A 72,089-nucleotide genomic window follows, 5' to 3' on the forward strand; every position below is an offset into this window, starting at 1 on the left:
TTGATGATACTACAGATGATACTACTGCCATTCCTCCTGGTTGATCCAAAAAAACAAATGCAATGCAAATATCGGTGATCATAAAAATACTTCACTGTACACAGATTGGCAAACCGCAGAGGGAGCTAAAGATGATTTGTTAAAGTGAGTGTAAAGGGGCTGAAAATAATTAAAATTAAATCAAGTCAGGCATAATACCTTTATTGAAAAAAACCCTCAGGATTATATGGGTGTGGTCGGGGAATTCCAGTGTAGCCACGCATTTCTTCTGAATTGCATCATTCTTAGGAAGCTGAAAAAATGACACCAGAAAGTTACCCTCAACCTCATCTCCTATTTTTGTACATCCAGGGAAGGTACATTTGGCATACTTGCACTCCGAATGGAGGCTTGAAAACAGAACAAAATTAAAACTATAGCTTTATAGCTCTAGGGGTAATACAAGTAGCCTAGCTAGCGACCTAGCTACGTAGCACCACCACGGAGGGATAGAGAAGGTGAGAGAAAGAATAAGATTGGGAAGGAGGGAGACCTGACAGCGATAAGGCTGGTTGAGGGTTTAAGAGTGGAAAAATAGCAATTTAACTACAGCTAAATATTACAAATCTCTGTTGATAAAATGGGCAACAATTCTCTGTGGCAAAGGAGTGTTTCACTCAGACTTATAGCGGCTATTTTAGCAGGATAGGATACTTTTATTTGCCGCAAACTATGGGAGGAGATATGAAATGAGACTAAAACATTCATTGGTCATTATGTCTGTTCCTTCATGACATCATGAAGGACCTGGACCCAATAGCTCAGAGCCCGGTAATATATTGAACTCCACCCATTTCATCTCCACATAGAAGGCATAGATGGAAATGTTTAGACTGATATAAATCAATATAGTAATACGATTGATTTCTCATACTTTTGCTGATGCTTAATGCACAACATAATAATCCCATACATTGTAGTCTGAAGCTCTTCACCGATTTATCTTTAGAATCGCTTTTTTTAAATTTCACGTGTAAGAAGGAAATATGGGAGAAGACACATAAATAATTACCCATGAGTAATTCCCTCTTTAAAAAGTTGCAAAAACAATTTAAGCCAATGACTCTAACTTCTGGAAGAAAAGACAGTAGGCTTATTCAAAATCCATTAGACACCAGAGGAAGATTATTCAAATAATCTTCTTGTGTTACACAGTATGTATTACTTCAGCCATGGATATTCTGGATGTTCTGACTGCTGGATGTTCTGGCTGCTCTGCTGAACCATGAGATTTCTGCTGAAGATGGACATTGATCATGACTACATGGCAGGTCTGTCAGGGGGTTGTTTATGATTGTGAGGAGGTCACCCTCTAACTTTCATATCCAGATAGCACAGCCTATTGTTCAGAGTTTGGCTCCCCCTATTGTGCACCATGTGAACTGGAGGATCTGACGCAACAGCCTCAATGGAAACAAGTTTGTCCGTTGCGGTCACGTTAGCACAGGTTTTTTATGACTTGAGTTTTGTAAATGATACCACTCAACACTGTTCACTGAATGGCTGCTCTCAATCTGTAAGATTAAGAACAGCTGCTTCAGATTTCAGTGGACTAGTGATACATACTTGAGGTTTGACCACCTAGCAAGGCCAGTACATTGGACTAATGTTGTACAACACTTAACTCTTGTTCTGTAAATTAAGAGGCTAAGTGCAGAACACAGGCTATATATATATATATATATATATATATATACACATATATATATATATATATACATATTCCATAATAAGCAGCTGTGTAGAGTCAAGCTTCTATCAGAGAGCTGTGGTACATTAGGTAGCAACAGGCGCCCCATACCCACGCTCTCTTGAGGTAGAATGATGAACTCTTGATAAATTTCATGATAAATATAATTTTCTTCATTAATTACCTTGCCAATTTAAGTAAAGATAATATTCACATTCATCTTCAGTCACTACAGTAGTATTTCCTCTAGTATATTAAATTAACATTTGAAAGTGATCAAAGGAGAGATTTTGAAATAAGATTTTGTGTGTGTGTGTGTGAGAGAGAGAGAGAGAGAGAGCGTGTGTGTGCAAACGCGTGTGCGTGCAAATTTATTTGTGTGTGTTTGTGTAAGAGGATTGCTGGGCAGGAAGATATCATTTATTCTGCTGTATGAGCAAAACTGTAGATGTGAACCGCTGCCCCATCGAGCCAAGCTAATTTAGATGATTTCCCACTTGGCAAGTTAGAGCCATCATTCAGATTCTGCATTAAAACCACCATGCTGCCCATTAGTCGAAATGGATTGGATATGTGTATTCGTAGAATTTTGCTTGTTTACAAATAAACACGAAAAATTTTCAAATGACCACATGGCAACACACTAATAGTGTATTAGTGTTTCAGCACAGAGTTGACAGGAATCATCTACATTTGCCCTCAATGTTGCTTTTTGAGTGCATGTAAGTTTTTGTTTCCTTCACAAACACAGCTTTGCAAGTTTAGCAATCAATTAAATGTACTTGCCAACCTGTGTTTGAGAATAAGGAAAACAAGACATGTATTTATCTGTGGGTGTGTTTACGTGCGCACTAATATTCTGATCTTAATCCGATTATGGCAATACTCTGATAATTGAAATGGTCATGCAAATGCCTTTATTGGTGTAAGGTCATAAACCTGATTACGTCACCTGGATTTTTGCCCAACCTTTCTTTTTCCCTTTTATTTTCTGGTGCATTTACGCATTTTACTCTCATTTCTTTCGGCTTTTTGGAACTGTGAATGTCAGAAGGAAGTGCTGCCATATATACCATTTCCGATGAGTATACGTTGATTATGGAAAGAATCATGTAAAAACAGCTATTGGAGTAATCACATTGCTTATATCCATGTGTATGCAATAATCAAAATACTGGCATAAACTGATTACTTTCAATATTGGTGTGCAGGCAAACGTAAAATTTATGTCAGAGTTAAAGACAAATGTTGATTGAAATGTGAAACCGTACCCTCAATATTCATTCTAACTGTCAGATCAGAGCGAAGAGTGGAAGTAACATTCATTACATTATGCTGAAGGTTGAGGCATCAGTATGACCCTAAACAACATTTGCACATCATGTTTAGATGCAGAGAAGAAGATGGCCTTTCTCTTTCTTTTTGTCTCACAACACCTATCAATTTTTTATTTGATGCATCTACGGAATTGAATTTTTTATCTGAGAAACTAATTTTTACATTTTTTTCTTTGTTTTGAGCATCAACAGTGTGTAAACTATTTTTCCTGAAAATGAAAATAGTCAATGAATAATAAATAGGAACCATCTATCTAGGAGGAAGAACACTGAATGTACCGACCCCCTAATTTTGAAGCATCACTTTTTAAATCTCTACATGTGGGAGTTGGCCAAACTCTTTCACGTACATTGGAACCAGGGCCCACACACGAAATTCACTTGTTACTGATGTGCTGATTTGCACATGAGTGGCAGTGTTTCCGATGGAATGTGGTGATTCAAGCCAACACAAGCAATGACCACTTTAAATAACATTGGGTAAAAAACTTGGGCAGAACCAAACAGGTCTCAGGAAACCAGTTTCACAAACTTCAAATTCTGTTACCAGTTGTTCGGAGTGAAGGATATCCACGGCCGTAACACAAGAACCTTACTGATTCAAGCACTTCTAATGGATATCCCATAAAGGACCTCAATGCAACACCTACTGTGGTTGGAATTAATAATATTTTATGTGGGCACACATATCTCTGAGAGACTAAATGTCTTGTTATTATATTGTCTTACCAACACACTTGTATGCTTGTATGTGTGTGTGTGTGTGTGTGTGCGTGCGTGCATGTGTGTGTGCGCATGTGTGTGCATTGTATGCCTGGGGGTATTCATATGTATATACATGCATGTGTGAATGTGTATGTAAGTGTTCATGCATGTTCTAATTCGCTCTCTGTTTGAATCCTGGCTGTCTGTAGATCAACAGCTGAGGTGATGATGTCACACTGCCATGACGACCGATGGGCAGGGTCCCACGGCTGCGAGGATCTTGCAGCGATGATCATTCACTGTGGACGCCTGCTATCTCTCCGGGTGACACTCAGGGCAGCTCATTAGTTACAGTGGCTGCTTCTTGCCGTCGTTACTAAACACATCCAAGGAGGCTTTGCCAAATGCCAATATTTTAAGTGACTCACAATTGACTGATCTAAGAGAATGCTGGATAGAATGCCCCTAAAGACAGCACCAACATCAATATATGGTGGGATAATATTTCTGCCTACCTCTGCTATCGCTTCCCAACCCCTATAAATATGTCTATCTATCTATCTATCTATCTATCTATCTATCTATCTATCTATCTATCTATCTATCTATCTATCTATATATCTATCTATCTATATGTGTGTGTGTGCATGTATTCATGTAGGTTTGTTTGTGTGTGTGTGTGTGTATATATATATAATTACATATGCATACATGCGTATGTGTGTGTTTGTGCGTGCGTGCGCAACACGAAACACTACAACTGAGAAAAGACTTAAATGTATTGACAATTTTGATCATTCTGAAAGAATTATTTATTTCTTTCCTGTGACATTACTGCCATCTATTGGAAATATTGGAAAAAGGTTCATACTTCTACAATTATGCTTTTGCCATACAAAATGGAAATAAAACAGTACTTTTCATTTTGTAAGAATACGCACACACACACACACACTCACATACACACGCACATTGTACATGTCTTTGTTTACATGTAATCATAGGCTTAAAGAACAAAAGGGATGCATTTGCCTCAATAGGCTAGCGGATGTCTTGTAATACTGGGCAGCCTATACTGTCAAAAACAGGCTTGACGATTACAGAATCATGGGGAAAAAAACAAATGGTTGAAAATAATATTTCAACACTTTCCAAATACTTGTTATAAGTGAAATGCACAGAAATTACTCAACTCTTACTTCCACATTTAAAGCAGGTTTGCGATGCTAAGTACCATAAGTAAACTCCATGTAGTGAAGCTGCTGAAATATCATTGAGACAAAATACAGCAGCTTCTCCTGCTCTTTTTGATCCCCTAACGCTCTCAGAACTTATGATGGGAGGTAAATCAGTTCTGTCATGGCAATGATTACTTCAATCAGGTGGAGAAGTGTGTGGCCAAAGCAGGACCCTGTAAAACCGTAATCATCCAAGTGCAAAGCAGAGAAGCCCTGTTGAAGAGCATCTCTCTCAAGGAGTAACTTTTTACTGCGGTGAGGGATAGAGGCCAAAGCCAAAGAGCCTGAATGACCACATACTGCATTTAGAAAGACAGGGGTCACATCTAGAAAAATGGTCCTTCTTCATAGGCACTTCAATAAAACGTTATGCACGACTCTTGGTGATTACAGGCCGTCTTTTCCAGGTTCAATTCAGGTCTTTAACTTCTCTGCATTTGCAACACTTCAAAGCATCACAGGTCTAAAAAACTGCAACCATAAAGGCTCTGCGCTCAATATTTTTCATTTAAGATATGGTTAAAATCTTCTAATGTGTGGGCATACTCTCTTAATCAGTGAAATTGTTAGGGTTAATTAGAGAGCAATTACCTTTCCCTATCTCTGCTTTCGGTAAGGATAAAAATATTTTAACAGCATAAAAGAAAAGCAAAAAAAAAAAAAAAGAAAAAAACACAGTCGAACAGAAAGTGTTCAACACTGAAATCCTGCATGTTCAGTGCTTCTACTTTTAGCTCCTGCTATTGTTTTTGTACTTTGAAAAAAGTTACGATAATTCCCCTAAAATATTTTCCAATTCAAAGCAAGGCTCGCCAATTAAAATGATTATTCTGTGTTAAAATGGTGAAGATTAACATAAATTGTCCAATAGAAAAGCAACATGGATGTTCTTGATAAATACTGGATCAACCATTCACATAATAATAAATAAACAGACATTCTATAATTTACCTGAGGTGATTTTTTAAAACATTTTTTTGCTGTTGTCATAAACTCACTGAAAGGCAATGAAAAGCTTCAAATTTCACTAAGCTAACAAAACACATTTTGAAAATATGGCATAAAAAAAATGTAAAGTCTTGGAACTGGTCATACATCTCTGTTTTTGTTGTGGATCAAGGAAGCTAAAAAATTTTTTTAATAATAATAATAATAATAATAAAAGTAAAAAGTAATTCAGTAAATAAATGAATAAATAACATTAAGCCAGCAGAAAGATACCAGATACTTGTGGTATATCTGAACTCGAATACCATAGTCGGAAATGCACAGAATGGAATGTATTGTAACTATACAGTACAGATATTTCTTCCTGAAAACTGACCGGTGATATCAGGAACTAGATATCAAGAAATTAGTGGACAAAATATACATTAAAAAAAATGAAATGAAGGTAACTTGTTATACCCAATAAAACATACAGTATGTATAGGCCTACTAAGAGTGCAAAATGAATAGATACAGAGATCCATTTAAGTGAGATACAGTAATTAAAAAAAAATCAAACATGTCAGGGTGATAACACTCATGCTCTGATCAGAGACAATTTTTCCATCTGCACTGGACTAATGCTATGAATCAGTTGGATATTTTTGACCTAAATAAAGCTGAAGGAAAAAAATACTACCAAAACTTGTTCGATCTGGACATTGGTTTTACCAGTTTTACCAGTTTCATTGACCACTGAGCTCTATCTGTTGTGAAAAATAGCGTTATTTTACTGTTGCTATTCCAAGCTAGTGCCAATCTCCTGTATGCCTCAAAAGATAAGATGACAATGGCCTAAATACAGATATCCTATATTTATTTTTTATTTCATCGTTTAATTGTTTTGTTGGTTATAAACATTGTTTGTGAAAAATAGACAATTTTCAACCTAGAATGAAATATTGATATTTGTAGTTGACTTTTTAGAAGTATATTTCTGCAATCAGAAACTTTTGTAGCTACTGTATTGAAGTTGCCTAGTCAGGAAGAAAACTTTGCATGACAACTTTTTTACAGAGGGGGGCTAGTGCACAGGCAAGCACCACGTGACCCTTGACAGAGGGAGTACTGTGTCCAATGGCATGTAATGCGTGATTGCCAGGGGTCCTCCAGGGGCTCCGCCTCTCCTTTAGCCTTAATCTCCTTCCACAGCTGTTGTAATTTTTGCATATGCTGCTTCACACTGCCAGCCCATTTCCCCCTGTCTCTGGCACCCTTGAGATCTTTCTGGGATCATGCTTTGTCAGGAACCTCCCACTCAACCTTAATGACACGAGAGACCTTACCAAGGGTTTTAATATTCCTGCTGGCATTTCTCTCCATATCTCGGGAACACACAAGCCTCTTAACCACATCAAGGTGACAGTCCCCAGAGAGGACAGAGGGCTCTGCAGTATGTTTCACGTGCTATTTAATATCTAATATCTGTTTTTAACATCTTTGCTTTTATAATATTTTTCTTGTTGAAGTTATAGTGTGCATTGCCCTTGTCATTGATTTAAAAAAAAATATGAATCATAATTGATGTCAGAAGTTAATGCATGTTTATACTGCGACATTAAAGTTGCATTACTAATTTCATCAAAGGTGGGCTGTAACCAATCAAGCACAGCACGCTGCTTTGAAAAAGTGACCTTTAAGCTCCGTGAGTTACAATGAACATAAAAAGTTAACGAAAGTGCTTTATGAGGACATTAGATCACTCAAGCTGTGAGTGATCTTAATGAGATAGGAACTGGAAGAATTAAGGCAGATGGTGGTTTTTCCAAGATCCAGCTGTCATGGATTTTCCCATTTTCCCATTTCTACAGGGATCAGATCTACTCAAAGGACTTCTCAACCTGAAATGGAAGACAAGAAATTACACTGAACAAATAAACTCAAAGGCTTTCCTTAAAGTGCACTCTCAATCTGTTCATTTATCTACTGAAAATCTTAAACTTTTGTCAAAGAAACAGTGCTTGTGAATTAATTCCAAAACAAATTCTATCATGGATTATTGTGAGGTTTTCATGGCAATAATGACATGGTGAACAGGAATAATGATACAGTTGGTGATGTTGCAAATGTGATGCTATCACCTGAATCCAACAAACATTTGTCCTTAACTCTGACATGTACATGAATGCAATCATTAGTTAGTTTTCTTCATAAACAGTTGTACTGGTGATTACAGCAATCACCAGCATTAACCTGAAAAATAAGTGAGACCATAAGCTTCATAAGCCAAAGATACAGGGTGAAATTTTTCACTCATTACCCTCCAGGTCTGGATGAGCAAAGGATTTGATTGACCAACTGTCTTTCCCTTTGGCTTACAAGTTATTTTTTTCTTCACAACCACAGTTCCGTGAGTTAATGTTGGGTATTACTGCCAAACACTGAAATCAGTGAAAACAATTTGAAAAACGAATATCAAAATAAGAGCGGCTTTAAAGTCTGCTGATAAAACTTCTGTTGAGGCCCTTTGCCATATACAGCAGACAACCGATCAATACAAAATATTTATAAATGGCATTTTTTTCAAAAGGTAAGGAAACAGGCATTACACATTTTCTACCATGGTGTGTAGTGCACTCTCTGTTTGCAATTCATTTTTTGTAGAGAAATAAACTACAAGACAACATAAAGCTTCCAGTGCGGTTTCCAATATGGCACACTCTCAAATTCCCCCCCCAGAACTCATTTCACTTGACACTGAAACTTCTACAACCCCTGCAATTTCAGTATATCATAATTAGCCTCCATTTGATTTAATGAAGATGATGAAGTCTCGCAAGGTATTGCTGTTATCTCCACATATTTAGATTATTCAAGGAAAAGACATTTTCCAATATCGCGAAATGTCGTGCCAGGCTAAAAATGGATTTTCTTAAAATTAAAGTGAATCTCAAGGCTACGAGGAAGCTTATAAGCTAATAATCTCAATTAAATTACTCAGGAGCATCACATGGTTGAAAGGAGCGATGATAGAGTCAATACTGTACTTACCTCACCGCCTTCCTGTTTGTCTGAGCCTCACTTTGGGCCTCTCCCTCCGCTTGAATGTTGACCTATCTTCTTCATGCTCAGTGAAAACTGAAAGCTTGCTCAAATGTCAACACCTCTTCATAGCATTGGTTCAATGATAAAGACACCAAAGGTCTTTGCCCTTGGCGAACTCTGTGATGGTGCTAGAGTGTTATGTGAGAGTACTGCCGTCAATCGAAGAAGTAATTTAGCCCACCAAACCGGTCCCTGGGAACCTACCCAAAGACGTTCCCTCATTCAAGTTCACTGCTTTATTGCCAACAAGCAGTAGTCTGACCAATTCATTTGTTGGCATTTACCGCAGAGTGTAGCTATGGCACGTAGTGGCATATGACACAATTCATTTCTGAAGCTGTCAGAATTTCCAGTTTCTATTTGTGAGAGGTTTGTTTTTTTTATACCAGTTCTGTTGGACTGACTGTGAGTTGATGGCTAGAGGTCTCTTATCACCCAGTAAATTTTCCAGGAAAGTTGCTGATTTCAGAGTGACCTGTAAAGTGGCCCTTAATCTGTAATTCAAATGCATTATGTGACATCCACACCAGTAGGGGGTGCAATATGTTTTCATAGAGCTGTTTGATTCCACAGTACTGTTCCTATTGATGGTGGCATTGGCTTTGTTCTCAGCAATAACTGTGTTCCCTGTCCTACACTCTACACTCTGGACCTTTGTAGTAATCACTTCAAACAGATTAATTTGATGAACTAACATTATACCAAATCAAATAAAAAACATAGTATACTGTATATGGACACAAGAACCAAATACAAATTTACCACTGGCCCAGAAGAGAAAAGTGCTGTATATGGCTTTTAAAATGTCTGTTTCATTACTCAAGCCACATTCTACAGTACTTTAGATCACTATTTTAGCACCTTTTCACTCCCTCTCTCTCTGATCCAACTCTCTGGTGCCCACACAAGGAACATTTGCAACTCCATGGCTCAACGTCCTGGGAAGAGTCACTACAGATTCAGTTTTAGAGCTCTGACAAAGGCTTCCGTCACAGCTCGTTAAGTCTGAACTATGAAACATTTCTGCGGCCAGTAGCTGGGAACCCGCCATTCCATCACACACTCACGCAAGGCCTAAATGTCACCCATCACAGCTGAACTCAGCATTAACAAATGGTATGAAAAAATACATTGCATAAAAAACTTGTTGTAGATTTAGAATGAATAACAAACTGATGTCCAGAAAATTGACATTGGTTTGTCACTAATATGTTCTATTGTGTCTTATTTATTTGATCAGTTGAGGGTACAACTTGTTTTTCATCTCTTACTTAACTTTTTACTCAATCAACATTTGTACTTAGCTCTAAATGGCAAAATGCAAATACATGACACTTGCATTTAATTGTGAGCAGAATGTTGATTTAATCCAGGCCTGAGAGTCCCTGTGGTAGAATTGTGAAATCATTATTTTATCCACTAGCTTTGCAAATAGATGATGGTACAGCTGGACAATACAAGTACAGCTAAACATATAGTGTATGCTGCTGGATGTTTAACCAAGCCATGCTCAATAGCATGACTGCAGTTGCCTCATTGGGAATAAGCTCTTCAACCCGCCTAGCTGCCTGAACACTGCTCCACTCGTGAATAATTATTGAAAAATGGTTCTTTAAATTGCCTGCACCACTGGGGAACTGTGAGGGAGCACTTTCCCTGTAAGTGTCAATAGGCCCCCCGTGCTGATACAGCTAGTGTGAGGACAGTGGATCAGGAACTAAAAAAGATTACCTGAGATTGCAGAGGCTGGCGCCAGATGATGAAAGTTCCGTACGCTCAATGTCAGATATCATCTAGAGGAGGTTGTGTTTTAATGGAGTCATCAAATGGTGCTCAAAATGTGCACTACACAACCAAAATGACAAAAAAAGACTTTTCTGAAATGTTAGCATTTACACCCCAGTACGCTCAAGATTAATGTCAATATATCCATATGTGTGCGTACATACACACACAATCCGGATGGAATGCCTTGGCTCATGGTTACAATTGTCAGAAATCTTTTATAGGTTACAAGCCATTCTTCCCATTATAGATGGCTCTGTTGGTGAAAAAAAATAGATACAAATTGAACATATACACATCTATTATATTTGTTTAAATGCAAGTATATAATTATATAAGGTATATAATTTTACAATATGCAATATTACAGAAGCTTTGTAGAATTAGATACCATTACTTGCATTTAAACAAATGTTACAGATGTGTATATGTTCAATTTATATCTTTTTTAAAAATTTTTCTTTGAGTAGGGTGATAGTGACACAACTGGTGTTGGTTTGGGCCGGTCTTTCACACCAGCGAGGCCCCTGAGATCGGTCCCATTGAGGGTGAGAATGGAATGACCCCAATGAAAACATTAAGACAATTTTTTGGAGAACGTTTGGAAAGAAACCTTCCAGCCTGCTCAGTGGAGACCCAATTATCTCTCTTCACACTCCCTGTCATGCAAGCTTCTCCGGGACTGAGAATGTCAAAAGCAACAATAATACAATGCTCAGGAAACACTGTGTTCCAAACATTCAGACTTCCACAAAAAAATAAAATAAAATCCCCCAAAGATTTTTAGCTCAAAGTTGCTGTACATGCAATCTAAAAAAAAATTGAGGAAACAGCTAAGAAATATTTGAAACAACTAGAAGCATGAGAATCAAAACAATGTTGTGCCAATGAAGTCAGGTTCATTCAATAGAATATATAAATGTAGCATTTATATTTTGTAAATGAATCAAATATTGTCGAACTATGAATTCATATTACAGAAATAAACACTGAATTTAGCTTTCAATATCAACCTGTAGATGTCACTGTTGCCCAAAAAAGCTTCTTCCCAGTACTTACTGGTAAGGTGCCACAAAAAAATAAGATTTTGTGTGCGTCTAAAAATACCTCATAATTACAATGCTCCCTCATACATCTATCTCACAAATGTCAAACATCAGGGGACTAATCTTTTGTTTAAATATGTAAAAGTAAAAAATAAAAAAATAAAAATAAAAAATCAACCATAATTCAGATAATTAAATGAATAATTATGGAAACAGCCTTCATATAGAATAAAGCCACTTGGAGTTTCAAAATCCTGTTTTACATCAACTTTAAAAATGAATTTCAACCCACATGTCTCATCAAATATGATTAATCTACAGAAATTTTGAAATTCATCTTATTTGTACAGCTATATGAACACTCGATAATGTGGTAGTGAAGATTTGAGTGAATTCAAATTAAGCCCATTTCTTTCTTTTTTTAAGGACATAAATTTAAACCCATAATTCCAATTAAATTGACTTCCTTGTTGCTGGGTACTGACATTAAACATTAATATGATTTTAAGGCCATGTGAGGTAATAACGAGAAGTAGATTACATTTGATGTATTTGGCATTTTTTAAATTATGCACTGAGTGAAACTTGTCTTCAGTTAATATTTTTACTGACAGGGCGAAATACAGACCAAACTGACTCTCCATAAAGACATTCTTCTGTTATATATAACGATGGCACTTGAAGACTTGTCCCTGTTTGACTTGGATTCACGCATGTAAAAATCCATCACATATTTTCATTATCATGCGGATCGCGTGACCTTTGATACGAGGTGGGGAACATGTTCTGCTGCATTTCAGATCAGTCAGTATTATTATAATTCTACAAAGGTCAGGTCTTATACTGCCTGCATTCCAAATTGGAGAGCCACAGAATGTAGAAAAGGTCACTTCAGCCAAATCATGTAATCTTACTGCCTTATAATAGAATGTTTGCCTGATATATTTAAACTTTATCTATCAAAACTTTTCTTTTCCAGAAAAGAGGGAGATGTGAATCGTAATTTAGGATTAATTGTCAAACTGACATATGTATAGGTGAGTTGCAAAAGTCTGTTTTCTATATTATCCATTTTTATACTGGATATTTACTTATGATAACAATCCAGGTTACTTTGCTTGAAACTATTGAAAAATGGAAACACAGGAAAAAAAAAAAACTCTTATTGCGAAAAAGACTCATATTAGTCTTGCGAGAATCATGTCAATGCCACGTTCGTGTTATATTGAAGTTTTTCTGTTTTGCTCTTGATCAGAGTGTTGCATGAATGGTGATAGTTCTTTTTTTACTTTTAAATAAAGGGGTAATTACACTATCCTTTGGAACAAATGCTACAGGGCCTATTATTCAGGACCGTAAACCTTAAGAGCCACTCGCTGGTCTGTACCAAACAAGTGATGACCCCACGTCCACAAACAACCCAGGAGGACCTTTGGACTGTGAAACTATTGTAAAAATCCATGTAAGTCGGATAGGCTGGGTGGACAATTTGCTTTAGCGATGCCATTGTTTATATTAACTTTGATTTAAGATGGGGGCCAGCTTTCATTTGGCACCTCATACATTCCACAGGGGGAAAAAAAAAAACCTCCCAAAACAAATTTCCCTAATACGCTCAAAATGGATGGAAATTGTCCTTCCTGGGGGATGCTGGGACATCGTAATAAATTCACGTCAAACGACACTGAGATGGACGCGTCCCAGACAGTGAAACAGCACATGCCAATACCGAGCAGGGAAGCCATGCATCCTAACCCCTCATTCTGCCCTGTGGCACGGTCCCAAATCCCCTGTCTTGCCTGAGGGTAAGGCGTACCACTGTTCCATCACTGACAGTTCATAATCAGATCAGCGTTGCTCCCTTCAACAATAGGTTACATAGATCAGCCTACTTCTAAATTGCATTTCCTCCCTGTTATATCCATTAGAGTTGCAAACCAGGCTGCCTTTGTGGAAAAAAACTTGCTACAGCAGCTGTTTTTGCAATGCAGGCTCCTGAAATGGATAGCTTGAGATGCACTGACCAGGCCATAATGCATTTTTTGTAGAATATCTGCCCCGCGCCCTCGTGAATTCACCCCTGCCTCTACACCTGCCCCCAGTACTGCGGCTCTCAAAATGTGCCACTGTTGTAATTAAACTGCGAAGAACACTGTAAACTTGACTGATATCACTGAAATGACAAATTCAATTCAACCAACTACCTAATCCTAAGCTACAATAGATGCCACACAACTGTTCCCCATATAAGAAAAGACTGTGGTTTTCTTGTCTTTCACCCAAATAATTAAATTTAGCAATTTAAACAATTTACTGTTTACTTTAACCTATACATCTGCTTGCATGAATGGATGAGAAATCGATCGACATTTGTTTCACGTCTTCTTCTGCTCAATGGTTATTGCCAGCAGATATCCATCACTTTAATGCACCCTACAGAAAAGTAGAAAGCTGCCACGTGTGGTGTATGTCCTCTTACATTCTTCTCTTCATTCAGTGCTGGCCCTCTCGCAGCTCCGGTTTTTCCCTCAAATCTCTCAGTTCATTTCATGTGATCATATTCACTTAATCCCCTCTGTGATCCTGGCTCTTTCATTCCCATTTCCCATCATATCCAGCAGTCGCTGGAGTCACACTAATATTCACTCCGCTTTGGCAGTCAGCTGTTTGTTACCATGGAAACTTGAAAGTAAGGCATGTCTGAGTTTGCACTGTACAGGTGCGGCAGGAAACTTGACAATCTACATTTGAATCTACATTTGATGTTCCTTCGTTAAGGATAAGATTCATTCATGTAGACGATAGGAAATTAGGGAGTTTGGTGTTTTCTTGGGAAGCAGGCGCATTAACATTTCAAAGCGTACAAGGTCACCCAACATGTAGACCTGTACAAAGTGTTTACACTGAGACAAAGGGAAAAATGGGCTTTGCTTTTCACAAGACTTCAAAGACAAAGCTACAGAATAGGAGAAAAGAAGCAGTTCAGCTAAGAGCATGTTTTTTAAGAAACCACTGTGAAAAAAAGAACAGCTTGGATGAAGCTCGCAGCCCTTCTTCATATTTCTTTAAATAGAAGTTCAGTGATATGGACAAAAGGTCCAACATCTTATTTGGATAAGAGACATGTCGACCTCTGGTCACTTTGAAAGGGAGAACAGGGGGATGAGTACAGCTGATAAATCTCCTTTCAGTCTTCTTTGGTATCTTAGGCTTTTAAAACATTTCCTCTTGACATGGTACTTGAAACTGGTGGAAAATTTCTACTGTGTGGACAGTACATTTTTGTATTCGTATACATGTTTTTATTGTGGTGGCCCTTATTGATCATGAATTCATGTTTTGCTAACATACAGTTAAGCCACTCATTGTAATCAATCACACAGCCAATTTCACTGGCTAATTTCAATAGCAGTCTCCCTTAAGTGCAATATGACACTCTGGCTTTGGGTGAAGGAAATCTAAGACTACTCAGGGATAATATAAAAAAAAATGACAAACAAACAGAGAGACGTCTCTTAATATTAGACACTTTGCACTCATATATTTAAATTAGAGAAAAAAACATAGTCCAGGTAAAGAGGGATAGACACAGAAATGAAAGAAAGTCTTAAGAACTGAATTAAAAGAGCCAGATGTGCCTGTGCATTTGATATAGTCTAGTATTGATATTGAAATCTGATGATCTACAATTGCAAAGACCATAAAGGCCTTTATAAATAGCAAGTGAGATCTTAAAATAACCCTGAACAGCACAGGAGGCCATTCAGTCTTACTGCATGAGCAAGAGCTGTACAAGTGGGGCATGCGGGTAAGCCATAGTCGCTTTCTTGTCACGTTTTTTTGCAGGTGGTTTCACCCTTATGAAAAAATCACGTGAAAAGGCTATTTCACGTGAATTTACTGTAACAGAAAAAAATTAAGAAAACATAAAATGAACTGGACATTTTTTCATATGAGAATGAAAAACATGTGACATGAAATCACAAGGAATTCCACATTTTCATGTGATTGAGTTTTATTTACATGTGAAAACAAAACATGTGATTTGAAATAGATTATTTTTAGTTCACATGTGTACACTAAATACAGGTTTTAACATAGTTTTTGAACACGTGATTTTTTTTGTAAGGCAGAAATTATGAAATGTTTGATGAAAGATGAAAAACTGATGAAAGTTTTCTGGCTACCCAAATGGCATGACTGTGAAAGCAAACACTGTATGTGTATTCCTTACAAAGGATCTGCCATTCGGGCCTATTAATATGTTATCATTGAATAGGAATCAGAAGGAAAAGCAGCCTTAAACATTGAACTGTGGTAGACATAAACATGTAATTACCTATGTATGGCTGAGCAGGCTTAATTTGCTCAGAAACACATACCTGAATATACAACGCAGTACAATTGCATGGAAATAAATCTGTAATAACAATGGTGATATTAGAAGTGACCTACAAAGAGGTCAGGTTATTGCTTATTAGAAACACAGCCAGCAATTAAGATGCCAAAGGCAACACCATTTGCTTTGCAATAGAAATAAGCTCTGCAGTGAATGCATCATCATCAATAACAGAGAGAAGCAAGTTCACAGATGCTACATCCACATAGTTTACGGTCAGCCCTTGCATTAATATAACTCTCACGGATGTTTGAGATGCAAGTGAGTTTAGTACACTTGGGAAGCTTGCTCTCTCCTCTAATACGTGCTTCTGTAAACAAACAGTCAACTGTACTGAGAGACAGATATTAATTTGGATGATTTATTTTAGTTATACTTTCAAGACAGCTTTTATTTATTTTATTTTTTGAGACAGCCTTAATTATCAAAAATATATTGTAGCGCTTTGGCAAAATATTTTTGCTATAAGTGCATTTTCGTTGCTTGACAGCCTTAACCTTAACACAGACACACACACAGACACACACACGCACGCACGCATGCACACACGCACGCACGCACGCAAGCACGCACGCACGCATTTTGACTCCACTAACGATTATTTCCATCAGCATTCTATCTCTGGGAACTTTCCACATTCTATCAAAATGTCAATGACAGCAATCATATGCAGGAACTGTAAGTTTCTCGTAAAAAAAGAATAACATCCACTTATTATCTGTAACTTTCAGTGTGTAGACCTTTAACCTGAGAAATCCAATTAAGTTTCTAGAAGAAACAAACATGACGCAACATTACAAGCTAATCAGCCAGAAATAAGAGAAATTAAAACAGAAAGCCAAGCAACAGCACTGAACGGTGGAGATAACAGTAAACAGGAATGCAGAACTCTGTTGAATTCAAAATTAATATAAGCTAGTGGTGCATCAGGTGGCCCTATCTATCGTATTTGGATGGGAAATGATTTTGCTCATTAGCAGAGAAAAATAAATATGCGAAATGTATTTGAAGCTTTTCATTCGGGTTTCTACTGACAGTCTGTTTATCAATGGAAATGCAGGCACAGAAAAAGCAACACGTAAAATGCATGTAAAGTACATTATATGTATTATTCATCTACTTCAGGTGGCAATGAACAAAAAAGAGGTTCTCTTTTTTCCTGTCCTGCCTGACAGAAAATAAAGATTCACTGTTCAACGTTATTTGAAGGGACCATTTTAATGTAATATATTTAAAAATTTGCGGAAATGTCTGAGTGTCTTGCAGTGCCAGTGCCATGACTCAATAATGACGCAAATGATTTGAAAGTAAGTTGAAAGTGTTGTAACAATTTCATTAAGAGACATGCAAGGCGGCTCACATTTTTTTAAGCCATTGCCTTCATGTCTTAATGCAGAAAAATGCAGCTTCAAACACAACCACAGGAAGAATAGAACTGGGCACGAGCGCGAGATGTCTGTTATTTTTATAATGCAACTTGTCACCCAAATTAGAATCTGCCCAGCATAAACTGCAACAGTGAAAGCCTAGATTGCTATCGTACGGCCCAATCCCAGACTACATCAAAACAAGGAAGTAATTCCTGACCATTAAACTACACACACAAGCAGCGGCTAGCTAGTTAGCCAGCCGCCGTTACAATATGGGACTGTATGCATACAGCTGAGCAAAAGTCTTTGGCATTACTATATTATTTTACTTCATTGCATAAGGAAACACTTTCCATTATATGTCAATGCACTTTCATGAAAAAAGACTAATCAAAAATATACGTTATAGTGAGGCAGTCCCTTCAAAACGACTGAAATACTTCTTGGGAGACTTTCATATAATTCTGTAATAAACTGTGTTGATTGATGAAATGTGCTTGAACCTTTTGTTCTGTCCTTTTGTTCTTAACGGCTAAGAACTGAGATAATGTTTATTAATCCCCCCCCCCCCCCCCCCCCCCACACACACACGCACATACACAGGGTGGCAGAGGGCATCTGCCCAATTCTTGTTCACAACTCTGGTGAACTCAGTGACCCAGAGCTTGCGTGCGATACTGCGGGTGACAGATTTGCTGTGCAGGTTGGAAAGTGAGTGGCATTCGGAGCATTTGTGCTGAAGGATATCATAAATACACCAGCTTTGCAGCAGTGCTGCTATAATGAGTAGCCATCATTATAGCAGACTGGAGTTCTTCTGAAAAGAAAAGAAAAGAAAAGAAAGAGAGAGCCCAGGAATGTCAGGACTGACACTAATCACATATATGCATGGCTTAAACAGAACACAAATATATAGCAAAGTGAATTTCTGTGGTCCTGATTTTTACCTCTGAGTCCCCTCTTGGAACGATAGAACTTAAAATGGGTGATTGCTGAGTTGTGACATGTGAATGCGATTCTCAGTCACCTTTTTTCTGTCCAAATTACATTCAGTCCACTTACAAAGTCCCCTGCACTGCCTGACTGCAACAAGCCTTTGTCTTTAAAACATTTCTACAAGAGCATTTATGCTGGAGGTTTTTCATATTTATGTTTAATTTCATACATTTTTGGGCTAATTTCATGGAACATAACTTGTTAAAACTCACAACACAAAACTACAAACAACTGGCAGTTAGTTTGAAAAGATCTCTGTGTATCTGGCTGTATTTGTGAAAAAAAAAAAAAAAAAAAAAAAAAAAAAAAAAAAGCCAGTGAACAGCTAACCCAACATAATGAATTTGACGACACCCGGTGGCAAATACACCACACCCCTTAAGAACAAGGCGTCGCAGACCTCATCGCACGCCAAGCCTGGCAAACTGCACCCTGCTTTTTTTTTTTTTCTTTTTAATTAGCTTGTGCTGTTATAATGGGAGACAGAAGGAGGAGGTCACGGTTAACTACAGAGAGGCCAGAAAGAGATGCTGCATCTATCTGGACCCAGAACGGTGCTGTGACTGCTAGAGGAGAGACAGAGCTTATTGAAATAATTAGGCTTACGGTTGCTTTGCAGAGCGCATTCTCACATTCCCCCATTATTTCTTGACCTCGTGCCAAATCCGCCCACTTCTCTGATTATTCATCTATATTCAGCCTATGTGCGTAATTTTAACAAACAGGCACAGATAGCAACAGTTTGAACAATCAGATTACACGCACACACGCACAAACATACATGCCTGCACGGGAAAATAGAAAATAATGGAAATATATTCCTGATCTCATTTCAATACACATTTTTGCACCTATGCTTAGCACTGGAGTTTTATGCATAAGGATTGAAATGCGATTACTCAAAGAGATAATCATTTGATCATGGACAAACTCACCTATGCTGCCCAAGCATGACTTTATACGTTCAGAGCTTCATTAGATTCTCAATAATGGCTTGTAAATTCTCCTTTAGGTTTAATCACTCCTGCCCGTCTTGCCATCCAAAACACATTGTGTGTCTAGTCTGAAATTTATGTCAATCATATCACCTAGCACATTACCAGTGTTTTTTTTTTACCACAGATAATTTGGGTGCAGTTTGATCCCATAGGTTCTCAATGGTAGTTACTGGAGCTCCAAATGAAGACCAGGGAGAGAAAAGGTTGCAGACAACCCCATACACCGTAACCTCAGGCTCCTAAACTTGATTTCTCTAAAGGTGTATCAATGCCATGCCTTTTCACCATCTCACAGCAGCTGTTTCTGGCATCTCTCCATTTCCCCTTCTCCACAGTTTTTCTTCAGCTTTTATTCCCTTTGTCTACAATGTCTGAAGTGACAAGGGAGTAGAAGGTCAGCTTCCTTATCTTTACAACCAGGTAGAAAATCTAGCTTCAGAAAACAAGTCTTCCCCATACAGTATTTTGCTCCAATCACCTGCATTTGCAAATGAGCACACTTCTTTGCTATTAACTAATTAATGAAATCAGCTGGGTGAGTTCATGGGTGGATGAAACACATAGAAGGAATTTTTACTTTCTGGCCCTGGACTTTCCACTTCTCCTTACAGCCAAGTGTGATGTCACCAGTGGATCCCAAGTTCAAATGTATGGAATTCAATGTTCATTTAAATTGATAAAACAAATCAATAATGTTTAATTTGCCTGGTATTTGCTGTATAGATATACAGGTAAATGAGATTGCTGACTCCCTACTTTCCAACTCAGATAATTTGTTTGCAGGGACTGTATCATTTATCCTCACCATTTGTTCACACCATTCCCCTCACCAACTGTAAACTTAAAAAAAATTGCTCAGTGTAGGTTCCAGGATTTAATATAGAAATATACTTTTTGATTGCTGGTATACTTTGCACTGTGCACAAGCGCATACACACTGAATTGGCGTGACTGAAATGAGATCAGTGTGAAATGAGTTTGATCCAAGGACTATACCAGTGAATGGAGCATATTCATATGACAGGATACAGTGTATTGATACAAAATGACAACAATATTACATCGGGAGGAGCATGTGTGTGATGCTCATTGTGTAAAATCCTTTCTGACAAAAAGCATACCCAAAACATGTGATGGTAACTTTTTCATCAAGGCCTATAGTTTAATCATTCTTAATAGAGATGCGTGTGTTTGGAGAGTGGGGGGCACACACAAGGAATGACTGAAATCTCGGAATTCATTTATATGAGCACATTTCAATATATTGGACCACGACATTTGAAGATTGTTCTAATTTTCTACATATGCATAAAATATATGCCGACTTGAAGATTAAGTCATAAAACTGCAAAAGCAGATCCATAATTCTGCCTGGAATTTCAGTGATCAAGGATCCCTGAGAAAATTTCTCAGTCTCCGTCTTTAAAGCATTATGAATTTAACAGCATTTCCTCAACATATTAAACTTTACACTTTGCAATTCACAATGTTGCTAGCACATTTCTGCAGTTGCCTCAATGAGACAGTGATGGCACATGTTAGTTCCACCGATTTTAGATTCACAAAGCATCACGTTCCCATCATTATGGAACACCTAAAAAAGCACTAAATACTATTTCACATAGCACAAAACCAAAATGAAACCCAATTAAAAAGCGAGAGTTTTACAGGACCAGAAACGAGGTTCAGAAAAGGGTTTGGCAATGGAGAGCTTGTTATGGAAGCTCTCACTTTGCGAACCACCCACCTCCCCCCAAGGCTACTGCATAGCTGCACACGCGGTGCCTGTGACTTCAGTCCTTTGTTTATCTAAATAATTAACCAGTGGCCTTGATTGGCCGTCAAATACAATGCCTTGCCATTTTCTGACGGCGAGGGAATTTGGCTTGGCGATACCAGTATAGTGTCCGTGCCTTAACCGCAGATATGGAGCATTAAAATTTCAAGCCACGCTTCAGGTGGCCATCATGAGATTTCAGTAAACAGAGCGGATTGGGGAGGGCAGGATGCAGAACAATGATGCCACCGGCTCTCTCTAATGAATCTTTTGTAAGGGGAATAGCAATTTGGTGGGATTTTTTTTTTCCTGTAGCAGCGGTTTCCCTCTCAGGCATTGATTTAAACTCTGACTGTAATTAGCATACCTCTGAGGCCGCTCGCTGTTTGCCGAGACGTCTCCGTTATGTTAATCTGGAATCCTGCTGCCCAGTGTTTCCACATGGGGGAGGGGGTTGAGGAAGAGCCACCCCCACCCCCCCTACCCCCTCTTCACTACCCCCACTGTTATTTATTTGTAGCAAAAATTCTACCTGGTCCCAATTATCAGCCACCTAAATTGCTGCTTGCAGCAGTCCCACCCCTATAGTGTGATAGTGCTTGAGAGAATGAGCTGCATGTTCAGAGAGAAAATAAAATAGGGGCTCTCACACAGAGCTTCCCTACTGTGTGAGATTGTACTCCTTCACTTCAGGTTTGACAGCAAATCTTGTGGAGAATACTGGATCTGTCCCGGGGCCATATCCTGGTTCTTTTCTGCTGATGAACTTAATGACTAACTATCACTTTCCATCTTTCAAATTACCCTCGAAGGGTGATGTCCCAATCTTTGGCTTGTGGAGGTTTTAGCCTAGGGAGATGATGGACACTCTCAAAAAGAACCGAATCAGTCTGAACGAAGTGACATTACTTTCTTCAATAAAATGATTGAATACTTGTTTGTAGGGAATTTAAAGCACATTTTACATGGATGGACAAAGTGGACATTGTGGTTTAGATTGAGCCAGATCTCCTAGTGTTTTATTACGTGAGGGTAAATAAAATAATATTTATAGATACTAACAGATATTTGAAATATTGAAAGGGTTAAGTAAGGCCTCATTGAATCAAAACACAAAAAAAGTTAATCTCATTCCACTTCTGAAATTAGGTTGAAGCTCTCTTGCAGTTGCAGTTTATAGATCCTACACCACGGTTATATAATAATCCTTCAGCACAAGATGGTTTTCTCCTGGCCCCAGCTGGTACTTTTTGAACAAATGTAAACTAATATAGGGGCCACTAACAGGATGAAAATAAAACCGAAGCAGATTTTTATTGTGGTTTTAATATGAAAATTGCAAAAGCATAATATATGTGTTTAAGGCCAAAACCAAGAATTTTAATGGACATAATAATTCTATCATGAGGTCAAACAACAATAGCAAACTGAAAACATTAAATGAAAGACCAACACGTTCATATAGTATACCAGGTTGTTTCTTTTGCTTCTCATGGTAAATACTTGCATAAATGTCCCCTGAAGATACAGAAACCATATGAGAATTTATCCAGAGCAGTAGTGATGTTTGAGCTTCGCATATCGCTAAAAATATAACAAAACCGTGGAAAGCTTGCAAGCAGGCCTGCTCGAAGACAACATTTCTGCTCAATAATAGGTGGTAATCTCTCTAGGCTTACTGTTGGTAAAAAAGAAAACAATATATTATAAGTATTAACAATGCTGAAGACAGATAACATGAATAAATAAATGGAGCGAAAGAGAAAGAAGAGGGGGAGGAAAAAGAACAAGAGAGTGATGCTCACAAGTGAATAATCTCCAATGGCTTCAATGTGGAATAAAGAAGCATTAATATTTAGCAGTGTTGTCAGGCTTTCAGTTGACATGTTGCTAGTATACAGGAATATAGTAAAACTATAACACTATTGTTTACAAGATAATACTCTTCCTGAATTGGATTTTAAAACAGCCTTGGTTTGACAACCACAAACTGTCTTAAGGGAATACAATATGTAGAAAAACACATATCTGGAAAGCTGCCTTGAACAGATGTTCAAGTCTGATGCTGCAGCGACCAGTAATTTCTGTCTGTAAATAAAATAAATATAATTAATATTTAATACCCTGTTTAAGAAAAAAACCTTTGCCTTTCTCTCTTCTGCCACAGATTTCCAAACAATGCCTTGGGCTACCTACTGTACATTGGAATTAAGCCATGTTTCCCCTTTTCATGGAATGTTGTAGTCTTCTGTCAGGTGGAGAAACATATCACTGTGTAAAAAAAATGTACACAGAGTTATTCTGATAAAAAATTCATTCCTGTTTTTGGTTTGACAAAACAAGCATTTATCCACCTGATACCCAGCAGAAAAAAAGTATTTACATATTTTGACATAATACAAGTGCCTTGGATGACAAAAACATGTTGCACTAATTAATAATTTTCCATTACTCCAGGAATTTACTCTGCAAGTACAGGTATTATATTACAATTTTTCTTTTATATTTATGAAGAGGTGTGGCCAAAAACTAAACATTCACTGCCATTGATGTTGTAGAAGTCTGTCCTTCATCACACCCTTTAATTAATAGCATAATGAAGCATCGAACTGGACTGTTTATGCATGGAGAGACAAAGGCAGAGAGTCAGAACTTTAAATATTAATTTACTGCTGTAGGACAAGGCTTCACACATTGTATCTCAAAAAAGGCAACAAAATTCAAAAATAATTTACAATCTCCTTTCAAATTGACCGTACACCTTATATAGTGAAGAGCTGACCGTCTAGTTTGTACTGCAGAGAATCTTTTGGTCCAATTTGCCCTGGTGTTAATTCTTCTTGTTGGCCTTCTTCAGCTAGACGTGTGTCGATGTTAAATGGTAGTTTAACTACCAAGGACCCCCAAGACCCCTTCCCAAGATGTTACAGTGATGTAGCATCACTTCCCTTGCAACCTGGAGAATTAATTGGAAATGGAGGTCATGTGCCAGTCCATGTCACATTAAAGTCTAACCAAGCATGTATGGGCTCCACAGAACAGGGCTCAACCAAACGCATTAATGGAGCCAGGTATCGATGTCTTTTTTTGTCACACTAGCAGCAAAGACATGCATTTTTTAAACAGGGGAGCGTTGATGTAACCATCTCCTCCAGCATAGGCCTGGGAACTGCAGATCACAAGGAGGGAAGTGTTTTGAAGTTCTGGCAGTGAGAAGCGACTATCAGACAGCTGCCATAAACCGCGCCCTCCCTTCTCCCCTCCGCTGATGAGTTACGAAGAATCTGGTGCTCCCCCCTCAAGGCCCCTCCCCCAACCTTCAGTTCCACTCGCTAATTAGGGCTGTTTTCCTTATTAAAGTGCTCATCGTATTAAACATCACTCACTGTTTATTCCAATTAGTTGGCCTGTTAACGAGCACTTCATAGCAACGGGCTGTCTCCGATGGAAATGAGTCGGAAAGAGCATAACCAATGGAGACGAATGGCAACAACAACATCTTTGCTACCTCGGAGAACCTTGAGGTCTGCTGTAACTCTGAACCGATAACCTGCCTTCAATTTACCGAGGATTTCCAAACAAATCGTGAATGATATCGCCAAAGGTTTGTTTGCTGTGTCAAAATGTCTCCTATTTTGGGTTTAATAATTTTCTCTTTTATCTCCCTAATTGTGAATCAATCCTTGTGCTTATTGACTTGCTGCTGCGCCACCTGCACCCACAAAAGGAGAACTGTGTATGAAGCTGCACACACTTCTCTGATGAAAACTCGCCAAACAAGCCAGTGACTATTTTCCACTTTTAAAAAGATAGCACCGATCAGAAGAGTGACGTACCTCTCACTTACGACAATTGGTTTTCCGTGTCCACCTGGGGCAGTGTATGGAGGAAAACAAATGTAGCAGTAATCCAAATCACCAAAGCAGTCTTAAAGCAGATCCTCATCTCATTTGATTTGACCAATTATGTTCCATCACTGCCGACTTCCAGTCATAGTCAACTGATGACAAAACTTTGGGTTCTTAGCTATGGCAGTTGTGTACTGCTCTTGGCTTGGAGTTGCCAAAGATTTTTTTGGATTTTTCTCTATTCAAATCCCTAAATACAACTGAATTATCTGCTTGCATCTGTGTTCTTGATTGCTTGTTATTACCTGTATGATTTTAAAATCAATACACTATACATACACAGGTGCCCACTCAAGCAATTCAGTTTTTCAAGTCTTTTAAACTTTTTATTGAGAGAAAGGGAACGCAGATATTTCTGTGTTTCCCTTGCCTGAAGCTCCCATAGTTAACTGTAGAGTCATTGTCAATAATATCTGTGTGATGTAGCAGAAATCCTTGATGGGAATTTTATTACAATTCCCAAAAACCTTTTTCTATGAGTGCAACAGGATTTTAAAAAGGCACATTTTAGAACTCAGGGAAAAGCAAGCTATATTTGGTTAGAGTAGCAATATACTATATGGATTGAACTAAGTATGGTGAATTTTTTTCTGAATTCAGACACCGAACATTCAGTCTCAGACTTAATACTTGATAAAGCTTGGGCTCCCGGCTGGCATGTGCTCAGGGTCAGTGTCAGATTTTGGTTTGTAGAGTTTATTTTTTTATTTTTTTGTGGCTGTGCCTAACAGGCAAGGGAAGTCAGAAGCTACCTAGTACCATTACTGATGCTATGTATGCATTTAGCCACTGCAAATACAAATAATAAATGTTCGGTGCCATCGTAATTTTGAAATGTTGAGTAAAATCACAAGAAACTAACAAGAAAAGTCATGTGCCGGCATCCACTGACCTGAGGGCTCAGGTCAGTTTCAGTTATTCAGCCTATTATATTTGTTAGTATTGCAACAAAATGCAGAGATTTAAATGGTAGCTGTATGCTTTATTAAAAAAAGAAAAAAGAATAATAATTTGCAGTAGTTATGGATGTGGGGAATGACATCTTGTTCCTGTCAAATTTTACGATGAATCACTTGAAGAGAAAAAGAAAATGCGTGTTGTTTCACATGGAGATCTTTTATTCTTCTCATGTTTTATACCTCTGCCCCCTGACGCTTAATGGTGCATATTTATTTTCCTGGAAAATGGTCACACTGTTGCCTTGATATTGTGCCTTGTTTCAGTCCAGCAACACAGCAATAACAGTAACAAAACCTGTTAGAATTGAACTTGCTAACATATTGCTATTGTCTCCAACATGCAATTGCCAAATGACTGTATCCCTGTTTGTGTATATAGTATATAGGAAAAGCAAATTCAGTTGTAACTTTTTCTGCATGACACTTCTGATTTTTATAATTTTGCAGTTAGGAAGCTTAAGCATGTTATCTCACGTGACACCATTGAAGTAAACACCAGCGAACTTTGACCAAATGTTCATTTTGCCATCGCTGATGTTCTGTTCTCTCGCCAATATGTATGGAAGTTATATGAAGTGTTATAACAAACACATTCACTCTGAGTGTATGGGGGAAAAAAATCACACCAAGGGTCATTGTAGGTCTGAAGGAGTTAAATGTGATATTTTCACAGAGCTTTTATCCTCACCACTATCATTCAAAACTCCAGCAACCTGTTCAACGATTTTCGATGTTATGATCCATTGCCCTCAAGCGGTACAATATGATCTGATTTAAGTACACGTGCACTGACTTCAGACACCAGTCCCTGGAGGTATGCCAGCATAAATACAATGGCCTGCTTTGGCTGAGTTACTGTGGCAGACTATTCACAAGAGTAATGTGTTTGCCAGAATGTTCCATTTTGCAAAACATTGTGAATCTACATACAAGACAGTTGAAAGCTGTGCGAATCTGTTGTGCATTTATATTATTTATAGATTCATACACATATATATTAACATTAACTTCTCTTTAAGACTTTAAAAACGTAAAAACGTGCAACCGTGTATGGGAGTATTGCAGAATGTGTGGGTTGGAAACATGAGTTGTCAAAAACTTTTAAAAACTTTTTTTAACAACCACTTATACACCCATTTTACTTTTAAAGGTTGAAAATAAACCATAGTTGCTAGGCAAATCTGTTGCCTTGCCAACCAAGCCAGATTTGAACATTTAAAAAGTTGTTTCCTGACTTTACAAGGCATTTGAACTGATTCATAATATGGCATGGCATCCAATATGTTTACAGTACTTCAAACATAAAAAGGTCATATTTATTATGTATATATTTAAATCTGGCTGATGCAACAACCAATGGGCTTGAGGGATCAATGACTTACACTTTACATTTTTGCCACTTTCTATGTGTTAACTTGCAATAGTATGTATTTATCTATTGTTCTTAAACAACTATGGTATAATAGAAAAAATGCATTCTACTTGTGTTTTTGGCTCATTTTAGATGACAACACTCTGAATGAGCTGGAGAGACCAGATGACAGTGCAGAGACCAGCAAGAAAAGTTGCAGTAGTCCAGTTTGAATAGTACAAGGTGCCTGGATAATGAGCTGGGCATATGCAGTAAGAAAATGGTGGGCTATGTGGATGTTGCACAAAAATAATCTGATTAGTGAAAGACAATCCATCATCCTGTATATATCAATATATTTTGGCAGTATGGGATGTGAACACTATTGTGTTACCAAGGGTGATGGACAGATCCTGTGGTCCATGGTACAAACAACCAATGTGAAGATGTTATGCCAAGGACATTGGAAAAGATAACAGCAATGAGCCAAGAACAGATCCCAGGGGAACTCCCATAATAAGGAAGTAGGACTTTCACAGAGCCCCTCTAAGTAACCTGATAGGAGCAGTCAGTAAGGTCTTAGAATAACTAGTGCGCCATGCCTGAAACACCCATTTCAGTCTGGGCTAGCAAAAGAACCTAATGGTATAGTCTACTTAATACAGCAATGCGGTTTTGCACAAAACTTGAGTGATTGTGTAGCAAAATGTAATTATAGCTGATTGGGCAGACATGACATGGTCATGATTGATAATGTTAATGTCAGCACCCAGTCCTGTAGCATAAAAAAATCTACACTCCTGACATGGATGTCAGTCAGTCACAGCTATCGCGTTAACATTCACTCCGCATTAATGTTAACTTTCATTAGTTGGCGCATTTGGAGCCAGCCAATCAACTTTCATGTGCCACAGGGGGTGAGGGTTGTATTTCACACTCCTCTGTTATTAGATGCATTTAAAATGTGTGTCCACGTAACTGTCTCCACAGGACGTTTGAAATCGCTTTGACAGGCAAAATTTATTATCATTCAAAACCGGTCTTCCAGGCTGATGACAGAACAAGTCTTCAGCATTCTTCTTTTTGTTGTTGTTGTTGTTTTTGTTCTTCTTCTTCTTCTTGGTACAAAATATGGATTTAAACTGTTTTTTTTTTTCAAGGTCAAGCGACTTTGTAAATGGTATAATGGTAGTGCCACAACCCCCTGGTATTAACCAATCTTAATATGGCTAGTGTGTGTTGGCAGCACACAACAGTCAGAAGACAATCACTAGCAGGAGCTTGTATAATCACCATTTTGGCATCAGCATGAAGGCGCCAATCATCACCCAGAGATCCTAAACTGAAGGATGCTGCTGTACCCAGTGCCACCCTACGCACCGCGTCACCACGACGCAAGCGTTTCACATTGCAGCGTCTGCTCCTGCCTTTTCAAATATATATTTGTAATCGTCTCTTGCGCCTCCCCCAAAACATTTGCAAGTCCATCTGTGCAGGAGAAAAATAATCTGGCTTTTTGCTGAATCTGGTCCTGTCGTAGGTTTCTGTCACAGAGTGCGATATGGCTTCCCGGATGGCCAAATCATATTCAGCCAACTTTTGTTCATTTATTTCTTTTAAACAGCTCTTCATCAGAAAAAAGCAACTTCTCACTTTTGAAGTGAGACTTTCAGATTGTTTCTGAACCCTAGAGCTATTGGCTTTATCTGCCTCCCTGCAGGCAGCAAGCTACAGTTCAGTGTCCTCTCTGAGCCCTGAATGCACTGGGGCATTTAGAGAACAGTAATTATTCTATACAGCCAGGAATGCTGGATCAGTCTTGAGAAAACACAGCACTGACAGCTGAATTCATGCGCTGGCCAAGGGAGGCTTTGAATTTGGCAATATTCCACTGGGGGCAACATGTAAAACTCCCTTAATTACCCAAATGGAGTCTATTCAGAATCAAAGTCAAGCTGGTCCTATCCAGTATTCCCAATTATTCTCCTGTCATACCCTCCTTTTAAAATTTTTGTCTGTAAAATGACCAATGACAACACTGTTTCTGCAGCTCATGAACAGCGCTGCAAGGTAGATATTAAAATAAGCACCCAGTGTTCAGCATTTCTGTAATGATCAAAATTCATTACAACACCAGTATGAATTATTGAACCATGATGTAGCCTTCTTAAAATGCTAGAAATGTGTCTTTATTATTTATGAACCTTTAAGCAATGAATTCTCTGAACAATATATTTATTCAGATTATCTCAAATTCCACACAAAACTGACTCGGATGTAGGCACATGTGCACACCATGCACATAAATGCATATGCAACAGAACAATATAAACATCCTCACTGTACACACTCATACAGTACATACACACACCCCTCCCCCCAACACACACACAAACATACATGCATGCACACACACACACGTACACACACACACACACATACACACACATAATGAACACATATAGCTTGCCTGCCATTGGAGGTTTATATTCTTCAGTGCCTAGTTTTCTTCTTCTTTGGCATTACTGTGTTAGACACCAGGCAACATTTGTGTCACAAATTTATAAGTAGGCTATGTTAGAATTAACCACAGAAATTACAGTCTGCATAAAGGTATTCATTAAGAATACCCTACTTCCATAAATTATAAATGCCATTCATATGTTGTAAGAATAGATGTTTACTACATCTAGGCCGAGAGTATGTTGAAACATGATATTAAAAATTGTCAGCAGGTTAAGGTTAAAGCAAATCATAGTGTATGTGAACAAAGTTAAAAGGAATGGTTCCTTTGCTGTTTCCAGGTTTGTGCTATTAGGTGAGTTAAGGGTACACTCTGATTCTGTGACAGATGTTTATTCAGAGATTGTTTCGAGAAGAAGGGTCCTTTAAGTGCAACAACACAATTCTTGTCAAGTGACCATACTGTACCATACATATATATATCCTTATGGCTTTACAGATGGTATTTTGAAGTACAGTAGTTATAGCTATACTATTTTTCCTTTATTTTTATTTTAGTTTTTTGCAGTGCAGCCATTAGAATCAGTTATTCATGTTTTGTCTAATCACATGGTCTGTTGTGAAATCCAATCCAGCTCAAAGGGTGGTCATTTTAAAAAAGCATTATATTAGTATACAAAAACAAATTACTTTGAGGGTATGCACAGGCACATATTTGATTCAGTCATGGCTGGGTTTAAAAATGTCCATAAATAAACCTATTGCAAAATCATGGCATTCTCAAAGTGAGCAATTCTTTTAAAAAATAATAAAAAATTTGCAGTACATGCAGAAGTCCAGTGATCAATAGAACATGTCTTTAGGGAGAAGAGAGATATTTTTGTTATAAATAAATACTGCATATATTGGACACCTCTGTGTTACTCTGTCCCCAGCTGATCTTTGTGATCAAACACAATGTCCTTTTCACATATTCTAAGCGTATTGACTCGAGGCAGCCTTCTCAGATAAAAACTCTGACAGATGATGCTGCCAGTGCTCTGATCCTTCACTAATATTTGAACAAAATAAATATTTTTTTTTTATCTCTGTGTGAGTGTGTGTGTGTGTGTGTGTGTGTGTATGAAAGAAACCATAGCTGCCATTTCACTGTAATCGCAGAAACCATTTGCATTCTTCCTGTAGTTGTGGTGCATTTTTACGACAGTTTCTTTTGGTAGACACCACACGATATTTGTCTTCTACCACTGATGTATCCTTCATCCTGGTCTTCTCCTGTTTACACCCCTCTTCTGCTGGACCCTTCTGAGTGTGTACTAAACACTGCACCTGGAAATCTTAAGCTTCCTTTGCAATTTCTCACTGGGAATAACCTTCTCGGCACAATATGTTTGCCTGGCCCACACATCTAAGCTTAATTCCTTCTTCTTTGCCATATTTCTTGCAACTTTAACTCCATATTTCTTGCATTCTTTCTCATTGGGACAAATGGGTTCACAGGTGTTTCTGATTAGTCAGGCATGCTCAACTGCTTATTTAGTGCCTAATTATAGTTTTCAGTATCTAGTCTTAATTCTAGGCTTTTGATTGCCTTCAGAGTATTTTTTTATTGCCGTTTGTCAGCATAAGAACCAGATTTGTGCCAATGAAAGTCAATGAAGCCATTATGAGGCTGAGGAATATTAAAAAAACTGTCAGATACACAGGCCAAACCTTAAGCTTACCAAAATAAACCACATGAAACATTATTAAGAAGAAAGAGGGTACTGGTGAGTCCAGTAATCGCAAAGGGCCTGCTAGGCTAAGGAAGAGCTCTACAGTTTATTACTGAGGAAGTGTTGCAATATATTTCCTTATCATAGTATATTTTACATAAACATATTTCAGTAATTCTCAAATATGCTTTTTTATTGATTGGTATGGGAGGAGGCATTTATAGTGCATAGGGCAACATGAAATTTAAAATGACTGAGAAGTAGACATATGTTGACATACAAGGGATTTGCTTGTCACTGTATTACTTATTGTAACGATTAATTTAGTGGTGTGGACAGTATTTGTGCACGTGGAGAATACACCCGTCTTTAAATAAGCAGTAACCAGAGCTTTTGATTTGAATATCATATATAAAATGGTGATGGAGCCAGGCTCTACCTCTCCACTGCATGAAGGTGGGGGAGACAATAACTGGAGATTAGGGCTGACCTTTGCCGCTCTGACATTCACCAATTTTATTTAATTAACGCCTAGCAGTCTTCCTTTGACCTTTTGTCATGCAAGCTGTCATTGAAAGTCATTCTGAGGTTTGAATAGGAATGCAATTTGTTAGGATAATCAGCACCAAGCTTGTATAGGAAATGCACAAATTTCAGCTATACCATGGCAAGCGACTGTGAAGTAGCTACATTCACAATCGTCGCAAGAACTGCAGCGGCTTATGAAATCAAGAATTGCTTGGCGAAGTTGGAAGAAAAATGAATGCATGGTACATCCACAAGACTGTCCGCAGTGGAATGTCATATGTGTTTTCTGATTAGATCCATGGTGACCTAGACTGGTTTCATTTCTGTTTAGAATCCAGTTCCTCTCTGCAATTAATGGGAAGTGGGGAAATATGAATGCAGTGTAGCTGGGGAAGGCTATTACTGTATTATGACAGGACTTTACATCAATTTTATTCTACTGTCTGACAGTATACAAAAGAAGGTTAAAAAGGAAAACAATAATAATCTACACCTAACAGCATGCATCCATCAGGATCTCAGGAGTTTTGTCATGAAAAATTAAAAAATAAATCACCTGTTCATAAAATCATTCAAGCGAGAGCCTGACTAACCATTTATTTATCTAATCTGTTTTTGTGAAATACGTTTTTAGATTTTATTTTGTCAGTCATATCTGTTTTGTTGTTTGGCATGCTAGTCCAAAATCCTCACATTAAGAGATTTTTTTCTTCTCCCTCCTACGTATTGTTGCAGACACCTTTAGGGCATGACATAAATGGCGATCTTGTCAGGATGTCTACGCTAAGCTTCTCTGGTTGTCAACCAGACAGGGCCTTGGCGCAGTTATGTTTTAATGTGTGCTCACCAGGGGAAGCTGGGAAGCGCTCCAGGGCCTTCTGCAGCCCTGCCTACTCCCCTACCGCCCCGCTGACAGCTGTCCCCATGCACTGACACTCTAAGCTTGGGGATGAATTTACACACCGCCTCTGCGGCCTCTCCGCTCTGACCAACCGGACGGGCCTTTGAACCATACGCATAAAGGTGGCTGCGATGTGTGTGATGTGGCTAATTGTCTTGGTGAGTGACCCAGCCAAATTTGGGAGTTTAATGACTGTTTTAAAATGGCTCATATTTCACTTTTTGTTTATCAACAGTTACATCGAATAGAAAATACTGTACAAAATGTAAGAAGGTCTGCTTATGTGTAGCCAGATGGTTTTAGTCCTTAACGGGAACGTACTGTGGCACACTTGAGCAAGGTTAAGACACCAATGAGTTATTCAAAAATATGCCTGACAAACCTAGACTCTGCCAGTGCCAACTCTGCCCAAAAGTTGTGCAGGGATAATGTATAATTGGCCATAGTGCCATCCAGGGAGGGAAAACTTTTGGTTGGCAGGATATCCCTTGCCACAGGAATGCCCTGTCTGATTGTGTGTTCATGAAAAGCCTCTCACATAAATTGCAGTGCTTATTCAGTACTCCGCTGTTAAAAATTTACCAGTGTCCAACTTTTTCAGTTGAAGCAGCAAAGTACATGATACTCACAACATTTCAGTGCTGTTAGCATTGTGCTCAGAATCCATGGGGAGTCATTCATGCCCTGTATACCAGATTTCAGGCATAATCAAGGGTCTTTGTAGGCCACAATGCCCAAGTCAGTTAATGAGGCCATAGAGAGGCTGATTGGTTGTGGCTCAAAATGATTGGTTGATAATGAGCTGGTCCAGTTTTATAAGGTATTTCATTTCTGTGGTATCTACCTTCTTGCTCTGATGTTAGTCTGTAGTCTAAATTTCTGAGTCTGACAATGTAAGATCATCACTGCGCATCAGGACAAACAGGTGTTTTGCCATATGCTCCTGAAATCTGGCTTTTCAGAAGGCACTGCCTGTTCTTGAATGCATATCAGGATACATTTTGGCAGTTGGTGAGGAGAAATCCTGCTGTGTTTTTAATTCCGAGGTGGTTGATGTTATTTAGAGTCATGTTTGTTGAATGCGGAAAAAATGACAGATTTTCTTTTTCCTCCTGGTTAATGATATTTCAAGGTCAAATTCTTCAGTAGGTTAATCTGGTGTGGTCACGGGAAAAGAATGGAAGAAAAATCAAAAGCACAACATTATCAAAGGCACTGTTGATCTTTGGTCTAAGACAGGCCCCAGAGCAGACATGTATACAGCAGCTGACAAGGACAAATCAGTTCACACACCTGATTCATCAGAAATGCCTGCAAAGCCATTTGTACCAAACATTATGGTGCACTGAAATTAAGGAGTTATGTATAAAAAGTGCTGTGATTTCTACATGGTGAAACCAAAATGTATTAAAAATACCCTTTCATAAAAACTGTGAATTGTTTTCTTACAAATCTAAAATTGTGGAGTACACAGCTAAATAAAAAAAGTCTTTGTCCCAAGCATTATGGAACTCACTGTATATGTTAAAATATTTTTGATGCAAATGTCTGGTTATGGAAATATTGATTTTCCCTACTTGTGATAATACTGCTTGTTTCTTTAAGGCACTTTATCATATTAGGTTATGATTTTATTCCATCCCTTGTTTACCCAGACAGCTGTCCTCAGACATATCATCAAAATATCTATTGCCTTGCTTGTATCGCAGCAACATGATATTTAATATAATTTATAAATGTCAGGTTTTACAAATTGGACATCTGTGTAAAACCTCAGTTTGTTCCATTTTGCAATCCCACAATAGGACATGCAGGGCCTGAAAAGATCATTTCTGACAATGAGAAATGGTGGCAAAGGGGACCGAGGTGGAAAATCAAATAAGACCACTGCCATTATTGATTTTAATTACAATACTGGACACAGTCATTTAGTTTATGCCAAGAATACATTTAACATGAACTGGGATTATTGAAAACAGCCATTCTCCTTTAATGTTGCATGTCATGTGCTGGCAGAACGCAATTAAAGTCCACCAGTGCCGAGCTAATGATGGCGCAGTATGACTAAAAACAGACCAGTTTCAGTTGCTTGTTTTGGAATTTATCACGGACATTCGGTTTGTGTCCAGTTCATCTACTAGATGACAATCAAATGGCTGGCCAATGTGATTTCAACATGGTTGCTTTTCAGGTGGTGTATAAACAACACAATGTTTTGTAATGCAAGCAAAAATAACAACAAAGTCTGTTCATTTGATTTGTTCATTGATTTAATTAATCCAGAAATTTTAGACGCTTTAGACATTAAATGAAGAACCTTTAGACATTAAATTACTTAGTTGAAAAGAACTAATATGCTTCCAAAAAATGGCAATTTGAACAAGCTCCATCTGAAATAGAATGATAATAGTAGTAATATGTTGCTGGATGGTGAAGTAAGGGGGGGGGGGGGGGGGGCAGGGGGATTATGCTGTATGTATGCTTAACTTTTCTTATGATACAAGTACATTTTAGATAGTGATCTGGGTACAAATTACTGAGGTCCGATACGGTTCTCTTTCCTCAGCTTAGGAGAACCCACTCTAGCTGTGTGATAATCACAGGAGATATATTGTATCCACAGCCCCTGCTCTCCCAGCCAAGCCTCCTACCTTCCATCATTAAACCCAGATACAATGTCAAAATGGGCCCTGGTGCGCTGAACAGGGCTGCTTCATTCTATTTACTGATTAGCATGCCGCATTCATTGCCAGCTACACAGATTTCTTAGCTATGAGACTTAAATTCGGAGGAAATTCAATTCAACAATAGGGAGCCCGTAGGCGTAAATGTTTAATTAGAAGTGATAAAACGAGGGGATCAATCACAAAGAGCTATCAGGGACCCCTTGCAAATCGGGCGACACAGTTTTTTTTCCCTGGCATTGACACATAGCTCAAACGCACAGTTTACATGTTTCCCAATGAATTGGCGATATTGGAAATAGCCGCAGGATTGCCACATTAAGGCGACCGGTCCTTTTGTGCACCTGTGTTGCAGCACAAGCACAGCATAAACTGATTAAAACCTACTTTGATCATTCACAAGCTCAGTAGACTAAAGTAAGCAATTCCTTATTCAAGTCTTTTGTGCAGTAATTGCACATACCGGTTCAGCACACACCACTTCTACAGATGCAGAAAATATGCATTTCCCTCATTCACAATATGTATTTAGCAGGTGCTCTTACCGAGACCATCTTAAACATCTTACATTATTTTCTTATGCAATTTCTTAATACAGCTGGACTTTTACTGAACAAAATCAGGTTACGTACGTAATGTGCTCAAGGACACAAGTGTAGCACCTCACCTGGGAATCCAACCTTCAACCTTCAACCAGTTCCCTAAGCATTATTATAAAACGGGTTGTTTCGATCCTGAATTCTGATTGGCTGAGACCATGTTCTACAGCGATTGAAAATCTGATACAGTGATAGTTAATCAAACAGCCTGGTTGTATCACTCTGCAAAAAAAACATGACTTACAAGTGATATTACAATAGTGATAATATTGCCTCATCAATTAATTGTTTCTGTTTCAAACATTGAATAACAGCAATACGGCACGAGAGGTCATGCAGCAACACATCGCACTTTTGATAATTGTATCAAAAGTGCGATTGTACTGGTAATGTACCGTAGCTAGTTATGAGTTTACTGTAAGCCAGGCCCTGTAGTTTCAGGTAAAATACAATGTAGTGTAGAAACCATCACTCCTCTGGGCTACACATCAGCTGCAGTGTGTTTCTTGTACAGCATTGACTTGAGAAGCACAACTGTCAGTTTGAAATGAATGGAGCAAAACTAACCAACCACTTTCTTTGGGTTTAATCTTAACAATTTACTACCCTCGATTTCTTTAACACATTCCATTTTTCTCTATACAAACAGAAGAGACAAAGTCTCCCTAAGCATAATGGAGCCAAATGTATTCTGATTTTATCTCATTTAAAATGATCTGTAGGTGTTTTGTATGAAAGTTATTGATGCTGAAACAAGCGGCAAGGGATTTCAACAAGTCTTGCGTGAAAAGGAAGGACACGCCACGGTAAAAGATGACCAAACCAGCGAGATCGTAAGTCTTTTTTGCACTGATTTAACCTGACATCACGAAGCTGGCAATACCTGGGATGAAGGAACTGATATGTGTCAGCAGCACCAGTGCAGTGTTGGCGCGGTTAAAAATGTGTCAGAGCAATTACGAGGTTGACAGATAGCGACTGGGCAAACACAGATGTGCTCTGACCTGAAACAGATAAACAGGCAGCCAGGAAAATCCTGCTCAATACCTTCTATTCAGGCCTAAAATTGTTTTTCACTTATTGGTGTTTTTTTTCCCCTCAGAAATATCCCGTCTTGCATTGATTCGGTCGCCATTGAGCTGAAATGACAGATTATTGGTCGGTTATGTAATGGTTGGGGAGTTGACATTCATAAAGTCTTGTTTGATGTCGGCGCGAGGAAAGTCTTTGTGAAAGCCGGCGGGAAACAATCACGTCATGGGCTGAGGATTCTGGGTGTTATGCTGTTGATGTTCTTCCATGCATATGATATCCTGCACCAGACCTTTCTCAGTGGAGAGGAAAAACTTAATGGTTGTACGTTATGAACTTACACAATTGGTCTGAAGGTAGTGTAAACAAGTCAGACTAAGACTAAGACTGAAATCTTGCCTGTCTGTCACTTTGCATGACAAGCTTTGGATTCAGAAAATTTTCAGTTGATCTCATCGCCAAAAGTCATGATGCAATTTTTGTGACCACCAAATGCATGTTGTGTTTGTATTGGGGGGTGGGGGTGGGGGGGGGGGGGGGGAGGAAACATAAATAAATAACTAAACAAACTTGCTTAAATGTTTTACTGAATGCTGAGGAAAAGAATATGTGCACCTATCATCATCCATATGTTAACCATGAAGTAGTTTTATACAATGTTTTCACAATAAAAGGGAATATAAAAATAATAAAGGTTCGGATTTATTAACCTACTTGCATAATGAGAAATTACAACTGACTGCCTGCTGTTGGTAACAAGGTGTTGAGAAAGAGATAAAGTAGAGAAATTAAACACCCATCACACTGTCCTCTCATTTAATGCAGTTCACAGCATGCCAGAATGCTAAGACTGCTGTATTGCTGAAACTATGTTAATTCTCCTTGAAATAAAAACACTTAATTTACAAAAAAAATATGCAACAAACTTCATTTTTTACTTTGTACCTTACTCCGTCTCTGACATACACAAACACAAAGTTTAATATGTACTCACTTATAAAAATATCAGTTTTTCATATGGAACTTACTATACAATCAAATCAATCAAGTCTTGTATTTACTACACACACACACACACACACACATACATATATATATATATATATATATATATACAAATTATGGCCCCAGCCTTGGATGAGGTGTTATGTCTATTTTTCATTTGTGATAAATGGAGTGCACCTTACAAATATCCAATGTACTGCTTGCATATTTGACATGGTTTTCTAAACACCATTGTGGCTCACTACCCAAGGAATAGCAGCCCATTGGTAGAGGTGTTTTATGATTGAGCCAACATGTAAGTTTAGCAACAATAAATCAACATGCTATTCCAAATCTGAAATGATTTGCTGAAATAATATAATTTGAAAAGATTTGCTGGGATTCTAACTGGCGACGTGATCCAATATCTCATTTGATGGCAAAAAACAATGCTCACAGAAATATGCATCAGACCAAAATGTGCACGCCGTGTATCTCCTACCCCCTTCTCCCCCCCGGGAATTTATTTAATAATGAGACTCTTTCCCAACCAGCAATTGGGGACGTTCAGCTCAGTTTTCTTCTCTTGTTCTGCACAGATTGTCTCCCGTTTTAGAGTTTAATTGGGAAATTGATTTATGAGAGTGAGCTTTCATATGTTTACAGCCTCCCAAAAAGCAGGGCTTACAGCCGCAGGCAGGGGTCAATCTCGGGGTCAAGTTATGGACAGGAGACACAAATAATACGGAAAGATCCTGTCGCGTTTGAACTTATCGGTCATAAATATTTTGTGGCTTGCAATCATTTTGCTTTGTCAGTTTAGAAAGATGAATACAGAAATGAAATCAGGTAGGCATCCCAACTAAGACCAGCAACATGATTCATAGTTGTAACATTGATATATATATATAATATATATATATATATAGAAAGATATATAGTGCCCTCCAAAAGTATGTAAAAACTACAATGGAGTTACATTTATTATTTTTGCCATATATTCTCACTGTTTAGATTTGAGATCAAAACATGAATATGAGACAAATGTACAAACAATCAGCTTTCATTTCATGGTATTTGCATGTGTATATGTGCTACCATTTGACAGAAATAGCTATTTTCTGTGCTGAGTCCCCCATTCTCACCTGGGCAAAACAGAATAAATTAGAAGTATATCAAAAAAGCAAAAAAGTATGATATTTGCTTGCATAGCCCTTAAGAGCAATAACTGCAATACTTATTCCCCACTGACATCACCCAAACATTTGGTATCTTCTTTGGAAATATCTTTCCATGCCTTCACCTCAGCTGCTTCCAGTCGATCTTTGTTTTGGGAGTTTTCAGTCTCTTCTTCAGCAAGTGAAATGCATGCTTGATTCACACTCCAAAGAATTAATCAACCTCTCCATACTGTAACTGTGTGTTGGATCTGTTTAAAGTTAGCAAATGGGAAAAAGTTTCACAAGAACCAAAATAAAGAAAAACATAGATGCCTTCTTGTACAAATATGATTCTCAACCCATTGTTAGAATATTCGACTATAAGAAATATAAGATGCTTCAAATATTTCAGAGTTCTGAATGATTATTTATTCTTAACATTTTTTATTTCACTTTCCACATTTGATACATCACAGAGCTACAGCCATTGTAAGTGAGCAGCAAGAAACTGAGACAGATGCACATTTGTCAATATTTCACACAATTTGATAAAAAAATACAAATTCATCTTTCATCTGAGTGTTTGTGTGTGTTCGTGTATGCGTGTGTGTGTGAGAGAGAGAGAGAGAGAGAGAGAGGGAGGGCAAGATTCCACTCCCTGTGGTATCCTCTAATCTGGCAATATGTGCTTGTGCTGGTGATGCAGAGACCATGTCAGTTCTACAGCACTTTGTGTTCCAACTGGCTTCACTTAGAAAGAAAACCCAACTAAGAATGCATCCTGGGTGACATCCCTTGCTGGGATACAGACCTCCAGTGTCTCTTTGTCATGCATGACATCAACAGCCAGTACTGTAGGCATATTTATTATCATCCACAGTTTATGTATCAAATTGCTGGTACAATATCCGCATGCAAGAGAGCTGCAATGGTAATATTCTATTAAAATAGTTTTACTTTAAAACTCAATAATTTAATAAAAGCAAAGAATACTTCAATTCTAGTTCAAGAATGAATTGTACCATTTCCCTGGGCGTTTATGCACATAACATGTCTCGTACATAAAACAATACAAACCCTTGCAATGCATTAAGCGGCGATGGAAAAGTGGGCAGGGAATATTATATGTTGTACATGCATTAAAGTCATTACCAAATATTTTTTTAAAAAGCTCATTGGTGACTAAGGGTCATTTGTAGAGGGGATGCTTATAATTTTTTAATGCCTTTACTGTGTATCAGCTGGGAATTTTAGGCTGCCTTTAATTCATTACTGTCATCAAGATTAAAAAAAGGTTCTGTACACCCATAATTGGTACTTTCAGAATGGTCACGTAGGGGCAGAAACCTCCATTCACTGGGATCACACTGAAGTGTATATGCTTTATCAGAGGTAGACATCGCGGCTGTGTTAAACACTGGTGCTTACTGCATTCACGGAAGAGAGATTTCACTGCAGCAAAATACTGCTCAGTCTCTCTGCTGCTTCAATATATATTGTTGACTGTCCTTCTCCAAAACACCGCTGTAATGACAATTTTGCAAAATTGCAATGACAATTTTGTCTTTGACTGTTCAAGCGACAGTTCAAATTCTGATATTTTACCATGCACATTATCGTACGTGGGTCTGTTTGGAACCACTCTGACATACCAAAGAACTTCCCTGTAATAAGCTTTTATTTGTGCTTCGAGTGGTTATCACACATGTTAAATGTCATGCCTTATAAGCAGTGTAAACTCAGTCCTGTTTTCTTCAAAATTGAAAGTGGTAGTGATAAAAGCACTGGTGACGTACAAACCATAAAAGGAATCACATGGATGGCTAACTGACATTTGCTCTCTAGAGCTCAAGGTTTAGAAGAGACGTGGTGTGACACAGCGATGTTGTTTATTTATTTTTGTATCCATAGTGCCTGGTTTCTGCATAGATCCTCCGATGCTCATTTCATCTGGACAGCTCATCCTGTGCAATGAACCACTGTCTCAGATGATCCATGTGATATAATGGTCAGTGTATATGTGATACAAAATATTACATGCTGTCCAGTAGCCAGAGGGCCTCAGTTAGTGTGACGCTTGCAGACATACTACTGAACACACAGTATGACCCTTTAATTTATGAATACCACGCACCACCACAATGGAATTATAGACAAGCACACACTTCATACATACAAGCCCTATTCTATAGATTCACACGTATGCATACACATAAACACATATACATGCAAACACAAATGCCTTCATGTGTGCATGCATGTACTTATGCAGACATGCTAACAGCCACTTACCACTGTGTTTTTGCTTATTTTCTCATCCAGCTTTTTAAAAACCCAGCTCATAACCCAGCTCAATTATCATATGGTAGCTGTTTAACAGGTGCTGATGATACTTGCATTCTACCTGAAAACAGGCACACAAATAGCTTCTGGAAGTGAAACACAGGCTGGGGACGTAATTTGTAGATGCTGTAAGAGGAAGTCACGGAAATCAAGGCAAATTGCTCTACTGCCTCCTAAAAAAAATGCGTTTTAGACATCTTGGTCGGGAGTTGGTAGTGACAACCTGCATTTGGCTCACATTTTAGCGGCACTTTCCCCATTTTTGCATGTTTTTTAATCTCAAAACACCCAGACTCCCGTCGCTGCATGTGTCCGCTAATTGAAGCCGGGTGGAACCACTGCTCAATATTCATCGCGCTATTGATCTGAAATACCACCATTTGTTCAACCGATTGTTTAAAAAAAGAAAATTTAATAATAAAATAAATACGTCAGAATTAGCGACAGGTGACCCACTGAAACCTTCCAGATGCCGAGCGCTCAGAATATCTGGAGTTACACTGTTATGAGTAGAATTTCCACTCAAATCCATCACCGGCAATTAATACATCAGGTCGTGGCGACTCTGAAAGTCGATTCCAATTATTTCAGGGAGAGCAAACAAAGGGTGCAGGTGAAGGGGTGAGATTTAACCTTGTGCACTCTCTAAGCCACTTAGAATTCTCCACGATAAAGCAGCATTTTGTGTCATAAACGTTGTACAGATTTTAAGAGGGAAGGGGGCAGGGGATAGGGGCAGACATACTGGAATGCCAAAACCAGCATCTTCCAATAGCAAACTGAACTGATGACAACAGCGGAGCGTTTGCATGATTCACACCATCTGAGTGAACCCCGGCCTTGTTGTGTTGAAAAATGAATCTGTCTTTCTTTTGTGTGGGCCAGTCTCGAGCTTGACACATCTGAACTTGTGTGTATTTTTTGGCATCCCTCACTGTTTGTTTTTTATAGCACCAGTTCATTTCACTGGGTATTATGGAAGCAATAAATGAAACAACAGAGTAATTCCACAGAAAGGAAAATGAAGAAATCAAGATTAGTCAATAGGGGGCAGTACATTTCTATGGATAAGGAACGAGGCAAACCTCTCAGGTGCCTTTGTCTGCTTTGAATTTGAAGATTTTAAGATTTTTTTTCATTATTTTCTATTTATCATATAGATTGTCACTGCTTAAATGTTGGCACTATGAAATGATTTCTCACTATAGAATTAAAGGTAATATATTCTTAATAAAGAATTTATACAAAAAGTAAAAGGATTATTATTCTTTAAAATGAAGACACCACCTTCGGGGCTTTATTTGTTCATATGAGACACTTTAAAGACATAGCTTTAAGGATCCTTTATTAAATAACACAGTGATTTATTTGTGCAAAAGCTATACCATCAGTAAAAATGCCACTCTTGAAATATGACTCGGCAGAACATACAAATATTGCTACAGTAAAAGTGGAACAATAAAAATAAAATATATTTAGTAATAAAAACATAAAGCAGTCCTCTCAAAGAAATATGTCTCTCAGCATTTCATCATGCATATTTTTCTTGGTCATAACGCATTGCTTTTTTGTTTCTGGATTGTCCTTGTAATATGTAAATTGAAGCTGCACATAGTACTGCCTATATGCAATGTGTGACTCCGGAGTAAAATAGATACTTCAAATGATTTATAAATAATACAATTCAATTTTCCAATTTTTTTGTGTATATAGATGTAAATGTATTAGAGAATGTGTAATTGGCTGCAGTAAAATTTCAGAATGAATTTTAAAGGGGTACTTCTATTGGTAAATTGTTGTTATGATCTGCCATTTTTGGAATAAATTTTTATTACAATCCACTGCAATTATTTTTGGATCTTAAGACAACAGTTCTGCCAAGTACAACCTAAGGATCCCCACATCAATTTGGACCTTCCTAATTGAAAATGTCAGCTTCAAAAGTCATCCCTGTTGCAGAAAGTTAAAAGGGTTGTTGGCATTAAAATGACCTTACATCAGCCTGAATGAAATTATGTGGGTTTTGATTTTTCAGAGGAAACTCTTTGGTCTCTCATGAAAGCTAAGGACTCAACAGAGCATAGAAGAAAAAAAGATAAAGAAAAAAGAAATCTGCACCTTTGAGTCTCCCTTGATTCTCAAATGGTCTTTATCAGCACACTCTGAAAACAGAGTGTCAGATTTTACTTTTCTCCCCTAAAGGAGAGGTAGCAGGGGTCTTTACTGCAGAGGGAAAATTGCATTTTTTTTTACAAGCGGCAAAACAGCTTCAGTCAACATATGTGGGAGATCAGGCGAGGGAGACTGTGAACACATAACCATTTTCATGACAGCAGCTTTTTTGATTGTATATTAACAATGATCCCAGTGGATGCTAGCCCTTTCCCATTGGGAAGTCATGATGGGAAGACCACGAAGCATGCTGCATGTCAGATCTTCCTCAATTAATCCACCATTAGATGTCTGGGATCCACGATTCACTGCTTTTGGTCGCTCTGCTCAGCTCAAATCTAATTACGTTCTCCCATCCTCAGAGCAAAAGGCAGTCCTGTGCAGTCACAGTCCTGTGGCTGGCTATTTAATGCTCTCTCTCTCTCTCTCTCTCTCCCTCTCCCTCTCCCTCTCTCTCTCCCTCTCCCTCTCCCTCTCTCTCTCTCTCTCTCTACTCCTCTCTCTCCTGGGTCACTCTCTGTGCACCTCTCTCAGTCCTTCGCTCTCTCCGCCTCTCTCTGCAAGTTTGTCGGCCGTGGCGGCTGACAGCCGGCTCCGTGCGGCGCCTTCTCATCCTCGTTCCGTCGAGCGCCTTCCGTGGCGGTTTTTTTTTTTTGCGCCGTGCCCGGCAGACCTTGGGACCCGACCGCCGGCTCGCTGGGAAACTGTTGGAGCCCGCGTCCGCGTCCACCCGCCGCGCTGGGGGAGCGTGGGTAATGCCTGCCGTCCACGCCGGTGTCTCCCTCCCTTTGGTTCAGTAGCACAGTAACCCATATAAATCAACTGAGGACTGAGGAAAGGCAACCTCATAATCCAAGGCATATCCCAGTTAAACATCAGACGACACCCTGGCTTTCTGCACAGCAGGAGGCTTCCTTCAGAGGAGGATTCAGATGGTAAGCTTCTGCGATAGGTGTGGATTTTTTGGTGGCATCTATTGCTTTTACATTCTAAAAACAAAAAAAAACAATATAAATATCTGTGTGTCTCTTTGTTGAGCTGCTGTTTTTTTTAAATTTATCTTGTCACTATCTATATCTGTGTCACTTATTGTGCATGTGTGTGTTTGAGCATGGCGCTTCACTGTTAATTTTTGGGGGAGATTTGACAACAGCGCTGCATTAACATATTCATGGCTTTCCAGCAATTAAATGGCAATCACAGGTTTTTTTACGAGTTGTGAGCTTGCTGCCGGAATAACATGCCGATGAGCCTTCATAATGAGAAGGGAGAGGAACAAGGAAGGGAATACACAATCAGAGACAGCGAGCAGAGAGATTTTTTTTCATTCTTCCTTCCTCCTCCTCTTCTTGCTTTTTGTCCTCCTCTTCAAATTCTTATTCTTCTACTCCCTCACATTCTTTTATTTTCCTTTCTTTCTTATTCTTATCTTTCATTATCCTTGTGCATTATTTTGCTATCTGTTCACCAGCAGAGAGCATATGGACTGATACAAAACAGGAGGAGAAAATTAATCCAATTGGGCGGCAAGGTAATTAAAAACAACTGAAGATCAGTGAATCTTGAGGAACTTTTGCCGATTATAACCTGGATATGCCGATTATGCCCGGAGATGCACAAATGCATTAGAATCTGGAACATGGAAAAAAAAAAAAAAAAAAAAAAAAAAAAAAAAAAGTTGCTGCACATATCCAAAGTAAGTCTTAATCGTGATCACGGGTACAGTTTATGATGCTCATTCCTTTTTGTCATTTTTGTCCAGCTAATGCTCTAGGATAGATTGGGCTGCTTTTTTAAATTCTGTGCTTGGAAGCTGTGGTGTCAGATGGAAGTGATGCTGTGGTGAGATGCTCAGTGCGTTTTAGCAGGGATGCACCGGGGCTTTTGTTGTGGCTCCCGGCTCCCCTCTGCCGCTAAAGTGGCATGAGCATCTGAGGGCTGAATTGGGATCAGATTGGTTCTGAGTTCAAGGGAGCTTATCACTCCCGGTATTCTTGACACTGTTTAAATAAGATACATTGGTTAGTTTTGTGCTTTGGTTTGATCTTGTTTCTGGATTTTTCTGGCTGTTTATACAGGCAGCACTTCTGTGCCTAATGGACAACATACACTATCTGCAAGATCTTTTTTTGTTTGTTTGCTTGTTTTTTTTGTTTAGCTTTTGTTAGGTGAAGAGTATACTCAAACTACAAAGCTGGGATAAGCTCGAAATGACTGACCTGATGTGTTTTTTTTTTTCATATCCTGATTCTCTGTCTCATCAATTGCTAATTTTGGAGGAATCTATACATTTATACAAATGTAGAATTATTGACTGGAGCTTCCCCTTTCATTGCAAATAGAGTAAATGTAACTTTAGAAGATTATATATAGAATTTGCTTCGCGTATTTATTTATTTGCTTGTAAAAAACGGACTGTTTGATTGAAGCTCTTCCGCCAGGGTGTGGGGGTGTACAGATGATGAAATCTTAAGAAAGAAAAAGCTTTTTGTCAAAATGCAAGAGTGAGCGAGAGAGAGGGAGACAGACTGAGAGAGAAAGAAAATCTGCGTGTATATGTGTGCTGTATTTATGTGAGTGGGACATACCACTCGGTCTCTATCATGTGTAAATTTTTTATTATTTTAATAGGTGCGCTTTTGCATATGCATTTCATTGTAATAATATTTTACTTTATTTCGTTTTTATCATTTCTCTGCGATGACTCAAGAAATGACATTAGTCAAAAGTGTATATTTCCATAAGTAGTGTCAGTTTGGCAGGGCGTTTAATATTTAAGAATATTTCAAATTATGGAATATATCTAAAGCATGGCATCTTTACTACTACTACTACTACTACTACTACTACTACTAATAATAATAATAATAATAATACACATTTGAATGTTTTTACAAAATGGAACACTGCATATTGGTCGGTAAAGCATCTTGTCAGACACAGTTGTGGGTTTTCAGACAAGACTTAACAAGACCTAAAAGGTTCATTTTAAATGTGCATTTCTGGTTTAATTTTGATGGAGGAAGTCAATGCATCCTCCCAGTAATGCATACTGCAATACCAGTCATTGTTCCTCTGCTCCAAAAGCCCTCAATTCAACTGTTTTTTTTTTTCTCTCTCTCTCAAATGATCTATAATTTGACTCCTGCGGCTAATGGATTTTTCTGTATTGCATTTTTTTTCAGAGGCCGGTTGACCGATAATGGGGTAGACAATGATCATACTAAGGCAAGCTGGGAAGGCCATGCCTTCTTACATGTGCCCTGACAGTTTACTTTTTTCCTTCCAGGAACGGACTTTACACTTGGAATTCTGCCAGTGAAATAGGAGAATCTCAGCCATTTGAGCACTGGGAGTGAAAGGGATTGTGGGGGATGGAGTTTCTAGTGACTGGAGCGAGAGTGCCCCATGGTCCAGGTAAGGGCCCCCCACTCAGTGAGGATCTACACCCCAAATCTCTCGCATCTTGTTTAATTTTTCCACGTTTTATTTCAAAAACAGCAACAGATAGAAGTAGAGAATAAAATGAACTCAACAGAACAGGACACGTTTTGTGCTTTGAAAGATTCACTTTATGCAGATATGCACTCTTGTTAATTTCTGTTTGCAGACAGCCACTGGTGGGGCCTTGCCTTGTGATGCAAGGCATCTTCAATCAATTAAAAAAAGCTCTCTTGACAAAAAGTGGATTGTGAACTATCTCCCTCGCTTTCCGCCGTAAGACTCTTTTCGGTGACGGGTATTCTTGGGTGGATAATACGGATCGCGTTGTTATTGCTTAAGAATACGCGTAGTCGAGGAGAGTCATTCCTGCAGCGTCGTCGACTTAAATCCAATGATCTCTAAAGTGCCCACCTGCCTGATTGCTTTATACTGCGGCTAATAACGTAGAGAAACTCCGAAACACACACAGAGGTCTATTTATCAAGCAACCTGACATATTACCTCTTCCTATTTATTTCTGTGATTACTGTACTGTCAAGTGGAGAGCTAGCCATGGTAACATCGGCCATCACGTTTCTTTTTATAGCTGTGTATTTCAAAGAAGAATTTTCCCCTTTGAGAATATTACTATTTTTTGCTGCACTGTTTTGTAATTCTGTTAACCCTGCTGCCAACATGGTGTCTGATCTCTAGAATATGAATTCAAAAAAATGTTTTATTCTGCTTCTCTCTATTTGTGGATGAAATACACCCTCATATGCATTTGTCCATTTCACGGCATGTTGGAAAGGGGAACGGCATTGTGCATGTTATATAGATTGGCTTGCTGCAAGAAATGCTTCCATTATTCTTTATCTGCTCATGCTGACAAACATAGACTTCCCTTTCAACCTTATTTTAAGCAGATCGATTTTAAAATTGCATTTATCGGCCAGTGTTTGGCTCAAAGGACACAGTTAAGCCACTAGGGCCATGGAGCAATATGTTTCAATTCATGCAGTGAGGGGATAGTGTGTTTACACAAACAGACATGGAGAGAAAAAGCAGGAGGTGTAGCTGAAATAGACTAATGCCACAAGCAGATTTTAATCTACCACCATGTTAGCATGATAAAAAGCATGGCGTACAATGGCTTGAGAATAAAAAAATGCATTTTAGGAAGGTAGTCAGTGCTTACCCACATTAACCACAAACACCCACTCCTCTCCCTGTGTCTGTCCACCTCTACAAATATATACACACGTATGCACACATGCACATGTACACCTATATATTTAAATTTGTGAAAATTAATAAAGAATTTACAATTACCTGTTTTCATTTTGCAGTCATGCTATTATTGTTCAGTGATGTCTTTCCCAGAACTACTGAATTACTGAATAATTCCTGAGCCTTGTAACAATGTTTTCTGTTGCTGAAACAATTCTGTGTAGGCCTGTTCATGAAATTCAACCATTTTTATACATCTTTTTAAACAAATAAAGAAAATCAGATTTTTCCCTGACAGAACCAACATTTTAATCATTGTATCTCACCACTAGGGGAATCTCTCTCACTGATAATCAGGGCCCGACACTGAATTAAACAGAATATTAAAATAACCAGTGAGTGTACAATACGAGACTGGTTCTATGAATGAACCATTACATACTGTTAGGCTCCTTCTGAGGTCATTTTAGTGAGATAGTCATATGACCTGCATGATCTTACAGTTCACTTTAGGGTTATTGTCAACTTTCCCCCAAATGAATAATACATCAGATGTTTGCACTTACTAGCATTACGGCAAAATCTACTCAAAGAGTTACTGATGCTTGTTTTTTTTTTATTTTTGAAAACTGTGTGATGAAATCATTAGGCAAAGAAACTGCAGTAGTGCTATATTTAACCAGTTATGTTTTAAAAGGTCCTGGAATCTGATATTGTAGTGTCAATAAGAAATCAGTATGAGACAATACAAATAATGAAGGAAGTTCAAATAAAAATGTACATGAATACATGTACACAGAAATATACATTAAAATAATAAAAACGTGGATTTGTAGAATTACTGACATATTCATCCTCTGACAATGATATACCACACTTGTGAAAAAAGGTTAACTCATTTTTAGTTTTAATGCAACTGCTATATTATTATTATTATTATTATTATTATTATTATTATTATTATTATTATTATTATTATTATTACAAATAACTGCATCTCCCAAAATCCTCTTATATGTTGACTTATTTGCCATGTAAAATAAAAAAGCATAAATCTCAGCAAATAATTAAATAATTAAATACTTTGCTTTCATATTGGCAATGAAGGAAATGAAGTCATGCAATACAGCTTTATACTGTAGTATAAATTCAATGAACTGAAGACCTGAATTCACTTTATATAATAAAACAAAACAATACATATGTTTGTGTGTGTGTGTGTGTGTGTGTGTGAGGGGGGAGGGGTCATAAAGGGTGATTGAGACATAAACTACAGTGATAAAGAATTATTTTCTTGGTCCATCATTATGATGAACATTGTGTTGTGAAACCTTAGATGCACACTAAACCTACAAACATATAATTGTCTGTGGTGTGCCCAAATCTGCAGGGTGTTTTGTGAGTGGAGTATTAGTGATTAATATATTTGTTTTGCTTCTGGAAACCTTTATCTTCGGTAGGCAGGAATGTCATCAATGCACAAACTCTGTATAAATTTACCTGGCCAACTGCGGGCATGTGCAGTCCTTGAAGATACTGAATTCATGTTGTTCAGTGCAATGAAGCCCTTATTCTATGCATTCTAAAGCAATAACAAACTCATAGGCCAGATTTATTAAATTAAACTGCTTGTCTGCAAACCAAGTCAGACATCTTCTTTTTGGAAGTGGCAAACATGGTAGAGGTGGTAAAATCTTCTTAAAATATTCATTTAAAAATATGAAGGTATTAATTGTTAAGAAAGAAAAAAAAGACAAACCAATAATATTGCCAGTGAGGCACTGTTTTAGATGTCGTGCAGATGAGCATGGTAGACTTACTAATATATTAGTCAATTCTTGGGAAAAAGCAGACGTGGAAAAACATGTGAATTACGCGTATTACATTTAGGACCCGTACAGCTGCTCGTCTTAACATGTCCCAGGTTTATTAAGAGGCTCTGCCATAGAAAGGCCCCATTTACCTGTTAATTAATTCATGTTTTACCCCCCGACCATACCCTTAACCTCCTCTGGGAGAAGAAGGAGACCTCCACAAATAAGCTCTGCCGATCGATGGGAAATTCGCCGGATTAGCCCGGTCCATTTCCACTAGCCGGGGCCACCTCCAAAACAAAGAGAGAGACATTAGCGCTATATCCTGAGATGCAGGGCCTAGCAACCATGACAGTGGTAGGCCTCTACAGCCTTCATATATTATAACGACATCCTTGATATTATCTCAGAGAATTTTATTTCATTTTAAAAACATTTTGCATAAATCAAAGTCCATCTATATGCATTAGTTTCACTGTTAAGAGATGGTAAGTAGTCTTATTTAGATTATAATGATGGCATGCTATCCAAACCACAGATCCACTTGCTTAAATACCAGCCCTACAGAAACGTATCTAAATCAGCTGCCCTGAGATAGGGCTTAAGCAATCTACTTTAAAAGCAATTTATTTTCGGTGTTCTGGAGATCACGTAGATTGAAGGCGAGAGACCTATTCACTGTGTTCAAATCTCAGGGGAATACCCTTATCCCGGTTTGACATAATTACACCAGCTTTAGCTCTCCATATCAACCCACTTCACACATTTTTGCAAAAAAAAAAAAGAAAAAGAAAAAGAAGAAGGTCCACAGTTAAGTATGTGTCGCCTAATACATTTATTCAAAATCAGTTTCTGTAATTACAGATAATAGCCTGGAATAAATTACAGTAAAGGTAATAACTTTTGCAAGTAAACTGTAATGAATACATCATCAGATTTTTTTTTTTTTCACTTATTTATATGAATGGTGCACTGGTACACTCAATGCTGTACCAGCCCCCTTTAGTCCACACAGAACTACCAGATCTACAGTATAATTAATGTTTACTACTGTATTCTTCTTGTTTGACTTTATTATTTATTGGGTTTTGTTAAACGATACTACATATGTGTAGTTTTGGTTAGTTATAAGTTAATTTCCCTCACCACTGTCTCCATACATGCCAGTCATTTTCAAAACTACACAGCACAGTGTTGGCACAAGATTGCCCCACTGCAGACTGCAACAACTGCAACTGTCCAACTGCAATGCATATTTTCATTTATCTCCGTATTACCGATTAAAAGAAAATTCTGAATATTACATTAGGGTTTATAAATGAAGGGCTTGCACAGACCACATTAATGACTCAATACTTATGTAGACACAAATAATTAGTATTTTTTTTCAGGTGAGTATTTGACAGTAAATGCAAAAAATACCCTTTATTTTGAACTTACCAAACAGTAGAACGGCATTTATTCGTGCAAATTCACAAATAGTCACAAGCTAGGAAAGACAGAGCAAGTAATCACCCAACTTTTATTCACTTTCCTAAGCTAGCCCTGTCACACGATTAAAAGGTAAAAATAACAGTATTCCATGTCCTCAAAAGTGTTAATGGTTTATGTTTTAGTCTCTTGTACATCAGTTTGGCAGCCAGAGGAAGAGGTCAGCTTTATTTTGACATGCCAGGAAAACAACTTTTCAACAGAAAAACAAGCTTATTAAATGAATGTATTGTATTGTAAACAGATTTTTACATGCATTTCCTATAAGAAAATTTTTACTAACCCAGAAAGTGAGTGTGCTAGGTCACATTATACTGTGTAGCTAGCTTACAAATGAATCCACAATTTATCACATTGGAAGAAAGAAAAAATATCTTTGTAAAAATGAAAGATTTATACGAAAACATTGACTTTCTTGACAGAAATAAAGTTTGCACACAATTTAATGAGTGAACTAGGTAGCAAAAACTAGAATTTTACTTAGCAACTGCAATTTTAAGCTTGTGAGCTTGCAAGCCAGCAAGTTTTGTCAACTGTGGATATACTTTAAATGACCTTATGCTAAGCGATTACCATAGCTAGTGAAAATAATAATAAAAAAATATCCAGGAGGAAAAATGTCTAATGAAGATTAAAAAAAAATACAAATAAAAATAAATAAATATAAAAAATAAAATCACACACACAAGGAGCTCAAGATATGCACACACTACTTGATGCCTTATATTGCTAGCTAGCCAGATGGCTGTTCATTTAGCACAGTTTCATATGTTTTATGAACATAATTTTATTTTTTCTGAGGTGATATTATGTTGTGGGTTCATCTATAACTGTGAAAGCTAGCTAGATAATACAATTGCCGACTATGCTTAAAATATTCTGAGCTACAAACTTTGTTTGCTGCCTAACTAGCTAGCTTAGTGGAACTGTATTACATGCAACACTTAGTAGAAGTACAGCAATGTTGTTTTTGCTTTTCATTGGAAAAGTTTTCATGCATGCTATATGGTAAAACCTAATCAAGTCCGCTAGTTGTTGAATAGATATAGAATGTGCTCAAACATAAATCACTAACATTTTATTAGTGACTTATTTCACCCATCACAGTACCCTAATGATCAAGCACGCATGCAGGAACAACTGGCTGACCATTGTTGAATTCAAATGTTACCATGTCGTGATATTCTCCAAAACCTTATTAGATGTTTTTTTTTTTTTTTTTAAATTTCAGGAACTGGAAGCGAATTATTCTTTCTTTAGGAGTATTGAAAATGGCATTAGTCTCATGAGGGGGTTTTGAGAGCACAAGCGTATTACAGTTATATAGAACCTGTCCCTCTGTGTTGGGTTAGGAAGGGAGAGAGCGGCCTCACTCCTGTGGTCGGCGAACACAGATTCAGAGAGCAGGCCAGGAAAGTGCATTGTCTTTTACCCACCAAGAAGTGAATGGGCTGCAGACAATTCATCAATTCCACTGAATAACCCCCCATCCCATCCCCCTCCTCCTCCTCCTCCTCCTCCCCTCCCCCAAGAGATTTCCCACCATATGAAGAGCTCTTAGCCCCTGTTCTGCCGAACGGAGAGGACAGTCCATCTTAATGAAAACCAACACTGTCAGAGCCCTAATCACCGAGCGGCACAGGACCCTCCTGCATAAACATGTGCTGCCCGCAGTACTATGCGTTGCGGAGAATTGATCGCTCTCATTTTCCTCCGCCAGAATGGATGCCTTTTGCGACCAGCGGACGCGTAACGCATTTCGGCAAATGTCCAGATTTAATCATCTGGATCGAATATTTACAGTCCCCCCTCCCCCCTCGCCACCTCACCCCAACCCCCCACCCACATTTTCCCCATCTTTGGGAGCGTGCTAACACTATTTCGGCCCTTTTTAAATGAGGCTTGGTGTTGCAATGAAAGACAGTGGCTCACAGACAAGCCGCTTGCTGAGGAAGAGGCAGGACATTTTGTGACCATGTACTTGGTCTTTCGTCTGCAGCCTCAATCCTGATTTTTTAGCCTACATTATTTGTATACCTTTCTAACATAAACCATCCATTCAAATTATTTGAAATAAGTCTTTAAGAGTACATACATACCTCGGGTACAGCTAATTTAAAAATGATTCGTTTTGAACATTTTTTTATTTGTTATCTGTAAACGTGGCATTTCATTCTGCTTGAACACATTTCATTGAAAGAATTTTATGATTGAAAGAGATTTACAGAGAGTACATATACTGCTTGCATATAATGGTGCCAAACAGTCGTTTTCCTTTGTGCTCTAAATGATGCATTAAATTAATTACACTTTGGCTTCCAAAATTGTAAGCTTGCAATATACAAATTTGAGGCTAGATTGGGCATAATTTTTTGAAAACTTGCCATTTGGTTCAAGTAAGTGCCTTGTTAAGTTCATTTCCCCAAACAAAAGACTTTCCCATTTGATTCAAATTCTTCCTTGTAAAATAAATCAGTTTTGAATAACTGAGTGATATTTTCTGCTCAGGGAAATATCAGTTGGAAGGCTTTCCCACCCAGGTGGTACCATGTTTTATCAACATCATTAACCATTTCTTAAGCTGTTTTTCTTGGAGGGGTGAAAAAATTTAACGTCAGCTTTGCAAAGATAAAAAGCCTTGAATGCAATGCAATGAAATGTCTATAACATTAAATAAACACTTTACTTCAAATTAAAAGATGCAATTTTGAAGTATTTAATTTAAAATAAACAACTTGCCACACACAGTTTACTATTTTGGTGCAGAGAGCAGGATACAATGGTTTCTCTATGAAGTGTTCCTGACTAATTTAATTAGCATTAAAAAAATAAATTACTGTATTCCTCAAATTTTGTATTTTCACGATTAAACCCAGATTGAAGTTAAAGCATAAATACACAGTAAAAAAAGCGGCGGGGGGGAGCTTATGACATGGCTAGTCTCCCACATGCTTGGTGCACCATGTGTGATAGTTTTATGTGATGAAACTCAATCAACTGTCTTTTAGAAGAAAATAAGTAAACAAACTATTTCTTAGTGTATCTATAGATACTGTAGGTGTTCATCTGCGAGCTAACAAGATACATAGGAATACATCCGTATGTTGTTCAGCTCTCCTCACCCACTTCTTTTCATCATGAATTCACAAAAATCAACTCTTCCAGCTTTGCCTGATTGCTAAACTCTCATCCTTGCTGACTAATTAAGGATACAAGCCTATACAATGAGACAATACAGAAACTATTCCTGGAATTGATTTGTGTATCATAGCTAGCAGATACTGGTAGCTGTCAGTGATGTCACAATATTTCCATGTGATTTAAAAATGTAGACAGCTCTGTATTTACCTGAATTTAGATGATTCCTATGCTCTGTGCAGTATTGACAGTTGTCATGGCTGAATCTGTGGTGCAAACTCTACTGCATGGCTGAGGGAGATGGACTTGATATAATGCTACTAAATCTGACAAAATATCTCATTGCTTGTCTGCATTGGCGAGCTTGGTGTTAAAACCTAAAATGAGCCTGTGAAAATAACACGAGAGTAAAGTAGGAACAAAAACTAAGATGAATGGCATTGGTAAAAAAAATAATACTGTCCATCAATATGAAGAACAGATTTATTTCCTTCCTCTCTGTGACATGTTGTAGGAAAGAAAGAGTTTCAATGTGTCTTAGCAAGAGGACCCTCGTTACCACAGCCCTTCGTGTGGCATACAATCAAGCTGCATGAAAACTACATTGATCTCCATGTTAAAAATGAGACCAATTTGATCCCTATTTGAAACTCTCTGCTGTTTCTGAAGAGGCAGAAGTATGTAGTCAGACCTTGGGTTGGGGGTGCATGCTCACTCACCTTCAATCTCTGTGCCTATGACCTTTGACCTTTGATGCATAATCAGCTCTTGGATATGGTGCTCTGGGGGTCTTTGTTGCATCTGCAGAGTCTCCTCCAGACAGAGTCTTTATATGAGCATTAATCTTATAAGGCAGCATCATCAGTTGGGAGGACTGAAAACCAGCAACTGTTTTTTTTCTTTTTTCAGAGCAGGAAATTTGCGCATATCATAACACTGGAGCATTGTTTCTTGTATATCTTTAAGCAAAGGATGATAAAAATCAAATCAAATATATATTTAGAATTATTTTGGAATTATTTGGAATTCTTATACATAATTTCTGTATGATTGTTTAATTATAAAAATAACTAATTATGACTGATAAAAAAATGCAATGATTTCACACATTTGTGTTTATTTATCTCTCTGTACATCAGTCTTTTTCACTGTTATTACAATTTAACAATGCTGTAAACATACATAAAAATGATGGATTCAATAAGTCAGGCGTTATCAGTAAAGTCAAATATATATATTCTTTTTGATGTGTGCGATTTTCCATATATAAAGTGCTTCATGACTGCTTGTAATGTACACATTTTACTATTTATGAGGGGTGTTTCAAGTAGTTTTTTTTTTTTTGGCCGCAGTGTTTCGATGCAAAACAGTCAGTAAATGTATGACACAAGCAGCTATAGCAGGTTAAATAAGATGTGTCTGCGATCCTGTGAATTTGCACATGTGGCTCAAGGTAAGCTACTGATAGCTCTGTAATACGTAAAAAATATGGCGTAACTACGCATAGGTGCATCTAGATGCTTGACACATTCCCTTTCAGGAAAATAACCACAGGGTTTAAAATCATAGAACATGTGCAGTCTAAATTTCATTGGGTGCAGGTGGCACAGCAGTGACTTGAGAGGTATAATTAATGATTCAAAATTGGGGGCAATAAAAGGGAAGGAAACAGTAAAAAAAAAGAATATTGATGTTTATTTGCTTATGCAAATGATAGGCTATTTTTACAACCCCCTTTGCAGTTTTCCTTTTCCTCTATGAAATATTTTAAGAGATTTTAACAGGCTTCATTTGCTTTGTCCTGAAAATGATTTGCCTGCAAATCCTAATTTTTCCCGATTTTAATATTCTAAAACATCGCTAGGCCACACGAGGCAATGTACCTTGTTTGCTAAAAACCATCTCTGCTGGTAGTTTCTCCTTTCATTTCACAGAAGGGTGGCTTATCCCTTTATCCACTCAAGTGACATATTCTGCATTTTTTCCGAAGTAAATTCTATGGGTGAGTCTGCACATAGCCCATCTGTGAATTGACATGGAAATTAGCATATTGTGAAATGGAAACTCGTTGAGATTTGTCTCAACGGCTAAAGCAGTTTTGTTGTCAGAGGCTGTGTTTTATGAATTTCCACCTGATTTGATGGTGTAGTTAGTTGAGCCTTAACGAGAGCAGCAACGTCTGAACTTTTCTTTTGCCATCTTTCTCTATGCAGTGTTTGGCATCGCATTTTGGCTCTTCACTCACGGAGGAGTGACTACATTTCCTCATTTGCCAGTGAATTACTTGGAGTTATGGAGACAGTTAAAAAAAAGTAATAAAAGTGATGTGGATGCTAGTCTGGCAGTAAAAGAGATAGGGGTCATTCGAGACCATGTCTTTGGTTCCTTTGTTAAGTTCAGATGAGAAACTGAATATGAAGCTGTGGATAAATATATAACACAAATGTATCCAAAAATATATGACAAGAAGACAAGAGATTGTGTAGCAAATGTGTTTCCATGTGCCAAATAAGTTTTTTCAAGAAGTAGCATGGCAAGGTTGATCTCACTGATGGTCTCAGTGTGTGTGCGTGTGTGTGTGTGTATGTGTATGTATGTGTGTGTGTGCATATAAAATGTCGTCTGTAAGTAGTTTGACCTTGAGACAGTGACACAATTTTTTTTGTTGTTTTGTGTCTGTAATCCAGATTTGAAATTAAACAATGAACATGAGATTAAAGCATAGATTGTCAGATAACCTAATTTGTGGGTGTTTGCATTTATATTGGGTGAACTGTGTAGGAATTGCAGCCCTTTTTATACATACTTTCCCCATTTTAAGGGACCAAAAGTAATTGGACAAATGAACATATGGTGCTGTAAAAATGTATTTGCCCCCTTCCTGATTTCCTCTATTATTGCATAGTTGTCACACTGAATGGTCAAGACAAAAGGAACCTGAGCAAACACAAAACACATTTTTAAAATTATTATTTAATGTATTTAATGTAAAAAAGTTATCAAACACTAATTTCACCATGTGAAAAAACGAATTACCCCTTAAGTATAATAAGTGGTTTAGCAGCAATAACTGCAACCAAACCTTCATATAATTTGATATCAATCTTTCACATCACTGTGTAAGAATTTAACCCACTCTTCTTTGCAGAACTGCTTTAATTTTTTGAATAGGTCTTTGAATATAAACAGCTCATTTAAAATCCTGCCACAGCATTTCTACTGGGTTCAAGTCAGGTCTTTGATTGGGCCACTTAAAAACTTTAATTTTGCGTCTTTTCAGCCATTCAGATGTGGACTTGCTTTTGTGTGTTGGATCATTGTCTTGCGGCATAACCCAATTACATATCAGTTTCAGCTCACAGACAGCTGGTGACCGAATATTTTCCTTAAAAAAATTCTGGTACAGAGCAGAATTCATGGTTCCTTCAATAATGGCAAGTCACCCAGGTCCTGAGGCATACTCATACCATCACACTACCACCACCGTATTTGACTGTTGGTATGATGTTCTTACTGTGAAATGTTGCATTTGCTTTGCACCAGACATAATGAGACCTGTGCCATGCTATGCTCCCATCCAATTTTTGCCCAGTCTCTTTCGTATTATGGAGTCATGAACACTGACCTTAGCTGAGGCTAGAGAGGCCTGCAGTTCTTTGGATGTTCTGCTGGGATCTTTTGTGAATTCCTGGATGAGTTTTCACTGCGCCCTTACAGAAATTTTGGCAGGCCGGACACTCCTGGGAAGATTCACCACAGTTCCAAGTGTTCTCCAAATAGAGATAATAGCTCTCACTATGTTTTGCTGGAGTGCCACAGCCTTAGAAATGGCTTTGTAACTCATTCCATATATCAACAACTTTTTTTTCACATCTCCTCTGAAATTTCATGTGATTGTGTCATCGTGTGGTTTTATAACCTTTGTGGTGACTACTTCACCTTGATGGTAAGGTTCAATATGAGTGAGGTCTAGATTCCACAGGGCTGGCTGAAATCAAGCCTGGCTGTGTTCAGCTGAATCTATCAATTAAATTTGGTTTATTGGCTGATTGAGTAACTAAAATAAATTAACTAAATTACTTTTTGACATGAGTGATATGGGTGTTTGATAACCTTTTTCATTAAATATATTAAATAATAAATAAGAAATGTGTTTTGTTGTTGGATATTTCATTTTGTCTAAAGTTATGAAACCATTCAGTGTTACAAATATGCAATAATATAAGAAATCAGAAAGGGGCAAACACTCTTTTTTTACAGCACTGTAATCTTAATTAAATTGGGCATTTAGCACTTGCAAATCTTTTGACTGCCTGAAGTCTGTGACCCATAGACATCACTAGACGTTGGAGATCTTCCCTGGTGATGCTTTGCCAGGCCTATATATATACATACACTTCCAAAAGTATTTGGACACCTGAACATCACACTCCTTTGTAGTTGCTGAATTTCCCATTCCAAAACCATGGCCATTAATATGGAGATGGATCTCCCTTTGCTGCTGTAGCAGCCTCCACTCTTCTGGGAAGGATTTCCAGTAGATTTTGGAACACAGCAGCGGGGATTTGGTTCCATTCAGCCGCAAGAGCATTAGTTAGGTAGGGCACTGATGTTGGGAGTAAGGCTTGGCTCACAGTAGGTATTCCAATTCATCCAAAGGTGATTGATGGGGTAGCGGTCAGGACTCTGTGCAGGCCAGGCAAGTTCTTCCTCACCAAACTGAGCAAACCATTTCTTCATGGACCTTGTTTTGTGCACGGGTGCATGCTGATACAGGAAAGAGCCTTCCCCAAACGGTTACCACAAAGTCGTAAGCGCACAATTCTCTAGAATGTAATTGTATGCTGTAGCATTAAGGTTCACTGGAACTAAGGGGTCTAGCCCAAACCATGAAAAACACCCCCACACCATTATTCCTCCTCCATAAGACATTACAGTTGGCACTATTCGGGCCAGTACAATTGGCACTATGAATTCTGCCAAACCCAGATTTGTCCGTCAGACTGCCTGATAGACCGATGGACTGCCTGAAGCGTGACTCATCACTCCAGAGAATGCATTTCCACTGCTCCAGAATCCAATGCCGGTGTACTTTACACCACTCCAGCCGACGCTTGGCACTGCAAACGGTAATCTTAGACTGGTGTTCGGCTGCTCAGCCTTGGAAACCCATTTCGTGAAGCTCTTGATGAACAGTTCTTGTGCTGACGTTGTTTCCAAAGGTAGTTTGGAACTCTGTAGTGAGTGTTGCAACTGAGGAAAGATGATTTTTACGCGCTACACACTTCAGCACTCAATGGTCCCGTTCTGTGAGCTTGTGTGGCCTACCACTTCGCTGCTGGGCTGTTATTACTCCTATATGTTTCCACTTCACAATAACAACAATTACACTTGATTGGGGCAACACTAGCAGGGCAGAAATTTGATGAACTGACTTGCTGGAAAGGTGGCATCCTATGACAGTGTCACGTTGAAAGTCACTGAGCTCTTCAGTCCAAGCCGTTCTGCTGCCAATGTCTATCAATGGATATTGCGGGGCTGTATGCTTGATTTTATGCACTTCTTAGCAATGGGTGTGACTGAAATAGCTGAAACCACTAATTAGAAGGGGTGTACTGTCCACATACTGTTGGAAATGTAGTGTGTGTGTGTGTGTGTGTGTGTGTGTGTGTGTGTGATGCTATTATACAGAAATATGTTACTTAAGTTCTGGTCAACTTGACAGAGGCATGTTATTTATACCCCATCCTGCATGTGTATTTGGCCTTATAATTTGATATTAGTGAGGTCATAGTTTTGATTTAAGGACATGAAATTATGTACAGTTGGCTCCATATGAATTTTTCATGACAAAATGTAAGTATATAGGCAGGTAAAGTACAAAACAGAAAAAAACATAACCCAAATTTTACTAGTCTACTCATCTGTACTGCACATATTGTATTGTTTCCCATTGAGGTATCATTAATTATGTGCAATGTTAATACATATCTGAAGCAATCAATTACCTCCAAAAGTTGTGTACTGCAAGAGTACCCAGAATGACTTAAATATTTTGTTGAAGAACTAATACCAAACACACTTTCTTATCCAACCTGCTGTCAGCAAAAATGCTGATCTCATTGGAATTTGCTCTGAGCATGCCTTTTGCTACTCTTCACTCACAAAAAACATTGAGAGCGGTCCCTGTTCAAATGTTAGTGTTGTGGCAGCTTGACCTGGCCTTGGTGCCAGCTGGGAAATTGAACTGTTCATCAGTGTGTTATCCAAAGGGTCGCTAGTACTAAAGCTCTTTTGAATGACATTAACCACTGTGTGGCAAGACAAAAGGGATGGTATAAGTGGTACTGTTTGATTATGGGCAGCAGGTTTTACTTAGTGAGATAGTGTTACCCTGCTGACTTTGGCAGGGCCCTGCTGAGACATACCATAGAGTGCTTAATGGGGGAATCAAGCATATGGATACATTGTTAATGTAAAATCCACTCCAGTGGAGGTTATATGAGTCCGTTAGGGATAAATTGTGTCTATTAGAGTTGACTCAACACTGAGCATTTAGCTGTTTATCCACTGGGCCAGCTGGCAACAATGCCCTTACTGCTGATTTAAGGTGATCAGGATGTTCAAGAGCCTATTAGTACTGGTGCTTTGTGCCTTTTTAGATTGCATTGACTGTCTTTTGTTCTCCATCTACCCTGAGGGTGTGTTGTTATGTGTTATAATAACAAAAACTCTAGTTCCCAGTATGCGTGATGGTTGTGACGCAGGCCTTACATTAAATAAGTTCAGTATTCAAGTCGTTGTTGCTTTTGACTTGATTTGCAAAATCACACTCTTTAATTTCCATGAAATAATTCTCTAATTTCTGAACATCATTTTATTTTCTTCTTTTTGTTAGGCAGCAGAGACTCTATGTTGAATTGACCTTCAATAACACATGATGCGTTTGAAAACTACATATATATTTAACTAAGTTTCTGTTTTGTCATCAGCAGTAGTAGCCTATCTGCTGAACACTCCTACCAAAGCCCATACAGAGAGAGAGAGCCATTTTATTCCATTTACTGAAATGGAATAAAAAAAGAGTATGCTGCAGTGCCGTACTTTGACCATTAGGCAGGAAGAGTGGAGGCATCGCTAAATAGAATAGAATACATTGTGGTGAATGGAGTTAAGTTATATAAAATGATCATCAGTCTATTTCAAATATTTATGACTGAACTAGAGTATAACTGTCATTGTTACATGGCTTAACGTTTATAATAAATACATAATAAGCCAACATGCAATCAATGATTGTGCTGTGATCTCACTTTCAAAACCTTTCCACTAGCATTGAGGCTATGCAATGGTAAGTCGGTTCATGAATATTAATTATGAGCACCTCAGGCCACACTCCCATACTGTTTGGCACTAGCCAACTACCTAGTAGTAGCAAAGTAGCAAACAAGCATTTGACAGAGATTTACTATACGTCTGCATATGTTAGCTATATCAACTTTGCATAACAACATAGTTGAAATGTAAATCATTGAGAATGCTAATAAAGTGAACTTACCATGCTGAAGATGTGTTGTCGATCTTATTGTTGTGCACTGCAGCCAACCCTTACGTCTAGAAGCCTCTACACTAGCAAACTGTTCTAATTGGTAAGTTAAACTCAATTAGTACATATAGTAGGGAGGGCAAAATGGAGCTTTCAAACATAGTCCGCAGTGTGTGCTGCATGTGAGCTCAACAATACATTTTTCACAGAAATTGTAGTTTGTTGATGGTTTCAAACTTAGACAAAGCAATTGATAGTGTGTCATTAGCCTCTATTGTTTGTAATTTTTGTGACCGTATGATGTAGCTAGCACAAGCCAATGGCACTAACCTAAAAAATGATTAACGTTACTTGTTTTAAAACTGTTCCATTACAGACAACAGCTCCCAAAAATTTCCTTCACACCCTCAATAAATGGCTAAGGCTCCACCAGAAGATGGAATTAAATGTTTAAAAGTTAGATATTTTCTGAATCATCATCGATGTATCTAAGTGCACACAGCTGCTGTGTAAATTGCTTCAACATTATTCAGCATTGTTATTTGCACCTACCTGTAAACTTTGTGTGCTTGTCACTGTTCACATGAATATAGTCTGAAATGTCATGTCCAGTCTTCAAAGTTGAAACCATTAACCAATCAGCTGGGACTTTGAAGTTATAATCTTCGTAGGAAATTCATTTATATTTCTGAAATCCATTCTCTATCATTTCACATGCAAAGCCCACATATATCATTTCATGACTAGGGATGGGTATCATTCATATTGTGATAACATAACACTTCAATCCTGACACAATTGTCTACCTTCTTTAAAAGAACAAGCAAACAGTGACTTTAAAAATGTATTTTTATAGCAGAGGCACGTCCTATTGTTTGAACTGTTCAGGGTAAAATACACCCACACTTTAGACAGTTTCACTTTCTGCATTTTGACCGAGTTTAACATTAGCTATCTTGCTAATGAGTCAACAGAGTGAGTGTATAATGTTAGTACAGATGGCATTGAAATCTGCATTGCGATTCGACACAGTAGGTAACATTACCGGGAGTATGGAAACCAACACAAGATAATGACTTTTTCACAGCAGGTATATCACTTATTTTAAAGTGAGACTGGTCAAATTGACCGCTTTTTAACTAGGCTACTGTAGCTACCCTGCAAATGACACATTTCTAAATTAATGTTAGCTAGTCCTATAGATCCTCTGCTGGCATACAATTAGTAGGTCTGTCGTGTACACAATACCCCAATAAAAAACACTTCTATTTTAAAATACCACAAACATTTTCATTTATTTGTCATTCATAGTAAAGGAAAAATGACTCAGTCCATGCCTATATTTTTCTTTCAGCTGGAATATATGTGTGTTTGCATGCATTCATGTGTATACATGTCTCTCTCATAGCCTACAAAAATGTCTGTTGAATGTTTTGTGCGATTAATGTGATTAACATTTTTCTACATTGAAAATGTGCTTTTCTTCAGATATCACATGGGGAGAATATACAAACTCCATATAGAAATAAACTTCAAATTTGGTTCCTTCTTGTTGTAAGGTCTAATCACTGCACCACCGTGCTGCCCAAGCTATTTAGATTACTCTAATGGGCAGTAATTTGATCAAAGCCAAGGTTTAGGAAATGGCTTCTCCCTCACACCAGCCAGCACCTGTTGTGAATCCTCTTTGCTTTGATTTAACATCTGATGATTGAAAAATTCTGAAGGTGGCACTTCTCACAGTGTAGTTACAGGCTAGCAGCTGTGATCTCTGCAAGATGTTCCCAGGGGCTCAGTGGTGGGGGTACAGTGATAATGAACATTGTGCACTAACATATCATAATAGTTGACTGTGAACATGGTTGGCCTAACTTTCCAGCCATTTTAATGTGGTGAAGTCATTGCACAGGCCAAGGGGTGCCAGCTAAGACCAGTGTAATCGGTCAAAATAGAAAAAAACTCTGTAAGATTCTGACTCTGGATTCAGGGTCATATGAAGGTGCTCATAGCCCATGTCACCTTTTGAGAACCTTTAACAAACAGCCAATTAAATAGAAGGTCTATAAGGGATAGGGGATTAAAGATTTCTGAGTTACTTCAAAGAGTTATCAAAATTCTATGCTGAATCTACTGGTGCCATTACTCTTTTTGACCATGAGACCCTACCTCCTCCACAGGCTCCAGTCCCCCACTGGTTGCATTACCTTCCAATTGTTTATGCCACTAATGACAGGTTAGTCTCCTAATGACAAACAGCAAACACCTAACACAGACACCACTTAATTGAGTGGACCTCTCGCTGTGGTCATCTTGGATTTGAAACAAAATGGTGCATCTGGCATGCTTGAGGGATTTGGTGATTTAACAGAGGTGCCATTCTATTGCAGGAGGGCCAGGTATAATCACCTGCTGTTCCTTGACTCTTATTTCTTTTAAAAGCAAATAAATGACATCGATTTTCCTACAATCTCCCTCGGTTGAAAGCTACACGAAGGCAAAGTTTCACTCTCACATTACAACTACCAAAAACCGGCTATTGATTCCAGAAATCACATTTGCATCATGCAGTAATAACTCACAGCATTATAGAAAAAAAGAATGACTCACAATCCCAATATGCAAGTGGGGACAAAAGAGTGGGTTAGGTTTAATGAGTTGATTGCTTTTTGATGACGTACATGTTGGCCCATCATGAGACATCTGGTGAGAAGCATTATTGCTAATGTCTGACCCATTCTGTCACAGGTCCAGAACTGTTGTCTGAATGGGTGGCAATATTACACATAATGCATGTATTTAAATGACCCAAGTGCCCAATTTGGATCATGTGGATCATGTTGAAAACTTAGAGGGTTGGTCCCTCAGGGACTGATATAGCAGTATAGCTGATATAGACTTAAAGCAGAAAATATCCGCTTCTGCCAAGCTGATATTCACCCTCATTTAAATATTAAAATGTTCTGATAGCCACAGACAAAGGAAGACAATGAAGAGATAAAATATATTTTAGAATTAATAAAAAGGTCTGGACATCCCTATATGTTAAATATGGATGAAAACAGTGGTTCTGATTCAGGAGATTATTTTTCTGGGACAATGTATCATGTGTCATATGGTTCTCATGCACTGTCACACAAGAAGACAGATTATTTGTCATCATAACACAATTTTATTATTGCTTTACTGCATTTTCATTGTAAATTATTTTTGCTGTGGTTTTGATCTTTGTAATATTTTAAAATCATGAATTGTTAAGTTTTACAATAATGTTCTATGAATAAACTATTATTAAAATATACTATAAAGTTTTTCAATGGCATCAGTTTTTTCTTGTCCTAAATTGACTGCTGATAGCAGACACCAATCCGAGCATTTGGTTGTGGAATTAAAAACAGCCAGTCCTGAGTAATTAATTTAAAAAATGAATTAATAACCTCACCTGGCATCATTTCCTGTTGGAAGATTCTGGAGTTCCTATTCAGAATGCAATAATTGAATTGCATAATATGGTTACTGGGTTTAAAACTGTTTTACTATAGTTACAGATTCTCATATGGACTGGGAATATATACAGAAATAACATGGCAGTGACAGATTTGTTTTATATATCTGACCACAAATGCCCTCACTGAAAAGGCTGCTGGACTCCAAAATGGATTCCAATAAACAAATTATACAAGTATGTAGTATAAACTGTTACTACCCTAGAAGGATACACAACTGTATGTGTGTAATTCAAAGTGTAAATCCAGTCCAACTAAATCTGTAGCTACACATCAATAGAATCAAGAACTGCTCCTGATTTTATTAGATTATTAACCCATAATGTAATGTGTAATACTCATTTATGATATTTAAACAAATGTTCATCAAACTGGGAAAATAATAAAACTGTCTGCATTCTATAATTTATGCTAAGTAAAGTCACAAGTGAATTGCATAATAATCATAAGCTAATATCATAATTAGAAAATATTTACCATAATTCTGTTGTTGTTCTAACAAACTCTTATGTGCTCAATTAAATTATACTGTAAATCTATGCAAATGTGCAATAAAAGGCTAAAAAACGAATAACATCTCAACTGATATTTTCGATAATGCAATTCTCAGAATACCTAAATTGCAACATATCACTAAATATAATATAACTAAATCATATGGGGAAAATGTTTTTAGCCCCAAAAAAACAATAATTATACAACAATTATACAGTGCTGTTGTCTATAATAATGACAAAAGGTTAGAACACAGAGTTTGTTGTTTCCGTCCATAGTTTGATTGCAGGAGCACTGAATGTCTGATTTGAGCAATCTCAGGATGACGGCATCCTGGGCAATAGGAGATGTGAAGTTCATTAATGTCATATTTGCTAAATTGTAGCAACAGAAATACACATGCAATACACATTTCAATCCATGGAAAACACATTACGGAAAAAAGTTTATGGACAGCAGTTTGTGTGAAGTCTGAAGTTTTAAACTTAATCCATTTGGCACGCAATTGTAGAAGGCAAATGCCACATTTGATAAACTGCTAATAACTGAAAGATTTGTTTGTTGAGGAGAGAAGCAACAGCATAGTATCTCGAGAAGTAGTATTGCAGTTTATTTCTGTACCGTTTCATCATTGCTTGCCAGAATTCTCTTGTGCTGGACAGCTGCCCAGTACTGGTTAACAGGTAGACTTAGCTGACACAGACTTCAGCACACACTGTGCTCTGCATTTGCAGCAAAACAAAAATCTCTAGTGTGATGTTGGTTTGCCTGTGACTTGCCTACTCTGTAAGTCAATGAGCATATGGAACGAGAGCAGTTTAATATTACAGCGAACAAAACTAGAAAAACAAGATAATAAATAATATGAGACTTTTCAGTTAAAATAGGGAGAATCACAGGCAAAGCTCTGTAAAACTATGAAGCTGTCCCATATATATATATATATATATATATATATATATATATATGTATTCTGTTTAAACCTGAAATGAAATACAACTGACGTACTAAGCCATGTGTTTCTGTCAGTGGCTCATTTTTCTTTGCTGAAAACAAATAAAATATAAGGGGAAAAAAACTAGTATAGATTGCTCAATTTATGACTGCCTTTTTTGGTAGTTAATAGATTTGAATCTCCACTGCAAAACACAACAGCAATACTTTATTTGACACTTTGCTTATAACACCTTCATGACTGTATCTAAGTATTTCATAATGCTTCATGGTATGTGTCATAACGTCAAAAACTGTCAGGCATTTCCTGTTTATTTTTGATTGTAAGATTACAGTTTCAGACCGGCGGGCCGAAGATCCTATTTTTTAAGCTGTGTGATTGTCTCTTCAAATTCATAAGTTATTGAAATCGTGGAAACTTTTCCTCTTGAAATGGTTTAGTCCCGTCAAAGAAAAAAATGAGATGCTGGCCGGTATTCTGGATGCTGCCATACCTACACCCCTGCCAATGCAATGGACTCCTCCAATTTATCAGCAGCCAGAGGCGCTACAGCACCACACAGAACACTACATTAACCATAAGCCATGGCACATTGGAGGCCATCAAACCTCACTCAGCCGTAGGAGGCATCGCTCCCATATACACTAGACAATCAAGAGCACCTGCAAGTGGTTTTTGATTACAGCGAGATCTGAGGCCATCCCCTGACCACACCTGACTGGAACTGAGGAGCAGGCCAGAGGGCAAGTTCTCTGTTTTTTGTCCATGTTAAGTGTTTAATCCTATGAATAGCTTCCCCCCAACCATTACTACATTTGAAATTCCTCTGCTGGACCATTGTCTGGCTGGATACAGCAGAAATACTCTGCATTTCTATACAGTGAGCTTCATAATGTTTTGGACAAAAATATATTTTTTTCTTGATTTGTAATCATACAATTCACGCATGGTTAAAGTGCACATTCTCAGTTTTTATTTAAGGATATTGAATCTTGAACAGGACATCTTTACCTGTAAAACTAATGGAAAGATTATATATTTATATATTGAAGGTAGAATGACATGATATAATTCCACAAAAATGGCTTTGTTTATTTCATAGTCACTGCTGTATTTTTCACTGGTGTATTTCATTGACCTCTACACTTTGCTCTTGCACGTTGCAACTAACGGTGTGCATCATGCAGAGTAGCCTCTGTAGTTCTGTTAGTGAAGTCTTCTGCAAATTGTAGTTGCTGACACATCCATGTCTGCCTCCTGAAGAGAGTTTCTGTTCTGTTGGACAAATGTTTAGAGGATTTTCTTCATTATGGTGAGAATTCTTTGGTCATCAACTGTAGAGGTCTTCCTTGGCCTACCATGTCCTTTGCGATTACTGATCTCACCAGTGCTCTCTTTGTTCTTGATGATGTGTCTAACTGTTCAATTTGGTAAGCTTAAGTTTTGGACTGTCGGACAAATTTTTATTTTATTTTTATTTCTCAGCCTCATAATGGCTTCCTGGACTTTCATTGGCACTCTGGTCCTCATGTTGACAAAAGCATAGAATCAAGAACACACTTGACTAATCATAAACACCCATGGACTTGTCCCAAACATTATGGTGCTCAGAAATAGGGGGACTAGGAATATGTATAAAATGCTGTAGTTTCTACATAGTGAGACCAAAATATAAAAAAAATATATATGCTTAGATAAGATGAGAATCTGCACTTTAGCCACATTTGAATTGTTTTATTATTACAGAACCAAATATATATTGTGATAAAGAGAAAGTGAGGGAGAGAAAGAACGGATCATCTGATGTTATCAATAATATAGTCAACATACTGTATTGCAATTCGGAGCACTGCAAGGGATACTGTAACAACCTATTTATTTTAGAGAGTTGTGTATCCTGAGTTCTTGAAACTTTGGGCTTTAAAAGCATGTCTCTTTCTATTGAGCTCAACTGGTCTACTTCAAGTAATTTGACAGAGACCAAAATTTCTAAATCTAGAGAGCAGTTTAACAGACCAAGTGAAGACATACTTTTTAATCACTGTGATGCAAGAAAGAGTAGAGAATAGTTCTTGGCCACCTCTTGATTGATGGTAAAAGCAATTAAAATAAATGAGCCTTCTATCCCCTGTAACCAGTGCTAAGCTGTCAAAATTTTGGCTCTTTATTTCATAATGAGATTTGGACCAACTGTGTGATCTTATTAACCCTCTAAAATAAATTCTGTCTGGATCATGCAAAATTCTCTTAACTAATGGTGAGCTCTCTTTGTAAAATTATATTCCAGAGGAAATGAAATACAACAGTCTTTCCTCTGATTTGAATGCCCAGTGAGAGCTAATTCCTGGAGCATTCCTCCAAAACGGACAACTTAACAATGGTTACAGGCTACACTTTCTCTTCCTACTTCAGTTGAAGACTCTCACGTTTGTTGATTTTACCAAGATTTGACCTGGGCCAGGGCTGAGTAATCTTTGAAAGACCAGAGAGGGGATTCCTGGTTCACTATTCTAAAAAGCATCCAAATGGAAGTGAATCCATTAATGAGATGAATGGACAACAGGTAACTGTCTTGTACCTTTACATTTATTGATTTTTTTAAATTGAATGTATGGTCACTTTTTTGCATAGATGTCATGGCTGTTGCCCTGACATGACTCTGTTACCCATACTGCCTCTGTGTGCAATCACTAATTCACTCAGCTGGCTCCCTCTTTGAACGAAGCGCATGGTTGCACTAGAATGTGGTTTGGCATGCCTGAACATATAAGGGTACGCCAATAATTCTATTCACTCTAATGTTTATCTGAAAATTTCCTGATGGATAGTTTGAATAGTGGCTTTAGATTTAGTCAATCTGAAAACCTGGAGATCTTATTCAAAGTGTTGAAGCACTTGTATCATTTCTATCAAGAAGTGAGTATTGATTTGACACAAAATTGGAAATTGGGTAAGGAACAATCAAGACTTTGTAAATTGAGATAACTGTGATTGGCTTGGGGTTGACTCAAGACAATTCTCAGGATGCCTGATGACTTTGCTAAAAGGTAACAAGAAGGTCTATTAGTTTACAAAAGAGCATTTTACTGACATTTAAATGTTTAAGTGGGTGATGTTGCAATTTAGATTATTTCTCAATTAATTGAGAATCACAATTAGAATCATTTTATTCACCATGACTTAAAAGGTAAACCAACAATTACATTATATTTTAAAACATAGTACTGAACATTTTTACAAAGTAGTACATTTTTTGTAAAATTGCTGATATTCTTGTATGCTGTATTAACATGTTGCATGGTTTACCTAAACATGTGCCATTATCTTTGCAATTAAGTGTTTTTGTTTTTTCAATAACAGCTTGGCAAGTTCAGCAATTAATATAATTACTCTACAAAATGTGTTTGTGAATAAACAAATGACCTCAAGTATTTAATAGTAAGTCAAAGTTAACAACAAACGTTGATTGAATCCAGGCCAATATTTTTTACTCGATAGTAATCATGTTCAGATCACTTCTTAAATATTCAGTCGGCTCTCTAATCCATGATGGTGAAGAACCAACAAAAATTGGTGGTGCTATGAATGGTTCATTGGTTTCAACCAATCACACTGCTATTTCCTGGATGGCAAAGTCAGTGGTTAACAGCAGATGGTGGCTCCTGCATTATGAATTATGAATCTATCTTAACAGAACATCATTAACAGATAGATGTTTGGTTTTTTTTTTGGTTTTTTTTTCTGTAACAAAGGAATACACAATTATAAAATATATCTCTTGTGACTATGCAAATATTTTACAGGTTTGTTCTGCAATATATACCAAGATTCAAAGTTGTAATTGTCTTTATTAAAGATATACTGTAAAGAGAAAACTGTTCATCATATTACCATTTCTTTGAGTGATAATTTAAGGAAAATAATTAAGCCATTTAATCTCATTTAATCACAGCTGTAAGTTAACATACAATTTTCATGTCAAAAGCAGTATAATAGAGAGGAAATTTGTTGCCTTAGTTAAGACTTTCCATGGTTGAACAAACAACTACACAAATTAAGATGTTTTGTTTTTATTTATTTACAATTATCACAGTGAAAGGCTTGCACAGCAGCCTACACATTTAGCAAATATAAGCATTAAGTGGGTGTAGAGATGATTGGCTGTGATTAGTTGCATGTGCAATACTATGCATCACAACACATTCAGTTTATGACTAAAAATATCTATTTTGAAAGAAAGTGTTCTCACATAAGATCAAAACGCTAGTCGTGAATTGCATAGT

At 37.8% G+C, this 72,089-nt stretch overlaps 1 long non-coding RNA gene across 1 annotated transcript; it reads left to right on the plus strand.

Annotated features, from left to right (window-relative positions):
- The first annotated feature begins 44,741 nt into the window (after positions 1–44,741).
- Positions 44,742–49,162, plus strand: LOC118229361. The gene is made up of 3 exons (XR_004765656.1): positions 44,742–45,146; positions 47,501–47,628; positions 47,822–49,162. It is a non-coding gene; the product is annotated as an uncharacterized LOC118229361 (long non-coding RNA).
- The last annotated feature ends 22,927 nt before the right edge of the window (positions 49,163–72,089 follow it).

Source organism: Anguilla anguilla, chromosome 6 (assembly GCF_013347855.1).
Source record: "Anguilla anguilla isolate fAngAng1 chromosome 6, fAngAng1.pri, whole genome shotgun sequence".
Taxonomy (NCBI): domain Eukaryota; kingdom Metazoa; phylum Chordata; class Actinopteri; order Anguilliformes; family Anguillidae; genus Anguilla; species Anguilla anguilla.